Raw genomic sequence first — 72089 nt, 5'->3', positions numbered from 1 at the left:
TTGAAATGCAGCCATTTGCGATGGTGTGGCTGCAGCTCAAAAGTTGGCATGGTGGCCCCAAATTCAATCCCAATGTGTGTAGTTAGCACCCTGTAGACCAGGGATCCTCAAACTACGGCCCTCCAGCTGTTGAGGAACTACACATCCCATGGCATTGTAAAACTCTGGCATTCACAGACCTGACTAGGCATGATGGGAATTGTAGTTCCCGAACAACTGGAGGGCCATAGTTTGAAGACCCCTGCTTTAGACCCACATGCCCAGCACATACTGCACACAACATGGATATGCCACTTCTGTTTATCAAGACTGTGTATTTAAATTATCTATCCACCTCTTTATTTTTCAGAGAGGACAAAATAGCTCAGACATGAAGAATAAAACATTTTATATGTTATACTGCTTTGTCACATGATATCTCTGGCCTGTCAGTGAGATCTGCCACGGGGACCAATCTGTTGGACTCCAGGCAATATCTCTAGGTCTGTGGCTGTTGATAACAGCCAGCTCTGAGCTGGGGAGAACAGTAGCAGAGCCACATAATAGAACTAACACTACTTTTTGTATGAATGCTCCACACATTAGGCCATAGATCTACTGCCTGTAGTAATTAAGGGGTTACATTAGATGACTGCACCAGGCGCTGCAGAGAAGCATTGGTGTGTGTAACTATATTTAGTCTTGTCTGATCTTTGAGGGGCATTTTGAAGATTATAGCTACAGTGGTTTCTAAATGATAAAATTTCCATAATTTATCATGTTAACAAAGTTAAATGTTTAGTACAGTGTCTGGACACTTGCAATAAGATTGTGGAAATTGAGTACTTTTTCCAACACGTCGTGCTCTAGACTTTCATTTTATTACCCAAACATTTAAATGCCATTGTCTGCCCAGGGAACATCTTTGTGCTTTGATTTGTGGATGTTAACATTGATATTTCCAGTGGAATGTGACTCTACGCTTGTATTATTAGCTGGTAAAAACAGAACATGCCTACTAAATGATATCATAGGACTCTTTTACTCACATTCTGCAGGCATCTTGGCTAATACAGTATAGGGCATTATATTTACAAGGCAGCAATTGTTTCTACTAATAATTGCATTTACCTTACTACATTCAAATCACGAAGGCTGTAGCCCATTGGGCCATTTCGGTTTTCGGTACACAAATGTGGCTATTTTTCCCCAAATGTACAGTATACTGTATATGCATTAACATGCTAATTCATTTTTCCCCATTTTTATATGTCTAAACAAAGCACCAATCACATTATTTCTTAACTATGGTGAATTACTGCACCTCTGAAGATTCCAGAATAAACTCTCTGACACTACCACATTCTGCAGGCTCACAGCTAAAGTGTTTGTTACCCCAACACTTCATATTTCTAATATGTGCCTGCTGTACCATGTACTTGTATGAGAAAGTATCCTGTTCTCTTTGTATTGCATCCTTTGTGTGAAATCTCTGGTGTTCCTGCCAGTCCCTCTGCTTTCCTATTTAAAACTGACCACACTAAGCAGAAGAACATACAGTGGTCAGTTCTCTAGCTATGCTGGGAACTCAGTATGCTTTCCTATAATAATTAAAAGTGTCCTGACACCCCTCCCCTCCCTGCTGCACAGCCATTCACTGGAAAGCTCAGTGTTCTGCTGCTTCTCCTCCCCCCAGCTCTTATGTGTTTACTTATAAAAAAGGGGAAAAAAAGGTATTTATTATTTTTTTTATATCTATACAAAAATGTTTAGCATTTCATTTCTACTTTAACCTCCCTGGTATGATTGTTTCCAATTTTAGTTGCTGAAAGTGGTACCATTATTTTGCATGTAATTCTTAAGGACGAGCAGCCCAAACCAACTATTTACATATGAATTTTTTTTTATTGTGCGTTCCTCTTTATAACATCTCGGGTATGATAAAGTTTGAAACACAAAATCATAAATTATAATATAATAAATAACTATAAATATGTTAAAGTATATATATATATATATATATATATATATATATATATATATATTTATATATATATACACACATATATACATATATACATATATATATATATATATATATATATATATATATATATATATATAGTAAAACTGCAGGAAAGGGCACTGGGGGGCAAACTAAGGTCAATTTATTTTATTTTGTAATGTAATCCAATAGGATTACAATATATCAGTGTGTTTGGTGTGTTTTACTTTTCAAATTTGCCTCCGGTTCCACCCCCCTGCGAGCGTGTAACGCTCCTGCGTTTTTATTGTAAGCTGGATTTGCAGCTGCAGAATCTCCACTCAGTAGTCATGTAGAGATGTGTTGGAATACCAGATCCAACTCTCCAGACTCATCACTGTGGGCCTGTCTGCTTCAGCATACAGATATACACACACTCAATAAGATGTTCCTGGAGTGTTAGGATGTATATGATAGTATGGAGGTGAAGTGCTGAAGGGACAGGTGTGAGCAGTGACAGTAATGGTAAGCACTTGATAGTAATGTTCAGGAGAGTAGTAGATGGTAATAGGTAGAATGCAGATAGGTTAGTAATCATGTATAGTAACAGGTGGTAAGGACAGCAGATGACATAGACAGGATAGACTAACCCAGTGCAAGGATAGATGGTAGTAGACTCAAGAGCTAGCAATCTATGTAACAGTGCAGATGGTAGAATTAGTATGCATAGATAGTAACAGTCCTTAATGTGCAGAAGATGATAGTGTAAGTTAGTTATGGAGGATTCCCCTGTGGGGTACTTATCACTAGTAAGGTTTAGTAAGTAGAGGGGTCCAGTAGTGAGGGAGTGATCCGGTAGCGAGATACAGGATCAGATGCGAGGTTCCGGTCTGTTCCAGGTAAAGGCAAATAGCTGGAGGTTCCACAGCAAGACAAGGCTTGTGAGCATGTAGACACACATTGAACGAACAACGTGAGAGAGAATGCTGGTGATTGAAATAGCCGCTCAGCGGCGCTCAGCGATGACGTCATCCGTCTTAAAGGTGTATGCGTTCTACCTAACTAGAAAGGTGGGACGCAATGTTTTGAAAGGAAAATGGTAAATAAGGGTACCAAAGGTACCAGAATCTTACAGTACCCCCCCCTTAAGGCCGGCTCTGGAAGGCCTATAGCACTGGTTTCTCCGGGTATTTCGAGTGAAACCTTTGTATAAGCCTAGGTGCGTGAATATCAGAGGTATCCAACCAGGTGTCGTCTTGGGGTCCATAGTTCTTCCATCTTATGAGATATTGGAGTCTTCCTCTGTGGATACGAGAATCCAAAATCTCCTTAATCTCATATTCTTCTCCGCCTTCAACTTGTACTGGAGGTGGAGGCAAGATGGTAGGCCTTATTCCTTGATTAGGAACATGTGGCTTCAGTAGCGACACATGAAAGATGGGATGTATTTTGAGATCTGCCGGTAAGGTGAGTTGCACTGCAGCTTTTCCAATGAGTTTCTTAATTGGGAAGGTCCCAGAAATAAAGGTCCAAGCTTTTTGCTAGGGATCTTTAATCTTAAATTTTTTGTCGATAGCCAAACGAGGTCCCCAATAGCATATTGCGGAGAAGGTCTTCTACGAAGGTCGTAGTACCTTTTTTGTTGACTATGAGCGTGTGTGATGGTGGTATTAAGTAAACCCAGAGAGTCTTTTATTTGGGTAAGATAATCTGAGGCTACTGGGTTACTTGATGGTAGAATGCGTGGTGGAAGAAGTGTGGGATGAAACCCATAGTTCAAGTAGAACGGACTTTGCTTAGTAGTACTGTGGGTTGCGTTGTTATAAGCAAATTCCATCAGAGGGAGAAGGTCCACCCAATCATCCTGTAGGTATGATGTGTAGCAACGCAGATATTGTTCTATACACTGGTTGACTCTTTCAGTCTGTCCGTTGGTCTGAGGGTGGTAGGGAGAAGTAAGCTTTCGCTCAATCCGTAGTATTTGACATAGAGCTTGCCAAAATTTGGAGATGAACTGTGAACCACGGTCGGATAAAAGAGTCTTTGGAATTCCATGTAATTTGAACACGTTTCATTAGTAGTTCCGCTGTTTGTTTAGATGAAGGTAGTCTGCGAATAGCAATGAAATGTGCCATCTTTGTCAGATGGTCCACTGACACTAGAATGGTATTAAATCCTTTGGAAGGTGGTAGTTCTACTATAAAGTCTAAGGACACAACTTACCATGGGACCTGGGGTATTGGTAGACTGCAGAGTAGACCAGATGGTTTTGTAGTGTCAATTTTGGACCTTGCACAGATGTCACATGAAGAAACAAATTTTTGTACAGACGTCTTCATATCAGGCCACCAAAACTGCCTGGTAAGCAAATTAAGGGTTTTCGTCATACCCATATGTCCTGCCATGGGCACATACCAAGATCTTGGTGCGCATAGTAAGGGGTATGTAGAGTTTGTCGTTGTAATAGAGGAAGCCTTCTGCATCAGTACTTAGTTGTGGTGGAGGTGAATCCAGTCCTATACTGTGTAAAATCTCTTCCTTCACGGAACGAACAACACCAATAATACGTTCATAGGGTATTATAGGAATAGAAGGGATTTCGGCGCAGTTATCTTCGGTTAATCGTGATAGCGCATCAGCTTTTTTATTTTTGTCTGCAGGCGTGTAGGTCACTAGGAAGTTGAATCTTAGGAAGAATAATGACCATCGTACCTGCCGGTGGGAAAGAGTTTTGTTAGTCTGGAGGTATTGAAGGTTTTTATGATCTGTATATATGAGTATTGGTAATTGGGTACCTTCAAGTAGAGGTCGCCAATTCTCCAGTGCCAGTTTTATGGCAAGCAACTCCTTTTCACCCACTGGGTAATTCACCTCTGGGCTGCTTAGTGATTTTGAGAAGAAAGCAACTGGGTGGAGTGGTGAAGTATTTGTTGGTCGTTGGGAGAGAACTGCTCCTACTGCCATATTTGACGCATCTACCTCCAGAATATATTGGAGGGATGGGTCTGGATGGCGTAGTATGGGAGCAGAAGTAAAGCTTGTTTTTAACAAGCGGAAAGCTCCATTTGCTTCTTCTGACCATTTGAATGGTTTCTTTATACTTGTAAGTTGTGTGAGAGGTCTCACAATAGCAGAGAAGTTCTTGATGAACTTCCTATAGAAGTTTGAAAATCCAAGGAATCGCTGTAATGCCTTACGAGTTGTTGGTATAGGCCAATCCAGAATACAGGATATCTTGCTCATATCCATCTTGATTCCGGTTTTGGATATGATGTATCCTAAGAATAATATTTCTTCTTTATGGAATAGGCATTTTTTTAATTTCACGTATAGATTGTGTGCGAGTAATCTGGATAACACAAGTCTTACATGTTTTATATGTTCAGACAGAGATCGAGAATAGATAAGTATATCGTCCAGATATACCACAACACAGACATCAAGTAAGTCTCTAAAGATGTCGTTTATGAACCTTTGAAAAGCTGCGGGAGCATTACACAACCCGAATGGCATCACAAGATATTCGAATAATCCGTATCTGGTTCTGAATGCTGTTTTCCACTCATCTCCGTCACGGATTCGGATTAGGTTGTATGCCCCTTTTAGGTCCAATTTAGAGAAGTAAGTAGCCCCACGCACTTGTTCAATGAGTTCAGGGATGAGCGGTAAAGGATAGCGATCCTTTATTGTAATGGTATTTAATTGCCTATAATCGATAATAGGCCTAAGACTTAAATCCTTATTGCGGACAAAGAAAAGTCCTGCAGCTGTGGAAGAAGTAGAGGGTCTGATGAACCCTTTTGTCAAATTCTCATCCAAGTATTCCTTGAGATGAGAGAGTTCATCCTGCGAAGGAGGATAAACATGACCGAAAGGCAATTTGCTGTTAGGGAGTAGATCGATAGTGCAATCATAATCCCTATGGGGAGGCAACACTTGAGCATTTTTCTCAAGGAATACTTCGGACAGATCCTGATAGCATAGTGGTGCAATCTCGTCTGACACCACAGACAGGATCTTTCCATAAGATGGGAGGTTACACGTAATCTCACAATAGTGAGAAGGGAAAGTTAAAGTCCGTCTTTTCCAATCTATGATTGGTTGATGTGTGTGTAACCAGGGGAGTCCCAAAATAATGGGAAAATGGGGTGAAGATAGTATATCAAAGGAGGTGGTCTCCATATGAGACTCGTTAGCAGTGACAAGGAGTGCTTGTGTCTGATTGGTGATTGGACCAGAAGATAGCGGGATACCGTTAATGAAACTAACAGAAACAGGTTTAGGTTTTGAAATAATAGGTATTTTATTTAAGGTAACAAAACGTGTATCGATATAGTTCCCACAAGATCCTGTGTCGATCATAGCCTTGGTAGTAATCCTAGTCTGGTCCCACTGTAATGTTAAATGAACAAAGAGATAAGGTTTAGAAAAGGAAGTCGTTAATCCCCCTAGCAAGACATGTGAACACTCACCCTCTTTTTTGCGGACAAGGGGACAGACGCTTATCGAATGATCCGGGGATGCGCAGTACATGCAGAGATTACTGGATCTTCTCCTGGCTCGTTCAGTAGTTGATAAAGGTGGGCGTATGGTTCCTACCTCCATAGGAGTAGGGTCAACGGCCGAAATCCGAGAAGGACTAGACAATGGCATTCCCATTTTCTCAGCCCTTCTTTCTCGCAGTCGCCTGTCAATGTTGATACTGAGTTGTATTAAGGCATCCAAAGTGCCAGGTAAATCCGCTCGGGCGAGCTCGTCTTTAACGGCCTCTGACAACCCAAGTCTGAACTGAGTTCGCAGAGATGTATCATTCCACCCTGAATCAAGGGTCCATCTTTTGAACTCTGCTACAAAGTCTTCTACAGGTCTCCTTCCTTGTTTTAAAGCCCTCAATTGGATATCAGCAGTACTCTGCCTATTGGGGTCATCATATAAACTAGCGAGTTCCGCTAGGAATAAAGGATAGGAGTTGAGAAGCTGATCATTTTTCTCAAAGAGAGAGTCTGCCCAGGCCCGTGGATCACCCATTAAGTATGAAATGACGGTACAGACTTTAATTTGATCAGTAGGGTAAGTACGAGGTTTTAGCAAAAAAAACAATTGACATGCGTTTTTGAATTCACAAAATTTTTTCCGATCACCTGTAAACACTAGAGGAGGGTTTATTTTGGGTTCAGGGGGCTGAGCAGCAGTAAGCTGGGAAAGACGGGTTACCTGCTGTCTCAGAGTCTGATTGTCTTCTTTTACTTCAGTAAGAGCAAGTATTAATGCATTTATTTGTTGTGTTAATTGTGTCACTTGAGTGGGTAATTCTGCTGAATCCATTTTTTTTTATGGTTCGTTCAATCTGTAACGCTCCTGCGTTTTTATTGTAAGCTGGATTTGCAGCTGCAGAATCTCCACTCAGTAGTCATGTAGAGATGTGTTGGAATACCAGATCCAACTCTCCAGACTCATCACTGTGGGCCTGTCTGCTTCAGCATACAGATATACACACACTCAATAAGATGTTCCTGGAGTGTTAGGATGTATATGATAGTATGGAGGTGATGTGCTGAAGGGACAGGTGTGAGCAGTGACAGTAATGGTAAGCACTTGATAGTAATGTTCAGGAGAGTAGTACATGGTAATAGGTAGAATGCAGATAGGTTAGTAATCATGTATAGTAACAGGTGGTAAGGACAGCAGATGACATAGACAGGATAGACTAACCCAGTGCAAGGATAGATGGTAGTAGACTCAAGAGCTAGCAATCTATGTAACAGTGCAGATGGTAGAATTAGTATGCATAGATAGTAACAGTCCTTAATGTGCAGAAGATGATAGTGTAAGTTAGTTATGGAGGATTCCCCTGTGGGGTACTTATCACTAGTAAGGTTTAGTAAGTAGAGGGGTCCAGTAGTGAGGGAGTGATCCGGTAGCGAGATACGGGATCAGATGCGAGGTTCCGGTCTGTTCCAGGTAAAGGAAAATAGCTGGAGGTTCCGACAGCAAGACAAGGCTTGTGAGCATGTAGACACACATTGAACAAACAACGTGAGAGAGAATGCTGGCGATTGAAATAGCCGCTCAGCGGCGCTCAGCGATGACGTCATCCGTCTTAAAGGTGTATGCGTTCCACCTAACTAGAAAGGTGGGACGCAATGTTTTGAAAGGAAAATGGTAAATAAGGGTACCAAAGGTACCAAAATCCTTCAGAGCGTCACATCGCAGGAGACGGAAGCCGGGGCTCACAGCATCAGACGGAAGATCCGGCCTCCATATGCTGCAGGGACACATTGCGGGATCCCGGGGACAAGGTAAGTACCCTCTAACAGAATCCAGCGATGCTCCCTGGCGGTACCCCGAGTGTGGTTCGGGGTTACCGCTAATGGCACTTAAATTTAACCCCGAACCACACTCGGGAATACCGCTAAGGAGGGTAAACTGAATTGGTTGTTTTACAAAGTGATCGTTTTCAGTCATTTTAACCACTTGCCCACTAGCCAATTGGCTAGACGGGGAGCTAATCAGCAGATCCAGTGGATGTTATGTCCGCCGGGTACCAGCGATCGCTCCCCATGGAGACAGAACGGCACGGATCCTATGTTCCTCCTATTTAGAAACACAGGTCTCTGTGTTCATGCAGTAATTATATCCGCCACACAGTTAGAAAGCACACCATAGGTACACATTTAACCCTTTGATCACCCGTGGTGTTAACCCCTTCCCTGCCAGTGTCATTAGTAGAGTAACAGTGCATATTGAAGCTGTGCAGACCGGAACCGGAAGCTGTGCAGAGAGAGAGCCGGAAGCTGTGCTGTGTGTGTGTGCGGACGAGCGGCGTGTGGCGAGGGAGCCGTGCGCTGTGCTGAACCGGGGGCGGTGCTGTGGGTGTGCGAGGAGGAAGAGGAGCTGCGGGAGACCAGAGCGGGAGCGAGGGACTGGTATCTTGTGACCGAGCAGCGGCGGCGGACGGCCAGAAGGAGGGAGCGACAGCAGCAGGGACGTGAGTAGGATCCCGGAAGCGGGCACGGGTGCAGTGGACCCCAGGGACCGGGACAGAGAGGGCAGAGAGCGGTGGTGGCGGCGGCGGACGGACACGCATGATACTGAGGAGAGTGTTCCCGGGAGGAGGAGAAGAGGAGGAGGGGACCGTCCCCAGTGTGTGAGGCAGCAGCAGCAGCTGCAAGCAAGGCAGGGAAGAGAGAGCTGTGTGAACCAATAGCAGCGGCGACGACAAGGACCTGACAGGACCTGACTGGGGACGTAAGGTAACAACTGATCAGCTGGTGGGGTGACTAAAAGCACAACACTACTAGCAATACAGGTTGTAAAGGGGCTGCTATCTGCTTAAACTACTCTGCGACCGATTGACTGCTCTGCGACCGATTGACTGCTCTGCGACTGACTGACCGCTCTGCGACCGACTGACCGCTCTGCGACCAACTGACTGCGCTGTGACTGACTGCTCTGCGACTGTCTGACTGTGCTCTGCGACTGACTGACAGTGTTCTGTGACCGACCGACTGGTGAAGATCTTTGGACGGGTGAGTATCCTTGTGACTGGTGAGGATCTTTGGACGGGTGAGTATCTTTGCGACTGGTGAGTATCTTGCGACTGGTGAGTATCTTTGCGACTGGTGAGTATCTTTGCGACTGGTGAGTATCTGGTGAGTATCTGCGACTGGTGAGTATCTGCGACTGGTGAGTATCTGCGACTGGTGAGTATCTCTGCGACTGGTGAGTATCTTGCGACTGGTGAGATTCTTTGCGACTGGGAGTAACTTGCGATTGGTGAGTATCTTGCGTCTGGTGAGTATCTTGCGACTGTTGAGTATCTTTCCGTCTGTGGTATCTTTGCGACTGGTAAGTAAGTGAGTGTTGTGCAACTGAGTGTCAAGTGAGTGAAGCGGAGTACCAGAGGGTGAGAAGGTAGAGTTAGGAAGCCAGGAAATAGCCACATAGGATAGACTTAAATTACTGACTCCCCATTAGATTAGATAGTAGGTACAATGCCCGGCGGGTGTGGAGATGCGACTCGGTGTACATCTTGTGATATGTATGCGTTCCTCGGACATGTGATCGAGGGCGAATACAAATGCGCAAAATGTAAGCAAGTTGCTTCCCTGGAAGCTCAGGTCCTGAATCTAGGGAGGCAGCTGGCAACACTGAGACGAATGTCCATACCGGAGGAGAGCCAGGATCGTACCAGTCAGGTGCAGGCAGGGGTCTGCACAGAGGTGGGCGGAGTATCGGAGGTACAGGCATCAGAGCAGAGTAGAGGGGTGACAGTTAGGAGGGGTAGAAGGGAACAAGGCAAGGAGGCTGATCCTGGACTGGAGCACCCCAACAGATACGCCCCGTTGTGTGATGTTGGGGAAACCAGTCAGGGACCAGTATTGCTGGAGCAGAGCGACGCCCCTAGCTGCCAGGGGAAGAACTCCTCCAGTAAGGCCGGGAGAAAGGGAAAGGAAAGACAGGTGCTGGTGGTAGGGGACTCAATTATTAGAAGGACAGATAGTGTAATCTGTGACAAAGACCGTGTGTGCCGAACAGTCTGTTGTTTGCCGGGCGCTCGGGTTTGGCACATCGCGGATCGGGTGAACAGATTATTGGGTGGGGCTGAGGAAGACCCAGCTGTCATGGTACACGTGGGTACCAATGACATAGGCAGAGGAAGATGGAGAGTCCTAAACGATTTCAGGGACTTAGGCGCTAAGTTGAGGAGAAGGACCTCCAAGGAAGTATTTTCCGAAATACTACCTGTACCTCGAGCCACACCAGAGAGGCAGCAGGAGATTAGGGAAGTTAACGAGTGGCTGAGGAGCTGGTGTAGTAAGGAGGGTTTCGGGTTCCTGGAGAACTGGGCCGACTTCTCAGTCGGCCACTGGCTCTTTGGTAGGGACGGATTGCACCTAAATGGGGTGGGTGAAGCCGTACTGGGTGAGAGGATGGCCAAAAAGTTAGAGGGGCTTTTAAACTAGGGAATGGGGGGGAGGGTACAGATGTAGAATTAGCCAGCGGTAAGCAAGTTTCAGAGGGCAGAAATGGGGGCATTAGCGGTAGGGTGTTTGGAGCTCCTATACCCAGGGTGGGTATGGGGAAAAATCAAGAGAGTAGCCTAAAAACATTAAATGAGGATATATGTAACCGGTCAAAATTAAGAGGTTTGTATACCAATGCCAGAAGCCTGGCCAACAAGATGGGAGAGCTGGAGCTGCTGATGTTTGAGGAGGACTTAGATTTTGTGGGGATAACTGAGACTTGGTTTGACAGCTCTCATGATTGGATGGCGTCCATTCAGGGATATTCCCTTTATCGCAGAGATAGAGAAGGTAAAAAAGGGGGAGGGGTATGTCTGTATATTAAGAACAGTATACAGGTAAATATGAGGGATGATATTAATAATGGAGCTATGGACGAGGCAGAATCCCTATGGGTAGAGCTTCAAAGGGAAGGCACGGTGGGGAAGGTAATATTGGGCGTATGCTATAGGCCCCCCAACCTGAGGGAGGAGGGGGAGGCGGACCTCATTTTACAGATAGGATTGGCAGCAAGGACGGGAAACGTCATTATAATGGGGGACTTTAATTATCCAGATATAGACTGGGCAGAAGGAACCGCACACTCAGCCAAGGCTAGGCAGTTCCTAAATGTTTTGCATGACAATTTCATGGGTCAGATGGTGAATGCACCGACGAGAAACAATGCGGTACTTGACCTGCTGATTACCAACAATTCAGACCTGATCACGGATATAGAAATACGGGACAACTTAGGAAACAGTGACCATAGGTCAATAAGTTTCAGTATTAATTACAGTTATAGGAAGCAGAGGGGTAATATAAGGGCGCTGAATTTCAAAAGAGCCAATTTCCCAAAACTGCGCTCGCTGCTAGAAAATATCAATTGGGATAGAACCCTGGGAACAAAGAACACGGAGGAAAAATGGGAGTGCTTTAAGAGCATACTTAACAAGGGGATTGACCAGTGCATTCCAAAGGGAAATAAATTTAAAAGAGCAAAATTAAACCCTGGGTGGCTAAACTCCAACATAAAAATGCATATTAGTGCTAAAGAAAAGGCCTTCAAAAAATACAAGACTGAGGGGTCATTGGCAGCATTTAATCATTACAAAGAGTGTAATAAGAAATGTAAAGGCGAAATCAGGGCGGCTAAAATAGAACACGAGAGACATATAGTGGAGGAGAGCAAAAAGAACCCCAAGAAGTTCTTTAAGTATATAAACAGTAAGAAAGCGAGGCCAGAACACATTGGCCCCATAAAAGATGACAAAGGTAATATGGCCACTGAGGACAAAGAAAAGGCGGAAGTGTTAAATCATTTCTTCTCTTCAGTCTTCACAAAAGAATCGGGGGGCTACACGAACCTAGGTTGTAAGGCCGAACTAAACAACACACCTCAGGAAGTGCCGCCATGGCTAACAGAAGATAGACTTAGAACTAAACTAGAGAAACTTAACATAAATAAATCACCGGGACCGGATGGCTTGCACCCAAGGGTTCTTAAAGAGCTCAGCCAGGTGATTGCCAGACCCTTATTCTTGATCTTTAAGGATAGTTTACAGATGGGTATGGTGCCAGCTGATTGGAAAAAAGCCAACGTGGTACCAATATTTAAAAAGGGGCCGAGGTGTATCCTGGGGAACTATAGGCCGGTCAGCCTAACATCTGTAGTCTGCAAGATTTTGGAGGGGATATTAAGGGACCATATACAAGACTTTAGTAATGAAAACTGTATTATTAGTAGCAATCAGCATGGATTTATGAAAAATCGTTCTTGCCAAACCAATCTATTAACCTTCTACGATGAAGTGAGCTGCCACCTAGATAAAGGTAAGCCGGTGGATGTGGTGTATCTGGAATTTGCAAAGGCCTTTGACACCATTCCCCACAAACACTTACTGTACAAACTAAGGAAGGTAGGTATGGACCATAAGGTGAGTACCTGGATAGAGAACTGGCTCCAGGGGAGAGTCCAGAGGGTGATGATTAATGGGGAGTACTCGGATTGGGCGGGTGTGGAAAGTGGGGTCCCCCCGGGTTCGGTCCTGGGACCAATCCTGTTTAATTTATTCATAAATGATCTAGAGGAGGGGATATCTAGTACAATCTCGGTATTTGCAGATGATACTAAACTAGGCATGCCAATATCTTCTATGCAGGATGTGGAAACCTTACAAGCAGACCTGAACAAAATAATGGGGTGGGCAACTACATGGCAGATGAGGTTTAATGTTGAAAAATGTAAAGTAATGCACTTGGGGCCAAAAACCAGAAAGCAAGCTACTCACTAGGGGGGGGAACCTCTAAGATGGAAAAAGACTTGGGGGTACTGGTAGACAACAGGCTTGGCAGTGGCATGCAATGCCAAGCCGCTGCAAGTAAAGCCAACAGAATACTGGGATGTATAAAAAAGGGGATTCACTCCAGAAATAAAGAGATTATTCTCCCTCTCTACAAGACTCTGGTCCAGCCACATCTGGAGTATGCTGTCCAGTTCTGGGCACCGGTCCTCAGGAAGGATGTGCTGGAACTGGAGAAAGTCCAGAGAAGGGCAACAAAAATAATTAGGGGAATGGAGGACATCAGCTATGAGGAAAGGCTACAAGCACTGAACCTATTCTCTCTGGAGAAGAGAAGACTGAGGGGGGATATGATATCAATGTACAAATACTGTACTGGCGACCCTGGCATAAGGAACAAACTATTCAGAGTAAGGGAATACAATAAGACACGTGGCCACTCACTAAAACTAGAGGAAAGGCGGTTTAACCTTAAAATGTGTAAGGGGTTCTTCACTGTAAGAGCGGTAAGGATGTGGAATTCTCTTCCACAAGCAGTCATATCAGCAGGGAGCATTGATAGTTTCAAAAAACTGTTAGATGGTCACCTTAGAGACCACAACATACAGGGGTATACAATGTACGGTTAAAAGCAAACACACACACACACATCATAGGTTGAACTGGATGGACTGTTGTCTTTTTTCAACCTCACTAACTATGTAACTATCGTAACTATATTTTCAGCACTGATTACTGTAGTAATGTCACTGGTCCCCTCAAAAGCGTCAGTTAGGTGTCCGAACTGTCTGCCGTAATGTTGCAGTCCCGCTGCGATTTACTAGTAATCGCTGATCACCACCATTACTAGTAAAAAAATAAATAAACAAAATTGATATAAATCTTTCCTCTAGTTTGTAGACGCAATATATTTTGCGCAAACCAATCAATGTACACTTATTGGGATTTTTTTTACCACAAATATATAGCAGAATACTTATTGGCCTAAATTGATGAAAAAATTTGATTTTTAAAAAAAAAAAAATTCTATTGGGAATGTTTTATTACAGAAAGTAAAAAAAAAATATATATATTTTTCGGAATTGTCGCTCTTTTTTGTTTATAGCGCAGAAAATGAAAACCGCAGAGGTGATTAAATACCACCAAAAAAAAGCTCTATTTGTGGGAAAAAAAGGACATACATTTTTTTGGAGTACAGCTTTGCACGACCGCGCAATTGTCAGTTAAAGTAACACAGTGCCGTATCGCAAAAAATGGCATGGTCATTTAGGGGGTAAAACCATCTGGTCCTTAAGTGGCTAAACACTTTAAGGGTTTCATATCATAGACACAAACACTGGGGCCAACCTGAAAGAAATTTTAGTTTGACCATTGCAATTAAAGTTTACATCAATACAGGCAGCTCTTTGGTTGGAAATTCTCCCTCATAGCCTTATTGCATATGGCAGCTGTTACCAGCCTCATTCTGTGCAGATAAAGTTGGATCAAAGTCAGTTAATCAATAAGCACAATGAATCTGCAATACATCCAGTAAAGGTAAATAATAAAATCCATCTCTAATAAGTTTAGGGGTCCAAAATCTAAACACAATCTATGCATAAATAAAAATAAATGTTTGAGCCTGCTGCTACTATTAGGAATAAACCACCTACTATATATAATAGTTACATAAAAAAGCCCAGTGTTTCACGCTATTGCTCATCCTTGGGTACCAATCAGAGCAAATTTGCCCACATAAATAAAAGAAAAAACATACACCCCAACTTGCCAGGCACACGGCTTAGTAACATAAGTGTTTTTAAGCTAGGCAGCTGATCATGTTTAGGAAACAGATGTTATTTCACAAAAAGCGAGGAATTAAAGGTCCAATTTGAGGGGTATTGCACCTGTGAACTTGAGAATGTCACATATGACATGTACAATATTTGAGACAAATCTCTCATTCAGTTAAGGTGCAAATACATGAACATCAAATAAATCCCAGTTGATGATAATTTATGTTCAAAAGGGTTTATTGATTGTAAATAAAGACATACACTGTAACAAGCCAGACACCATACATGTAGACTAGAGCTGCAAAATTCTGGATAAAATGAGAATCACAATTTTGAAGACCTTTATTTCATTTAAAAAAATGTACAACTCCTGAATATTAGTTTATCAATCAAGGTGACAATAAAATAAGACATATTGCTCTTCGCCTCAATTAAATTTAAAGAAATGTAATGGAAAATAATGTGTAAAGAAATAAAAAAAATGACCATTAAGGTCTTTTTTTTTTTTGTTTTAGTACTCCCTGATACCATTTACCAATACCTATGGCAACTTTTTTGTCTACACTACAGCTGTCAGCAATGGTACAAAGCATTGAAGAGTTATTTTTCATATGAAATAATTTTTCTTTTCTTTTTTTTAAATTTTTGCACTTTTTTTTAGTGTGAAAGGTGTAAACATATTTATGAACAAAGGAAAATAATATTTAAATGGAGAAGGAGAATAAGGGGTTAATAAGGCTGATTATTGTAAATAAAGGTTTAATAAGGGTTTAAACAGAGAAACAATTGAATTAAACCCCCCCCCCCCCCAAAAAAAAATATTTTTTTTGACAAGGTTGCTTCAAACTGAGGCTAAGTTCACATGTAGGCGTTTTTCTGCTCTAGGATCAGCTCAAAAAAAAAGCCCAACAAGACAAATCCTATTCATTTCAATGGCCCCTGTTCACATCTGAGCGTTTTGATGTTTTAAGCAAAACGCCCAACGCTCAAAAAAGTACATGAGCTTCTTTTTGGGCAGATTACAGGCGTTTTTATTTTTTTCCATTGGTTACTAGTAAACCTAAAAACGCCTGCACAAAAATGCCTGTAAAACGCCTGTACATTCACATCTTGGCGTTGCTATTTCCAGGTGTTTTTTTAGGCGTTTTTATGGGCGTTTGTTCAGGCGTTTGTTCAGACGTTTTTGTGCAGGCGTTTTTAGGTTTACTAGTAACCAATGGAAAAAAATAAAAATGCCTGTAATCTGCTCAAAAAGAAGCTCCTGTACTTTTTTGAGCGTTGGGCGTTTTGCTTAAAACATCAAAACGCTCAGATGTGAACAGGTGCCATTGAAATGAATAGGATTTGTCTTGTTGGGCGTTTTTTTGAGCTGATCCTAGAGCAGAAAAACGCCCCAAAACGCCTACATGTGAACTTAGCCTAAAACGCCTGAAAAACGCCTGTAAGGCTCCGTTCACATGTCAGAGTATGGATCGCGGGCAGAACCGCAGCGGTTCCGCCCGCGATCCGGAGATTATTGCAAATCGCGGAACGCCTGTGCGTTGCCCGTTGATTTGCAATAGCCCCCCAAACGCTGAGCGATGTTGCTGAATTAAGATCCTGTCAGGGTTTAAATCAAGAATCGCAATCTTTTAACAACTAATCGAGCAGCTCTAATGTAGACATAGAAGGGTAGCACATTTCAAGGTACATAGAAAAACAGTAGGGCAAAGGGAACATCAGCTCATAATCTCTGTGTATGAGAGGTAGTGAACAAATCAATCAGACCAGAACATAAACACCAACATCTAGACATCAAAAGTATCAGAGAAGATCAAAACGCAATAGTAAACCATCCATTATAATTTCCATCAATTACCATATCAGAGGATACCCTGTATGTGCAAAATGCTGGCAGTAGAATAAACATAAAACAAAATCCAAAGAAATCAAGAGGAGAAGAAAAAAGAGCTCAAGAATGAGCGCAGACAAGAAGTCAAAGAGAGGAAAAGAAAAGAAGAGAGAAAAGGGAGACCCCAGAATCTCAGAAGACAGCACCATGGAGTGAAAGACAGAGGTACCTTCACATAGGCTGCCCACAGTTCCCAGGTTCATTCAAATGCAATCATAGTTGAGGATGAGTGGTATGGTACTGTTCTGGACTGTTCTTTATTGAAGTACAGTTACACAGTTTGGATCTGCCTGTCCAGAGTGCCTAGGTTATACCAAACTAAACAAAATGTTTTTGTCAAACATCCAGTGCCAACGCATTTTTTGACTGACAAGGCTGTCACATTTGCTTGTTGAATGACAGGGACAGGTTTTTAGTCATACCAGCAGTTTGTTAATGTCACAGTTCATGTGAAAGTTTATATCTGCTTTAAAAGGTTTATTCATAATAAAAATATACTCAAATACTTTCTTTGAGCGTGCATTTCAGCATGCCTCTGGGGTCCCTGGTCTCGTTTCGGCCATTTATGCATCCTTGAATGGACACCTGACATCAGCATCCCTCTCTTACATGACCCAATAGGAATGGGACCTCCAGTCCCCCATTGACTGGAGAAAAGCCTGGAAAATAGTGGCCAAATGCTCCTTTAACACACATACACTAGAAGCAGCATATAAGCTCCTATTTCGAGGGTATTGGGTTCCTTGCTTGTATAGCCCATGTTTTCCCTGGGAGTAGTAATAGTTATTTCCGCTGTTGACAGCGGGGGGATGTCATACCTGGTGGTCCTGCTCAAGACTAGTGGGGTTCTGGTCTAGGGTTTTTGGCTTACTTTTGGCTTACTAGCCCTATTACACTATCCAGTAGCTGGCTTATACACATCACAGCAGAAGCTGGCCACATATCTTTTTATTGCGGCTAAACGGACTATAGTTTAAGCCTGGAAAACCCAACGCATAGCCTTCCAAGGGGGTGAAGACACGTATTATGAATGATTCACATGCCAAATTTCTCAAGGTTTGGGAACCATCAATCTCTTATGAGTTCCCCTCACTCCAATTGACCTGTTTTAGCCTTGTCTGATTTCCCCTTTTGGGGCTCCCTAGTCTGAGTTACCAACTACCATTCTCTCCCCCTCGCTCTTATCTATGACCCTCTTTTCCTGTTTTTTTGCTTTCCTCGCCTATTTTCTAGTTCCTCACTGTTCCTGTTCATATCGTTGCCACCTATGGGGTGGGTTGCAGGAGAAGAGCCTTGACATTAAATGCTAATAAAATCATAAAAGTGAGAACTGTTTTACAAGTACTTACAGGTACCTGATCACTGAGATTTACAGCACAAAAACAAGACAAGAAAATTAAATACAAATCTAGAAAGTGTTAATAATAATAACAACTGGTATTTGGGTCCTTTTCCCACAAATGTTTTCAATCCGGTCAACCTGTCCGTTTTTCATGCCGACCCGATCGGAAACCTCCATTCTCCTTTATGGAGCAGTGATGTTAACGGACATGTGTTTGTTTACACCAGCCTACATCCAATACGATCCAATCTGCTAAAAACAGATGAAGGGGATCTGTTCCCCTTCTGTCAAGCGATTTGGATGGCGGCTGGGTGTAAATAGACAGGGGGCCTGTTTACATCTGACCGCCCATAGAGGAGAGCGGGCTGTGTCTGTATCTGCTCTGCATAAACAAAACAGACACGGACCTGTCATCTGCCTGATCAGCAGGGATCAATGGACAGATCCCCTGCTGAACAAGCGGATTGCAGGTGGCATGCATCCCATGTTAAAAGACACTAACAGAAATTGTAAACTAAAGTTTACTATTTTCATGCTGAGAACCCGTTGAATGAATGTAAAAGTATAGCCAAAACTTTGGTTTTAGATAAAGTAGGGAGGGGTTAAATGTTTTTATATTTTGCTATCTGTGTCCCTCTGGGAAGATATCTTTTCATTTTCTAAACTAGAGACACCAGGAAGGAAGTTTGTGGAAATCTCCAAAGTGAGGGGAATTAATGTCCTCAGTATGGCACCCATTTGTTTGACACATGGATTTGTCAGAGCATAGATGAGTCCAGTTTCTAGTGTCCTTATACCTTCCTGAACTCTCAGGGTTATTAGTGCATACCAGATATTTTCAGTGAACTACAGAACTCCTCCCCCCTATGTTTTGGAGATGATAATTTTATTTTTATAAATCTTTTTTGATTTGTAAATACCAGCATGTTGTATTTGGAGGTCAAATGGCACTGTACCTCACCCCAGAAACACCATACCAACAGTAAAGTTTGGAGGTGGGATTATTAAATAAATTTCACTTAGCATGTTCAATACTTTTTTCCTGTATCATTCCATTTTATTACACATGACTTCATTTCTGAACTTATTTGTGTTGGTTTCTTTGCATTGTATGGATTGCATGGGTTGTTACCAACATGTGGTGAAACCCTTGTGTCAATAGCACCTTTAGAAATATATTTACCTAGAAAATTGGGTTCAATACTTATTTTACCCACTGTATATATATATATAATATTTGCAGTAATAGTTTGTTGCCAAACACTGGGAACTGGGGAACAGCAGCTTTTAATTTTTTTTTGCAAGATTTAATTATTTTTTTCCTGAAAATAACAATGTGATTTTGTAATGGTGATGTGTGCCCTGCTCATTTATATACAGTAAAGCATGAAGTCAAAAACAAGAGAAAAGTAAGAAGCAAATATTGTATATGGAGCATGAGGAATAAAATCAAGACCTACAGTATATCCTTTTCTTTCAATCTGATTATGTCCATTTCCCCATCTTCAGACTTTATCCAAAATGTAAACATAGAATTTAAAATATTATTTCCAATAGCATATTATTAAAAGAGAACAAACATGCTATTGTGTGTTTGTTGTTTTTAAATTAAAAACAATGAAAGAGCAGCATTTTGGAATCAAAATTAGAATGTTGTTTTAACACAGTCTCCATCATTTATTGACCCTGAACTTATTTTTCTAAATAGTTCTGTGGGAAAAAGAACTGCTACAGCTATCCACAGCCAAGTCAAATAAAGTCAACAATTTCAAATGTGATTTTATGGCCTTGAAAACCTTGCACTAATAGTTTGTTTCCCTGGGAAACTGATGCAGTCTCTAGCAGCAAAGGACAGAAAAGTCATACAAGCTGGAATGGGTGTCCCGAAAGGGTGTTAAAGATTCACTGGACGGATCAATACTAAGTCAACACCTTGCCAGAGGATGAAATATTATTTCTCTGAGAACATATGCCTGTTTTTTGATAACATTTGATTCAGCTTTTACTTTTCAGTATTTTTAGTAATTTGACTGCAGCACATTCGTTTATATTTTCAGTATAATAAGAAAAAAGTCTTGTTTTATTATTTATTTGCTTTTTTTTTTTTTTATTAGGTTTTGTTTTATGTTTTGTTACCTAAGCCTAGTATACAAGCAACGATTATCGGCCGACCGGTCGTCCGTCTTTTGTCCAGAGTGGTGTTTTGTTGGTTGGAATGTGCCTAGACTGCACACAAATTTTCTCGCCCGACAGAATTCTACTTTAGAAGTGATGTCATGTGTTGGTTTGCTTTCTTTGTGTTCTTTCTTCTCTGAGCATGCCCAGACTTGCTCATTAGATTTTTCCCTGTCGAAATCTGTACTGACTGCACGAAAATCGGACGTGTTTTGACGGTGGACAAATATTTTATAGCCGGCACACCAGATTTTTTTCAGCCGAAAAGTCTGAGTCGGTTGTCGGAAGCATCATACTAACAAGCCGAAAATCGGCGGATCGGTCGTCGGACGAAAAATCCCTGCTGATTTTCGATGCGTGTGTACGAGGCTTTACTCTGCTGATGTAGGCTCTCTACAATGAGAGTCTGTGTCTGGTCGGCCCTGATTGGTGCTGTGCCAGTCACATGACTAAGAAAAAAAACAGTTCAGAAAAGCAATTCAAAGTAAATTATAAATATCAAAAACTGTTTTACATTTCTTTAAAAATCTTTATTAAACATTATTTTAGTGTAGGCGGAGTAAAAGATGATTGACACTAGCTTTCATTTTGTTCAGACGGCATCTGTAAGCAAGGCTCTTTTTTTACTTTACAGTTATTATTAACTACATTTGATATATTTAATACTATTTTTTTTATTAAAACTAAGCTTTTTATGAGTGAAAGTTTCTTAGTGAATGTATTCAATCAGCATACTATATCCCGCCCCCATAGCATTTAGCTATTGGAAGGGGATGGAGGGAGGAAGGGAGGGGAGTGTCATTTACCACAGTGTATAACTCACATGTGTGACTCTATAGTCATATGGGCTGCACAGATAAGAAAAAATAAGAAATGAAGAGCTTAGAAGGGAAATTAAACTGGAGCATGCTCAGTTGATGACAACAGCTAGTCAATACAATCTCAGAAAAGATGGGAGGGACAGCTGAAGGCAGGATCAACCAGGAATATTTCATGCTACACAAAATTAATGCTTTAGGAGCTTTGTGATTATGCACACTCTGTAATATAACTTGTAATGAATGCTTTTTCCATATTTTTTGCATAACGTTTAGGGGGGTGGTCCCTTGAACTGAGGTAGTATATTAGGGACTTCTTTTTCTATGTGGACCATTATTCATTCAAAAAGTAAGTATAAAAAGAATAAAAAAGGCGTGGGAGTAAAAACCATAGGGTAAACTCTGTCCAGGAGCTGAAAGTGGAGCAGGCCAGAGGCCCAGGCAAAATAGGTGGACCAAAAAGAGTAGGACCCTAAAAGGTGAAATAAATGAAAACAATGAAAATGGTGGAACTAAAGTGAAAGGATGAAAGAAGGTGAGGTAATGAAAGTGCAAAAAAGGAAACCCAACTCAAAATCTTTCATAGGGCGCATATTCCGTTCCTCTCGGATAAGACGGTCCCGGACGCCCATAAATGTCCTCACTGCCTTACGGAACGCCCGTCCCTTTATCATAAGTTTTGGGACTGTCCATATATTTCACCATTTTGGGACAAAGTTATCACCTACATTGAAGCCGTCACCAAACTGACCATGCCTAAAGACCCTCTTCTCTTGCTATTCGGCTACTGGGACAAACGCCTGCAAAAAATGGTCGAGCACATCAGCCGACTCTCCCCGTCTGTGGATCCTTACTACTCTGCTGGTTGCTAGACGTCTGATCTTAAAACATTGGATTTCAACTACCCTTCCCCTCATCTCCATGCTACAGCCAGAGCTAACCACACTTCTCTCCATTGACCGCATCAACATGGACGCTACGTCCCCCGCTGCCAAGGGACTTTTCCTAGCGAAATGGAACGTCTTCCTCATGCACCTGTCCAAAACCTTAGACGACACCCCCCCCCCCCCGATGATTTTGCATTTTCTATACGAGACCCCACAATTCCCGTCACCTATGCCGACATGGGACTCACGTAAAGTCGGGCCATTGAGTTCTGGCCACCCCCCCTCCCTACCCACCCCCCCCCCTCTCCTCCCTGGACTCTCCAGCCACAGTTGGCTTTTGCTTTGTGAAATTCTTGTGTATATCTGTTGTACTGTATGACTTGTTAAAATGCCACAAAACATTTAAATAAAAAAAAAGAAAGTGCAAAAAAAAAACAATTGCAACTCAGACTTAGAATCGGCTCACACTACCGTGACCATAAGTCGCCCCATGACGGAGCGACATTTTACCACGACTTTACCGCGACTTCAGCGCGACTTGTGAATTATTTAAAGCGACTTATATGATAGACGACTTTGTACGACTTTGTATTTGGCCAATCAGAATATGATGTGTTGTGACCTAATTCCCCTTTCTTGTTTTTTTTTACTCATTTCCTCATTGCCCACCAGTGCCATGTATCAGTGTCCACCAGTGCCACTGCCCACCAGTGCCACGTATCAGTGTCCACCAGTGCCACTGCCAACCAGTGCCACGTATGTGTCCACCAGTGCCACTGCCCACCAGTGCCACGTATCAGTGTCCACCAGTGCCACTGCCCACCAGTGCCACGTATCAGTGCCACAAATCAGTGTCCACCAGTGCCACATATCAGTGCCACGAATCAGTGTCCACCAGTGCCACATATCAGTGCCACAAATTGGTGTCCACCAGTGCCACGTATCAGTGCCACGAATCAGTGTCCACCAGTGCCACATATCAGTGCCACGAATCAGTGTCCACCAGTGCCACATATCAGTGCCACGAATCAGTGCCACAAATCAGTGCCCACCAGTGCCACATATCAGTGCCACGAATCAGTGTCCACCGGTGCCACATATCAGTGCCACGTATCAGTGCCACGAATCAGTGTCCACCAGTGCCACATATCAGTTCCACGTATCAGTGGCACGAATCAGTGCCACAAATCAGTGTCCACCAGTGCCACATATCAGTGCCATGAATCAGTGTCCACCAGTGCCACGAATCAGTGCCACATATCAGTGTCCACCAGTGCCACGTATCAGTGCCACGTATCAGTGTCCACCAGAGCCACGTATCAGTGCCACGTATCAGTGTCCACCAGTGCCACTGCCCACCAGTGCCAATTATCTGTGTCCACCAGTGCCACTCTATAGGAACTGTAGGCATGGCTGCAATGTGGGGAATGCCTGGCTAATTTTCCTTCCTCTTCCTGGAAAGTCGGATCACAGTCGCTTGACAAAAGATAAGGATCCGACTTGGAGGCGACTCCCAGTGAAGTCTATGGGCACAAGTCAGATACAAGTCACCTTGAAGTAGTACAGGACCCTTTTCTGAAGTCGGAGCGACTTCAGTAGTGCATATTAAGACGGCTCTCATTCATTTACATTGGATTTGTTATGACAAGCGACTTGGGGCGACTTGAGGGCACACAAGTCGCCTGACAAGTCGTACTAGTGTGAATGGAGCCTAAGAGTAATAAATGGTGACCTAGGACAAAGTGATACAGAGGTCCAAGCAATAAATATACATAGGAAGTGAAAAAAGGGAGGAGAGTGGAGCCCCAAAAGGGAACCAAGTGCAATACCTTGTAATGAGTAGCCCACAAAAAAGTCTGATGTGTAAACCTCACACTCTAGCTAAAACTTAAAAGAAAAAGTTTTGCCTTTAGTTATAATTTAACTATAAATACTGGCCCTAGAATTTTTGCCCTCACTTTGGCACGCATGGCAATACCTGATATAGAGTATGTTGCACAGTCACAGTAAGAGTTTAGTCTTAGTTTACATATTTGTATATAGAAGAGCAATTTTTTTCTGGAGACAGGTTCTCTTTATGAAGACCGTGAGCTCTATTAGACTCTTAGGCTGGCCATACATGTTCAATTTTCTTGTACACGTTTCTGTTAGATTTACCACAAACTGCGTAATATGAGGTCAAAGCTAACCAACACTTTCACTTGTATCCAATTAGGCAGGCTTTTGTACTACATAGTTGAAGGTAAATTTTAAGAAAATTGTACAGAAAATTGTAAGAAAATTGTATAACGTATGGCCAGTCTTAATGCCTTCTTTTTACTCTGCCTAAACAGACTGTATTCAATCTGTTGCCATCTCACTCACACCAACCAGAATGTGACAGTTCTTAACCCAAACGTGCTCAGAGCTAGGCGCTTCCAGGTTCACGCCTCACAGAAATGCAGGTTTATGGTCTCCCCTGTGTTCTCCATCCTGAAGGCTTCAGTGGGTGTCCTAGGCTATCACAAGGCCCAGCTGAGCCCAGGACAGGCGTGGGGTGGAGTAGGTGGAGGTAGAAGTATAAACAGAAGGGTCCTATGAGAGAGCCTGAAGCTGGCTCTTTAAAATGTAAACAAACTCATGACTGCAGTAGCAGGAGTTTGTTTACATCCTGATACTACCATACCTCAATACTTACAGCAGGAGCAGTAAAAAGGGGGAAATAAGCCTGAAAAAATGAGTATAGTATAAAGAAACTGAAAAATATTTTCTTTATTTTTAATGAATTTTTGTTTATACAAAAAAATGGCGGTGCCATGTTTTCCAACTGTAAAAGATAATTCTGGATGAAAAAAAAACCCAGAAAATAAACATGGGAACCATTATTGCCTAACAATTTGTAGTAACACAGTTTACAATGATGATTGCATTATGTCTTAATTGCGTGATATTTATACGGTGTCAACAGCTACGGTTTATCTATCAGCCTGCTAATAAGTACATGTATGTGATTTTAAAAGACTCACACTTTCAAAAGACAGACAAAAGTAAATATTTTGCTCTTTTTTTTTTTTTTTTTTTTTTTAATGGAAAAGCCTGACCTTTTAAGTTATTAAACAAAAGAGATGTTCCTTAAAAGAAGCAACGTTTCTTAAAGAGAATGGACACAATTGTATTCCAAGACAAAAATCCCCTGGCACCAAATTCAGAGAGTCAGTCATATTCATAGTTCATTTTAATCCAGCCCCATCATAATAATTAAATGATGATGTAGGTAATCTTCATTACCGTAAAAAGGGGAGATCGTGTTTAGTTTAAAAGCACTTGGTGTGCCAAAAGAATAGAGGGAACATACTGTAAACCTTGGTTCCAATCAAGGCTTAGGTTTAAGTAATGTCAATTAGATAATTGAATGTATAGCAAAGTGTGCGTTAAATATGTCATTAAATATTATGCTCTTGACAGGTCGCTGATGTGTATCAGGCTCAGCAGAATAAGAAATGTGCTGTATGACTCATTAAGTTAAATGTAAGTAGAGGGAGAATGCTCAGGAAACTAGGACAAAAAGATAGAACAGAACTGCTGAGTAAAGAACCAAAAATAACTGATAAGTTGTTGTTTTGGAAACTACAGACGCTGCTGATATCTCAACAGTTCAACTTGAATAAATCCAGCCCTTAATCATTATTATTATTAACCACTTGACCTCCAGAAGATGTACCCCCCTTCATAACCGGGCCATTTTTTGCCATACAGCACTGCGTTACTTTAACTGACAATTGGTCATGCTACGCTGTACCCCAATACACTATATGTTCTTTTTTTCCCCACTATAAACAAAAAAAAAACTGACAATTTTGAAAAAAAAATATTTTTTTACTTTCTGCTATAAAACATATCCAAAAAAAAAACAAGACAAATCATATTTCTTCATAAATTTTAGGCCAAAAAATATATTTTTGGTGAAAAAAATCCCACTAAGCATATATCGATTGGTTTACGCAGTTATAAGTTATAGCATCTACAAACAATGGTATACAGTGTCTCACAAAAGTGAGTACACCCCCTCACATTCACATTTTTGTACATATTTTATTATATCTTTTCATGTGACAACACTGAAGAAATAACATTTTGCTACAATGTAAAGTAGTGAGTGTACAGCTTGTGTAACAGTGTAAATTTGCTGTCCCCTCAAAATAACTCAACACACGCCATTATTGTCTAAACAACAACATGTGACTTGTTAGTGTTACAAGGTCTCAGGTGTGGATGGGGAGAAGGTGTGTTAAATTTGGTGTTATCGCTCTCACTCTCTCATACTGGTCACTGGAAGTTCAACATAGCACCTCATGGCAAATAACTCTCTGAGGATCTGAAATGCTTGAGGTCATTGTAGCCGTATTAGTGCACTTGCGACAGAGACAGTACTCAATTGTCTCTGAGGATCAGAAAAAAGAATTGTTGCTCTACATTCATGTAATCTTCTGGGGCACGTCATAGGTACCAGAAGGCTGCAAACCTTTCACAAAGCACAGTGCAGCTCACTTCACAGACAGATGCCCACAGTTAACATGCTAGTGTCAGGCACTCAATGAAGAACCTGCCTGTCCGTAAAAAATCCAGCAGCTAAGTTTTTGTAGTTGCTGACTTTTCATTTTTGCAGAATTGACTAAAGCTCCTCTAAACAATAGTAGCCAGATAAAAAGATCTTACTATCTAATAGGAAAAGGATTTAGCAAAAATAAGTGTTTCAGATCATGATGTGATAAGAAAGATCCCGAAAAAACAAGATGCAGGATATGTTCTGTAGTTATTTCTGAAATTCTTTTTTTTTTTTTATTTAAAGGGATTGTGAATGTTTGCTGGAATGTGAGTTCTTTTAGAGAAAAAGAACAGGAGACCTTCCAGAAGTATGGGTGACAAGTAGTGACAAAAAAAGAAGGAGCTTGCTGGAAGAGTGAAGTTTATCATTTGGTGTATAAAAATATATAAAAAGCAGCGCCAATTAGTGAAAATAAATATAAATCAGATAAAATAGTCCCAACATGCAATATAATACACAGTCCAAAAGAATTCTTGGCATAAAGATGGTAAATGAAGACTTGAGATAGAGTCCCAATCACCGGTGACACAATAAGAGATATATGAGCACCCAGATGTGGCAGCCAAAGGGGACTCTTACCAGATAGGATTGACCTACCGAGGAAGTCAAAGGAGCATTACGCTCGACGTAACGCGTATAGGGGGACGGAGCGTGCGTGGCCGACGCAGAGTCTCTCTCTGGTAACAGATCGCTGACATCGCTTATACAGCAGGCACGGCTGAGTGCCCAACAAATGTGAGTTGATCTGCCTTTCTCTAATAAAGCACACCCTTATTAGTAAGCAGAGAGCACTAGATTTCTTCATCTGTTTTTTATATGTCCCGGGATCCCTCGAGGTGCAATACAGTGTGGCTCTTTCCTGGAAGTCTGATCCATGATACATGTGATTGCTGGCCCGTTTGGGTCCTTTAGGAAGGTGAGAGGCTAATTCACCTGGTGGAGGGATTCACTAATTGGTGTTTACAACTTGTTTTCATCACTGGATTTTCTTCAATTGGATACGGGGACACTCTTCATATCACTTTATTGGAAGCACACACATTGCTATGTGCCTTATGAACTGGATATGATTTATTGTATTTAAAGTCATCACTTTTTTATTATATTTCTGGCGCATCACATTTTGGTAGGATTTATAGTTTATTGTGATTTGTGAAACACGATTGGTGTATGCTGCCGGATACCACTTATATACTTTCACACACCTGATTTATGCACAGTGAATTGAGGTTGAGTTATTTTATCACATATATTGGGTTTGCGCTGATAGTTTTTTTTTTTTTTTTGTATTTCCCCTAATGCCCTTGATAAGCCTAATAGAGTGCCTTTTTCCATAACCTCACCGTTTTTTTCCCATGTAAAAGATGTGAGGTTTGCTGTAATAACACCTTGGTTGGAAGGAGGTTTTGTGAGGTTCGTTCTACAGCTACCTCTAAAGAACATGCGATTAAACCCTTCATTAATTGTTCTTCTACTAATGTTGTATATCTTCTCCAGTGTCCGTGCGGCCTACAATATATAGGCCGCACTATTAGAACACTGATGGTGAGAGTAAGGGAACATCTTAAAAATATTAGGAAAGGTTTTCCCAACCATAGTGTGTCAAAACACTATGTGTTGTGCCACAATAAAAACACTGCAGGCACTAAGGTTTGGGGCATTGACAAATTCGTACCCCACTGGAGAGGCAGTCATGTCCGACTGGAGGTCTCCAAGTTGGAGACCCGTTGGATTTTTGATATGAAGACCTACTCTCCAAGGGGTATGAATATTAAGTGGGATGTCAACTGTTTCCTAAATAATAGTTGACTGGCTGGTTCTGTTAGTTATGGTCTTTTATTCTTTATTTTTTATGTATTCATCTATATTAATGATATGATATATTATTTTGGGATTTCTTATGATTTTATCAGTCATATTTAATCTTTTGTATTTATTTTAAATGATCCTATCACTAGTTTTTATCCTGTTATGTTTTATATTACAATCTGGTTTGTTTAGCATTGGTTTATCCCTAGGTTTTTATCTTGGGGTAAAAAAACTTTTTATCTTGCAGGGCTATAAGCTGGTGCGGGTGTCTCTTTGGTAAGCCGTTTGAATGTTTTGCTGTATTGTGCTTTTCATTCTCATTCGTTTATGGCTGCCTCTGATGACTTCCGGTTTCAAGCTATTGCCCTGTGGAACGCAGATGCGGATCACTTCCGCATCTGTCATGTCCGGTCTTAGTAATATTTATATGCGTGCTGGCGTCCTTCTTGCCACGCCTCTGATGATGTCATTTCCTGTGACGACACGCGTAAGGCGGAAGTGGATACCGGACGCCTGAAGCACGCTCTTATGCTGCTGCTTTTACATTTCTACTGCTGTTTTGTTTGCTGTTTTATGTAAGTGCAACTTTATTCATGATTACATTTTAGTCCCATACAATCTGCACTATCGATTGTCCATTTATTCTGAGGTATTTGTGACTGAGAAAAGCGGAGGATGCAGAGTGTCTTATATGCAACCTGAGGGATTACAAATTTTCTATGACTGGTTCAGAAGTCACCTTGCGGTCTGGATGAGCCTGTGTTTTCCAGATTTTTGCCTGTTTTGACCTCTCTTCATGAGGGTCAATCCTATCTGGAAAGAGTCCCCTTTGGCTGCCACATCTGGGTTCTCATATATCTCTTATTGTGTCACCAGTGATTGGGACTCTATCTCAAGTCTTCATTTACCATCTTTATGCCAAGAATTCTTTTGGACTGTGTATTATATTGCATGCTGGGGCTATTTCATCTGATTTATATTTATTTTCACTAATTGGCACTGCTTTTTATATATTTTTATGCATTCATAGGGTTTGTACATCACCTATTTTAGCTGGCTGCCTTTTTTGTCATATTCATTTATTTTGATTGTATTTGATTTTTTCCAAGTGCAGATATCACTTCCCTTTTTACTGTTTATCATTTGGTGTATACCTTGAGATGAAAAGAAGAGATCTTAGGAAGTGCTTAGTATGTTACAACTGGATTTTTTAAATTGGATCCTGTGCACAATAGGGTGTGGGAAAAGCAATATAAGAACTGGGGTGAAAGTTATGTGAGTAAATCCACAGTCTTCAAAACAGGGTGGGCCCTTGAGTACAGGACTGAATACAATGTCTCTAATGGGCTATTGTATTGCTCATGCAAGTCTTCAAGATGCTCCCTCTCCATTCTGCTAAGCCACAGCCTACTGCCTTTTAAAGTTACAAAGCATTTTGGGCATATAGTTAAATACCACATACAAACATATATATCCCTGGGGTACTGGATGCTTGAACTGCAATCTTTTTGGTTAGCATGGGATTCGTAATGACCACATTGCTCTAGCTACTTATGTGGACATTACTTCTTGTACAATTCCCACTCCAATGTTTTTGCGAACCTCATGGCAGATTTATATGATTTATGCACCATAGTGGGTTAGTTTTAGACCAGTCTTGATTGGCATGGTAGTCTTATGTAGGGATTTGATCATCTATCCCCCTGCCTTTTTTGGCATATTTTAGATAATTATGTTTTGACTGCCGCCTCCCTCGCTTCCTTGATACTTCAGTGCCACCCAGGTAGAATCCTTCATACTTGCTATGTACATGCATTTACCACTGCTATCCTTCTCGTGTGAGAGAAACGTGTCGACCCATGAAGTTTTATTTCCACATGACAGATTCCTATAAGGCAACCATCGTTGTGTGAATACATTGTGACATGACATATAATGTGTCAAATAAGTTGCAGTTGGTTACCAGGCAGCACAACAAGTATAATTTGTTCTTATTGACCTTCTTTGGTCTAGAATGTATTTTAAGGTTTTGTAATAAAATGTTGTATGTTTCTATGATCCATCGGGTTTGTTCCCTTTAATGCCAGTAAAGTCCAAAACGTATGTTTAAATATGTTATGCATAGTCTGTATCTAATCAGCACAGCAAGATACGGAATATTTTTGATGGTTATGCGCAGCAGGATCTCTCAATTGGGAAAGCTAGCAGTAGAGCTCAGCCTAGGCACATATATATATTATATCCAGTGTATATGGAAAGTATTTACCACATTGGAAGTGTTTTTTTGTCATAGAACATAGAATCACAGTGAATTGAATTTTGTTTTGTTTATTTCTAATTAACAGAAACAATGCTCCATTTAAGGCAATGCACCAGGATAGGTATACCTATTTTCAAAAAAGTCCAATGCATTTTGAAAATTACAGTCACAATATTAAATTAGAGAGCTTTATCCTTGTATTGAAGCTTTGTGAACTGAACATATAGACTCGTTCTACTCAAAGTGAAAACAGGTCCCTTCAAAGTAATTTAAATTATTTACAATGAAAAAAAAAAACATTTAAAAAATGATCAAATATGTAATCTACTTTCTACTCCTTTCTACTCTGGCCATGCTTTTCTTTTTATGTGTTGTAATTGATATCAATTATAACCATAAAAAGGAAAGTATGGTCAAAGCTTTTAAGGCCATACCATACTTTCCCTGTGGGCCACAGGAGTGCATTTACTTGTGTTCTTCAGTGACCCAGAATCAGCAGACAGCGGCCTGAAGTACACTGTTAATTGATGTCTCAGAGCTGCTTCGTGCTCTGGAAGGATCTTAACCATATTGTTGGGATCCACACATGTGTTGGCAGCTGACCCAATGCACAGCTGAGAGCTGGAGAAAGCAACTCTGCCCCCTTCCCAGAGCAGCACTCCAGTGAGCACTGGAGGGGCAGGGCAAAGAGCAGTGACTAACAATCACCACTCTCAGGCTCAGGTGGACCAAGAACTGAGTGATCAGTGGTCGTGTGATTGCTCAGTTCTGAGACTTATAGCCGCCAGGGAAACCGCTACACAAATGCTGCAGCAAAGAGGTGAGTATAAAGGTTTAATTTTTCACATCCCCATACTTCTCCCATGAGCCTGCAGATAGGTTTCTATAATTTATTATTAGATCTAGACACTATGCTGTTTTCCCCATTTTTTTTGCAAAAGCATTCAAAATTTCTCAGGCTGCACAGAGATCGTGAGTGAACAGCCTTTTTCAAGACTAGTCACAAATTCTCTCTTAGAATAAGAGCTAGACCATGGCTTGGCCAATCTAGAACATTGCAATTGTTTTTAATCGTCATGCCATTTGCCTGTTGCTGAAATGTTCATCATTCATTCATTCATCAGACTAGAGAATTAGCTACCAGCTGACTTCAGAGTCTCCCACATGCCTTGTTGCAAATTGTAGATGAGATACAGTATTATGTGAGTTTTAGTTACAGTGTTGTATGCATATTGCCTCCAATTTCAACCACTTTCAGAGTCATAGGTCTTCTGGCGGCCTCAATAACTATTCTCCTTCTTGCACTGACTTTTGCTGGATGTCCTGCTCTTGGCCAGTTTACAGCTGCTCTACATTCTTTCCATTTAATAATGATTGATTTAAAAGTACTCCATGCGGTTTTCAGTGACTTGGGAACTTTATGTTGATCGGGCATCATAGTATGTAGGATATCCCACATTAATGACTGACTAGAAGTTGGACCTACAATGACTTGAAGCCCATTGAGCTCCATTTCACTAATTATGTTATTTTGGAAAAGAATTGACATTTTCTTCATATTAAAGTGATACTAAAGCTAAAAACATTTTTTTTTCTTTTTACCCTAACCACTTGCCTACTGGGCACTTTTACCCCTTCCTGCCCAGACCAATATTTAGTTGTCCTCCATCTATCCCATTAAATGCATGTGCTCTCATTGTAGAGACTCTTTAAATTGTAGAGTTAGGGACTGCAGATCACAGGGTGCCTTGTCGGGGCCTGCAGCTTACGCATGTATTTGCAAATGTGTGCAACCAAACCCCTGTTTTTAACGCATACTGTTAGACAGGTCAATTCGGTTGGTCGCTGGCTGGTTGGTAAATTGTGACTGGAAATCTCTTCGTTTTTTTGATCTGGGTCCGCCCTTCCAGTGCTCCTTACCACTAAGACCAGTTATAGGTGGAGGCGGTGACCACTTTTTGCATTATTGATATCTATATTGAGCCAGGCAACGCACTGACACCTTTGCCGCCATTGTGCGATGTGCTGGGTGTTCAGTGTGACCCTGTGCCTTTAAGGAGGGGTTGGCTCCCTCTAGTCACCTGTCCTCCATCTATACCATTAAATGCATGTGCTCTCATTGTAGAGACTCTTTAAATTGTAGAGTTAGGGACTGCAGATCACAGGGTGCCTTGTTGGTGCCTGCAGCTTACGCATGTATTTGCAAATGTGTCCAACCAAACTCCTGTTTTTAACACATACTGTTAGACAGGTCAATTCGGTTGGTCGCTGGCTGGTTGGTAAATTGTGACTGGAAATCTCTTCGTTTTTTTTATCTGCGTCCGCCCTTCCAGTGCTCCTTACCACTAAGACCAGTTATAGGTGGAGGCGGTGACCACTTTTTGCAATATTCAGCTGTTAGCATTGTAAAACTTTTAATGACAATTGTGCAGTCAGGCAGCACTGTACCCATATGAATATTTTATCATTTTTTTTCACACAAATAAAGCTTTCTTTTGGTGGTATTTGATCACCAATGGTTTTTTTTTTTTTTTGCTAAATAAATGAAAAAAGACCAAATTTTTTAAAAAATATATATTTTTCTTAGTTTTCATTATAACATTTTGCAAAAAGGTAATTTTTCTCATTCCCCGATGGGCAATGATAGGCTGCACTGATGGGCACCGATGAGGCAGTACTAAAGGGCACTGATGAGGTGGCCCTGATGGGCACTTAAGAGGTGGCACTGATAGGCTGCACTGATGGGAACGGATGAGGCAGCACTGGTGGGCACTGATGAGAAGGTACTGATGAGGCTGCACTGATAGGCGGCACTGATGGAAATGAATAGGCAGCATTGATAGGCGACATTGATGGGCACTGATAGGGGGCACTGATTGGCAGCACTGATGGGCACCACTGATGGGCACCACTGATGGGCACTGATTGGCACTAATAGGCAGCACTGATGGGTACTGTTGGGGCAGCACTGATTATCAGGACATTGATGATCAGTGCCGATTATCAGTGCAGATGTCCTATTTCCCACTAGCCAGTTACCGGCTCTCTCCTCTTCTCACGCTGTGACAGCACGAGGAAAGGAATGCGGATAAGCGGCAAGTGTGTTTACATTATGATCAGCTGTGATTGGCTCCTTACCCCGATCTGTAGACAGATGTGTCTGAAGAGCGCGGAAGATGGGATAATTTAGTCCCAGAACTAGCCCACCACTCTGTAGCCGTCATTTTGCTATAGCGTGGTTGGCAAGTGGTAAATTCCTTTCATTAAGGTTAAAAACAATTTATATTCCTCTGTCCTCCCCCTTCCCTGTGAGAAGAGACGCAGCGCTGTGCACGGCTGCATCTCTTCTCACCTCTCTTCCTCTTCACACAGGAACTCAAACATGCTGCTGTCAATCAAATGCAGTGAGAAGAAAGTGGGGGGCTGGGCAAAGCCCCATTGTGTGTATCTATGGAGCGCAGCTCCTAAGACACACAGCTCAGGAGCAAGCAGACACCCTGTGCCTCCATAGCAAATGGCTTCCTATGGGGATACACAAAGAAGAGGAGAAGCCAGAGGAAGGCCACTCTGTGCAAATCCACTGCATACAGCAGGTAAATATACCATGTGTTTGTTATTTTAATCAAAAAAGAAAATGACTTTAGAAACACTTTAGAGTGGGTAATAGACAGTCAATAATTTTGTGTTTTTCAAATTTAAATAATTTAAATCACCTTGCAGAGATTCTTTTTTACTTTGACATTAGTCTGTTTCTGTTGATCAGAGGTTAAAAGCACAAAAAGTAAATGCACTGTGATTTGATGTCCTATGACAGTGATGGCGAACCTCAGCACCCCAGATGTTTTGGAACTACATTTCCCATTGATGTCCAACTACACTGAAGAGTGCATGAGCATCATGGGAAATGTAGTTCCAAAACATCTGGGGTGCCAAGGTTGGCCATCACTGTCCTATGACAATAAAATGTGAAAATGTCCGAGTGAAAAAGTGCTGTATATTATTTTATGAGCAATAAACACATACCAATATCAAGACCATGTGTTTATATATATTCATTCACTTTTAATGCTCTGAATAATAAAACCAGTCAACGTTTAAGATTAAACATTAAGATGTAGATGACCTTAGGGTTCCGCGATAGTCTTCTATTTATTGGCACACACACCTCCACATTGTATCTGGAGACTGTCTTCTAGATTCTATTAAACCTGTAATTACATTTTCAGTCCTGGCAAATCTGAGAGACATGTTTGTATTATCAATGAGTCACTCAGAAATAACCAGCCCTTGCAGCAGGTTAATTGCTATTGATCGACAAAGGCATGAATGATATAGCAAGCCGTTTTGTCAATAGTAGAGAGATTCTAAAAGGGAAGAGAAGAAAAATATTATTAGAGTAAATGCCATTGCGCTCACATATTCTGTGTTTTTGCCTACAGAAAAATCATTAAATGAAGAAAAAAGTTGAGTCCTCCTAGAAAATACAAAATAAATATTAGGTATTTATGATTTTACATGTATTTTTTCATAGAACCTTACTGTATATACCAGCCAGCATTACCCACCAACAGTACCCACCAGCAGTACCAGCCAGCAGTACCCACCAACAATACCCGCCTGCAGTACCAGCCATCAGAACTCACAAACAGTACAAGCTTACAGTATCTGCCACCAGTACCAGCCAGAAGTACCCTCCAGCAATACCAACCAGCAGTACCCACTAGCAGTACCCACCAGTAGTACCCACCAACAGTACCTGCCAGCAGTACCAGCCAACAGTATTCACCAACAGTCCCCGCCAACAGTACCCACCAGCAGTAGCAGCCAACAATACCCACCAGCAGTACCAGACAGCAGTACTTCCCAGCAATACCCACCAACAGTACCCATCAGCAGTACCTGCCAGCAGTATCCAGCAGCAGTACCAGCCAGCAGTAACCACTAACAGTAGGGGCCAGCAGTACCAGCAAGCAGTACCCACCAACAGTACCCGCCAGCAGTACCCTTCAACAGTACCCACCAGCAGTACAAGCCAACAGTACTCGCCAGCAGTACCCACTAACAGTACTCGCCAGCAGTACCAGCCAGCAGTACCTACTAGCAGTACCAGCCAGCAGTACTCACCAACAGTATCCGCCAGCAGTACACACCGGCAGTACCCGCCAACAGTACCCACCAGCAGTACCCACCAGCAGTACCTACCAGCAGTAGCAGCAAGCAGTAGCAGCCAGCAGTACCCACCAACAGTACTCACCAGCAGTACTCACCAGCAGTACCCACTAGCAGTACCTACCAGCAGTACCAGCCAGCAGTACTCACCAACAGTACCCACCAATAGTACCCACCAACAGTACCCGCTAGCAGTACAAGCCAACAGTACCCACAAGCAGTACCAGCCGGAAGTACCCACCAGCAGTACCAGCCAGCAGTATCCACCAGCAGTACAAGCCAGCAGTACACACCTGCAGTATCAGCCCTGGAGGACAGCAAGCAGCAGCCACCAGCCATACCCGACTGGGGGACAGCAGCAGCCAGAGAAACCTGCAGGAATCCTGAAGTGAAGATTGAGATCAGTTCAGGTGCAGGTAAACTGAAGTGCATCTGTGAGAAAGCAGCTTTAGACCCCTTTTACACGATTGGTCCGATCGGGTCCTCCTGTCTGTTTTTCAGGTGGACCCAATCTGACCCTCCATTCACCTTTAAAGAGTGGTAGATGTAAACAGAGTTGTGTCCATTGACACCTGCCTATCGCCAATCTGATCCTTTTCAAAAAACAGAAGAAGATCTATTTCCTTCTGTCTGAGCGGATCGGAGGGCCCATTGAGTAGAGGGGGCTGTGTCTGTGTCTGCTCTGCATATGCTGAGTGGACACGGACCTGTCATCTGCCTGCTCCGCTCATTGTGGCTTGCGACCAGTTACGGATTCGCTAAAGGGGCCTCCGCTCCTCAAAAGGTATATATATATATATATATACATATACACAAACACTGTTTTTATTTTTGAGGTGGGGAGGGTCTTGGGTGAGTTCCCCCATTTTGTTTCCCCAGAACTTGACCCCTGACTTATAGTGAGCATGATGGTGATGATCCCTCCTTCTTCACCGCTGTATTTGAACACTGTGCCTGGACATGTGCCTAGAACTAAAGGCCCGTACACACGTACCGATCGTCAGCATACAAACGTCGGCGGACGAAAGATCTGCCGATTGTACGCTTGTTAGTATGGTGCCTCCGACAGCCGTCAGCGCACATTCTGCGGACAAGAATCTGTCTTGCAAGCATTGAAATTTTTGTATGCCGACACCAGAACGGCAGATTGTTCGCCAGTCAGTACAGAAGTCAGCCGACACACAGCTACAAATCCCAACACGCATGATCAAACCAAATGAGGTCCCGGAAGAATTTTCTCTAGTAAACTCAACATTTTATCCAGAAAGAACTTTCGGCTCGCGGCAGTCCAAGAAATAGGTGAAATGCGGAGCACATGCTCATCTTGATAAATGTGAGAAGAAGGAAGATGCTGCTCATAATGCCATACTTTTCTAATAAAAAGGCATGTGTTCTGTTATGATGAAGATAATGTTTGTATATTCTATCTGTTCTATCAAATTTTATAATTAAATAATTTGAACTCTTCACCATTTTTTTTTTTTTTTTTTTAACAGCAAAGATCTAACTATTGATATGACCCTTTATTCTTCTATAAATTAATGTATAAAACATATTTTTCAGGTTATGCACAATATTAAACATGTTAACAAATTCAGATAGGCCATTTTTTAGTTACAATTTTCTTTATTTTTTGGATCTCTGAAAAAACTAATGAAAACATCAATACTCTCCGTATAAAAAAAAAAAAAAAAACATAAAAAGGTCCATTTGGACTAAATTAAATTAGAAACGGCCAAACAGGGGTAAAATAAATAATAGGGGGTTACAAAAATTAAAGTTGGTGATAGCTATAATCAGGCTGCCATGAGGGCAGGTTTGGATCCTGCTGGCCATATTGCCACTGGCCATGTGGCATTTGGCGAGGTGGTGGCTGTTGTGGAGGTGGAGGTGGAGGGCATGGGTGCTCCTGGCATGCATGGCTGTGCTCATTAAGGATGCCGTTTTCAGCGTTTTGCAGCACATCCAGAATAATTTTTCTGGCATACTGACACTGCCTGAGGTCCACCTTATCTAAAATTTTGACCGTCATGTTGCCGAAGGACTCATTGGCCTCCGGTTTGCGACGTAGGGCTATGGTGGCCTCCTGTATAAATTCATCGGTGATGTCGTCGATGTGTTTCCTCTTTTGCCTCCGTTTGGCAGGAGGAGGTGGTGGTGGAAAGAGTTCCACAGGCTCCTCAGGCTCCGCAGGCTCCCCAGGCTCCTGGCTGCAACCTGCCTCCTCCTCAGTGACACTTCCCTGTTGATGAAATGAACAATTGTTTAAAATGTTATAGTGTATATAAAAATGCATGTTTGTTATATTATTGTGAACAAATAGCAGACTTTACATACAGTGGCGTATCTAGGGTCTCCAGTGCCCTTGTTGAGGAGCTGTATTTGGCAACAACCCCCCCCCCCCAAGATCAATGTAAAAATGTAACCCCCCCCCCAAAAAAAAATATAAAAGGGCATTAAATGTTTTTCATTTGTCCCTTGTTTGCCCAGTGTAGAGCTCTCTAGTGGGCAATCATTGTCTCAGGTGTGAAAAACAAGAAAGAGAGGGGTGAGAGATAGAGAGAGGGAGAGAAAGAGGGGGTGTGAGAGAGAGAGGAGGGGGGTGAGAGAGAGGAGGGGGGTTGCAGAGAGAGAGGGGCCTGAATTTGCAGAGGGCTTGATGTAGGGCAATAAGGGTGAAGTGTTGCAGGAAAACATGAATAAGGGAGCCACCTGCCTTGCTGACCCACAGTGAGAGACCAGAGACATGGAAGCAAGGATGGATGTATCATTTGCAGGAGCTGTTAGTTTGTTAGTTTTGTTTTAAAAAAGGTTGAGCCGGAGGAATGCTGAGGCTACAGCAGTGTTTGTTAGGACCAGAGGTGTGCTGGGGATGCAGCAGTGTTTGTAAGACCAGAGGTGGGCTGGGGATGCAGTGAGAGGCAGTCTCAGTCTCCTGGTCTTTTGGCTCAGCTGCTCTCAATGTTTTACACCTGCATGAAGCAGCTCTCAATGTTTTACACCTGCATGAAGCAGCTCTTAATGTTTTACACCTCCATGAATCCGCCTGCAAACTAGGGGTTCTGGGGTGTGCAGGCTGAGTGGATTGTTCAAAAAATCATTAAAACAATGCCAATGTTTTTGCGACCCACCCCCCTTGGCCTGCGCCCCTGGCGGTTGCCTGTCATGCCAACCCCTTGCTATGCCAGTTTACATAAAGGGTCAATTATGCTTTAGCTTATAATTTTGTTACATGATTAAATTTTAGCAGACAATATATAGTGAAATGCCATACCTGAGTAAAACTCTCCTCCAGGATATCTTCATCCTGGCTTGGATCAACTGACACTGAGCCCTCTGCCGAAGTCGAAGGCAGTGTTGAGATGGATGGCCTAGATTCCAAGGTGTCTGCCAGGAATCGCAGGTTATCAAAGTACCACAGCCGTGGTACATGTACATTCTGTGCACCTGCTCCAGACTTGGTGGTATCCTCAATTTTCTTAACCTCCCGCCAGTAGGCACTGCGAATGCTGTTAATTTTTCGCCGTACATACTCCACATTTGCCCCAGAACAGACGGGCTTGTAGAAGGCCACTAGGTGTTCAATGGCCTGTTGTTTTAGTTTCTTATTTTTATATTCTGCCGACTTGACTTTCCACAAACAGGGCAGTTGCCTGAACTCATCAATGAAACTGATGAGAAAGTTGTGTGTGGTGTAATTGTCCACCATTTTGCAGGACAGTATATGCCTGCAAGACACAACACAACACAAAACATTAAAATAGCATGTATTTTGGGACATAATAAAGATATTCATAGTAAAAGCTGTATAGGGCCCAAAACACACACTTTCTATTAAAATAGTCGTACCTTTGTTTGTGGGGAAAAGTCGTGATTCGCCGCTCGATCGTGCTCCAACCCTCGATATGTCCGCTAGCGAATCGTCGGCCGAAAGATCTGGCATCCTTTAAATACAGCCCATGCGTCAACTCCTCCTCCAGTGGCGGGCTTGTGCAGGGGTGTGTACGTGCTGAAGATCAGGCCTACATGCGACACACACACCTGAAGCAGTGGAACAATCTTTTAATCAAGAAGAATGTCTGAAAGATCTCAGAGTTCATCAAGTGGGGGCCGAAGTGTTTGGGCCACCAGAAAATCAAGGGCTACACCCATGACAAAGCCAGAAATGGTGGAGATGGTCTCCATTTTAGAAAAAATGGACTATGATGGCAAGTTGGCAAATTACGACCGGCCCAATGCCAGGAAAGATGGCATCATGGATAAGGTGGTGGCCTGTTTGCTAAAAAAAATTCGGTGTGGAGCGATCGAAAGATCAAATTAGGAAACGGTGGTCCGACCTGAAACACCGTGAGCAGGATCAGCTGGGCCAAATCCATCGGATTTTGAAAAAAAGTAAGTTTTATTTTTTATTTATTTTTTTAAACATGCAATATGGTTTTTTATAATTTTGTGTATGTTGTATTAACATGTCTAGATTATAATGTCTATGTAAAAAGTTAGATTACTCATTTTAGTTGTCATGTCGTGATTAGATCGATCTATTGTTGATGTTTTAGTATATGACATTAAAAGTCAGGAAGCCACAGTTAAAAATATATGTATTGTGTTGCAACAAACGTTCTTTCCTGCACGAATCTTCTCTGCAAACATTCCTATTAATCACAAATTATTAATCAAACCTTTAAATAGGAGAAAAACTAAAACTCCGTGCCAAACTATGGGAAAGGAGGAGGAGAGGTTTGGCAGCTCCATCGGCAGTTGTGGAAGAAGATGAGGACATGGGCCCAGATGGTGGCACAGATTCGACTAAAGGTAATTGGTTCCTATGCACAGTCAAACATTAATGTACCATATTTTTCGTAGATAACCATGTACATGTCTTCATATTTGTTACTAAAAGAGCTATCAAGCAGGGCACCATGTCCTAACAAATGTACCTCTTGTGACTTTTATGATATGGCAAATTTTTTGTATTATGTAGATGAAGACATTATTCCGGAAATAATCCTGGGGGAGCCAACAAGTGACCAGACACCAGAGCAACAAGAAGGTTGGTAGGCACAGATTTTTGTGTAGTGGGATCATAGAAATATGTGTATTTGCAATGATTGTTTAACCTTATATTCTTGTATTCCCTTACAAATTTACATTGCAGATGTTGCATCATGCCAGGATGTGGCATCCCCAGCTATGTCAGAACCCCGATCTCCTGGCAGCTTGGCAAGCAGCGTGGAAGCCACTTCCGAAACTGTGGAGGATCCAGGACCAAGTGTCAGAGAGCCAGTTGTGTGCCCACGTAGGTTTTTTCATAATGATTTTTATCAGTGTTATTTGTAGCCTCCAATTGTCAACACTAGTTCCCTATGGGAGCCTCTTTATTTGAATGGAAGTGGCACCGTAAGTCGGATCAGGATGCTCTGACTTGCGGGGCCACTTGCGCTGTGAAGATTTTTGAGGGGGAACTACACAGACAAATTGAATAACCCACCGTGGGTGTCCCCCCCAAGTTCACAACCAGGCCTTTGGTGTGTGGTATTGAGTTTGAGGGTATGCCCATAACAAAAAGACAGCGTGGGTTACCCCCGAAACCCCTACCAGACCCTTATCCAAGCATGCAGCTTGTCAGGCCAGGAAAGAGAACGAGCAAGCGGTGGTTTCTGCGGGAAGTATGGTGGCTTTCAAAAGACTCTTAGACTTACATCTCAAGGATCAGGACATTAAGGGGTATGAGAGATGATTACGGCCACACACACCTACACAGGTTGAACTGGATGGACTATTGTCTTTATTCAACCTCACCTACTATGTAACTATGTAACTATGTAACTATGACCAAACACCCCCTGGACCACAGCAGGACACATGCCCTCAACATGGGGGGGTTTTATTGCTTTGGGCCAGGGGGCCTCTGCACCGCACACCCAAAAGCACCTTGCACCCATGTAGAGGAGGACAAGGGCCTCATCCCCACAACCCTGTCTGGTGGTTTTGGGGGGTCACGCGGCCAGGGGGTTCCTAGGACTTTGGAAGCAACCTTTAACAAAGGGTGGCCCCCAGATCCCAGACCCCAATCACTATGTGAATGGGTATGGGGTACATAGTACCCCTACACATTAACCACATAAATGGAAGTGTATGTGAATAACTACAGGAGACGTTTATGAAATGTTCTTAAAGATCTTCATCCGGTCTTCTCCACTCTGCTCTTTGGATCTTCTCCTCTCCAGTCTTCTGCTGTCCAATCTTATGCTCTCATGTTGTCTGCTCTTTTGCCCTAGGCTCTTCTTCTTCTTCCTGTCCTCCTCCGATGCTGTTGCCGTGCATTCTGCCCGTCTCTGGTCTCTGCATCTTAATATATATACATTACGACCATGCCCTCACAATGACGTCATCATGCGTTCACACCCCTAATGAATATATAGTAAGCTCAGGAGACCGTCAGAATCATCAGCAACAGCATTGGAGGAGGACAGGAGGAAGAAGAAGAGCCTAGGGCAAAAGAGCATAAGAACAGGGTAGGTATTAACTCGAGAGGATTTTAAGATTACCTGCACACCAAATGTTTCTCTATTATGACCTCATGTAGGTGATTCACATTGACTCCGTTGTATTTTATTTTCCAGATCATGTATTACATAGTTGCACTTTGGCCAAATTGACCCGTGAGGCTCTTCAATGCTGCTCAGACCTAGAGCAAATAAAGGAGACTGCAACGGCATTGCAAACCAAAATGCGTGATTTTGTGGACATGCTTGGCAAATTCAAAAAAAAATTTTTTAAAAGTTTTTAATGTTTGTATCGGGATGTTCCTGATGTTCAAAATTTTATATAATCTTTTATGCCAGTTTTATGACACTCAGATGTTAAAGAGTGTACCCAAGTTTGGGAAAAGCACTTTACAACACCCTAACCCTAACCCTAACCCTGTGAATGTTTGATACTAAAACATTTTTACATTCAACAATGTGTGTTCAATTCTTTATTAAACTTTCATTGGGGGGTCTAGGTCTAAAGCTGTGTAAAGAAGCACTAAATGTATGATGGCTGTCCTATTCCCATATTTACATGTTAATGAAAGCATTTTGGACACTGCCATATGCGAGTTGCTGGAGGTGTCAATGAAATGTTAAAGATACCCCCAGTTTTAACGCATATCACAGTGCGATCTGGCATTTCACACAGGATCGAATCACACAAGTTTGAACGACTGTGCGATCCTATCCTGATGCGGCTGAATAAATGCATCATGTGTGACTTTTGTGCGAGTGCAGTGCGAATTGAGCCATACAAAATGTATAGATGATTTTCGCATGAACATCTGATCGCATGTAATAAAGGAGCAGTGCGCTACGATATTACATGCCATCAGATGTGCAGTGTGAATTGAGACATATACACTTTGTATGGCTACATTCGCAATGAACACGCATACAAGTCGCACATGACCCTTTATTTCGGATGTATCTGGATTGGATCGCACAGTGCTTAACACTTGTGGAATACAATCCTGTGCAAAAAGTAAGTGGCGGGTCACCCTTATGCAATGCTGGAAGGCTGCAAAGTCGTAGACTTCCCACATCGCATAAGTGTGACTCAACACTCAAGGTACTAGCAGTCCTAGGATTCAATATGGCATTGATATTGCCAGTAGCAATCAGTGTAGGGAGATCAGTGTAATCTATAGTGTATTGCTTGTTCGTTGCTCTAGTTCACTTTCCATTACCTATATATATATAACACTTTGAGATGAACAATGATCAAGTTTCACATAACACTGAAATATCCTAACATTGGTGGGCAGTGAGAAGGATGTCATAAATGAACACAACATAACAGGTGTAGGTACATTGTTAATACCCTAATGTATTATATGAAATATATAGTATGGGCACCTTCTGGACAATGACCACCAATGTAAGATGACATTAGATGAACCTTGGGTGTGACCTAGTTCTCAATGTGAGAGGGTTTGTGGAAATTTTATGGGGTGCAGAAGGCCCTTGTATTTACACCACTGGCTAAAAAATAACACATGGCCATCATCACTTTGGATCAGCTGGTGAGAGACTACAGCAAAGAAACCCAATGATGAATGTATTAACCCTTCAAAAGTCACACATATATAACACATGATTTACACCAAAAATTATGTTGGCCATATGTGCCCAAATGATTAGAATCCACAATACAGAATCATAGCAATTTTTGTTTAATGTGTTCTAAAATAATAGATCGCTGACATTTATCTTGTGTGTCAAATCTTTAACAACATTAATGTGTGTGTGACATTGATTGCTGCCATGACACAGCTCCTCTCCCCAAGAAATAGTCCAGATATTCCTGGTGGATCTGACGGGCCCTGTGTGATGCCAATCCTGACCGTCCAACTTGCATTGACGTCATGGACTCCACTTGGTCTGGAGGTTGGGCCTCTCCACTTGTACCTGGCATAGCAGGGTCTGTATCCAGTTGCTACAAAACATAATTGTGTACATTCCTGCGTAGGAAGTTGTGCAAAATGCAGCAACACAAGACCACATTATCCACTTTGTACAGTGCCAGGTGTATGGACGTCAGGAATATCCGGAACCGGTTGGCCATTATCCCGAAGGCATTCTCCACAACTCTGCGAGCTCTGGACAACCGGTAGTTGTAAATCCTTTGGTCGGGGGTGAGGTTCCTCTGAGGGTAGGGCTTCATGAGATGCTCCCCAAGCGCAAAAGCATCATCTGCGATAAACACAAAGCTCATACCCTCAACAGTTTGCTCCCTGGATGGCAGGTTCAGAGTGCCGTTCTTTAGACGACGAGCGAACTCCGTCTGCTCAATAACTCCCCCATCTGAATTGCGGCCATTTTTGCCAATATCCAAATAAATAAACTCATAGTTTGCATTAACTATGGCTAGCATGACTATACTAAAAAAACCTTTATAATTATAATAAAATGTGCCGGAATTCAGAGGGGGGGACAATGCGGACGTGCTTCCCATCAATAGCACCCCCACAATTGGGAAAATTCCACTTCTCCAGAAATTGAGCAGAAATCTCCAGCCATTGCTCTGCGTTTGAAGGAAACTGTGGGGAAACAAAAAATAAAGAAAAATTAGTGCTTGAGCACATCACATTATTAATTACACACACAGTTGTCTGTTAAATGCTTATGCAACTTGTTAAAAATATAAACAACAGAAAGGCAAATGTTTGGATTAGGGGATGTAACATATACATACATTTATTTTCAACCTCCTATTGTTCTTATATTGTAAAGGGCCATACACACTATAAGATTCTCTGAAGACTTTTTCCTGCAGATTTACCTTTTCTATGTAGTGCAAGGGCCTACCAGATTGCATAGGATTTGAAAGTGTTTGTTGGACCTCATATTATTTGGTTTAGGTAAATCGGAAAGGATAAATTGTTCTGACAATCTTATAGTGTGTATGGCCCATTATACTCACCAGCTAGAGCAGAGATTTACAAACTATGGCCCTCCAGCTGTTGCAGAAATACACATCCCATGAGGCCTTGTAATTCTATGACATTCACAGACATGACTAGGCATGATGGAAATTGTAGTTCCTGAACAACTGGAGGGCCGTAGTTTGAAGACCTCAGAGCTTGAGCTTTGGTATATGCTGACTTTGAGATTTAGCATGTGGGTGGGGGATGGGTAAGTAAAACTGGGCATTTATACATCAATAAGGGCTTGTGGTCAGTGAAGGTTTTAACATCATTACATAAACATACACAATCATAGGTGGGAATGGATGGACTGATGTATTTTAGATAAATCATAAACTAGGTAATAAAACATTGGCCAAGGAATAATTGTTTGAGAAAAAGTAATAAAATGACCCAAATTAAAAATACTGTTAACAGGCAATGCGTTTAGGGACACATAGGAGAAAATGCTGGGGTGGTTAGTGGGTAATTTTACAAATGGTTAAGATAATCTACATCTTTACTACTATGTGCATGCGGACAGAGGGTAGTTTACAAAATAATGGCCTGTGTCAATTGCTGTACATCCAAAAACCTAATAATTCTGGTGAAACAACTAATACATGTAATGTAAAAAATCAAACATACCTTGATATAGTCCTTCTGCAAGACCTTGATGATGGCAGAGCAGGTCTCAGGGATGATGACTCCAAGTGCTTGGGGGGAGATGCCTGTGGTGAACTTCAGATCCTGCAGGCTTCTCCCTGTTGCAAGATACCTCAACGTCACAATTAACCTTTGCTCAGGAGTAATTGCAAGCCGCATACAAGTATCCTGCTTCAGAATATAGGGGGACACCAGGGCAAGAAGACGGTAAAAGATGGGATCCGTCATCCTCAAATAATTCCTGAAGTCATCAGGATTATTTTTCTGGAGCTCCCTCAGCAAGGACATATGAGAAAATTGATCACGGTTAACCTTCCTAGCGGTATTCCCGAGTGTGACTCGGGGTAAGATTTTAGTGCCAAAAGCGGTAACCCCGAGTCACACTCGGGGTAGCGCTAGGAAGATCGCTGGATGCTGGAGGAGGTTTTACTTACCTTTTCTCCGGGATCCAGCGATGTCTGCGAGCGGTGTGCGGCGGCGGAGCTCTCTCCCGATCGTCTGCGAGCCCCGGCTTCCGTCTCCGGCGACGTGACGTCCGCCGGGGGGTGGAACCGGCGGCAAATTCGAATGTAAAATGCACCAAACACACTGATATCGTTCAAAATAAAATAAAATCACATTACATTACCCCCCAGTGCCCTTTCCTGCAGTTTTACTGTACTTTTTATGTAAATATATGTATATATATATATATACATATATATACAGTATATATATATATATACATATATATACAGTATATATATATATACGTATATATATATATACACATATACATATATATATATATATATATATACACACACACACACATATTATATATATATATATACACACGTAATTCTTGTGAATGAGCAGCCCAAACCAACTGTATACATTATATATATATATATATATATATATATATACGTATATATAATGTGACAGGAAGTCAGCTAAATCTGGGAATGTAGTCACAGGAAGGAGATACATTTCCACCTGATTGAGAAGTCCATTAATTAATTTAGGGTGTTGGCTACAGAGCTAGCCAGCAGGAAGTTGAAAGGCCTTCACCTGTTCAGAATGAGGGAGTTAAGGCTCTATAATTTGTTCAGAGAAAGTCCTATTGTTTGCTGCCTCCAGAAGCTGCATCCTGAAGCCATGTGGGCTGGGAGCAGGAGGACAGTCAGCGTGTGCCTCCCGACAGGATGTGTGGGCCTGGGAGAAGACCCCCCGGAGTGATGTGTGCCCGGGACGGTAACCAAGAGTGAAGACGTCTCAAAGGTGAGAAGACGAAGTGTTGTTGATGTGAAAGAAAACAAAGGGACATGTTCAATGGACAATGTTTGTGCTGTGTGAAAAGCAAACAAATGGACATTTGAGTGTCTGCTGTAGGATCAGCAGTGTCGGCCCAACAGTAGGTTGGGAAGACTTCTTAGGTAGGTTCCAGCGTGAGAAGGTAGCCGCCCACAGAGGCAAGGATTTATTTTGTTTTATTTTATTTTGATGTTTTTGCTGCATGCACTTGTTTGAAGAATAAACCTGTTGTTTGCAAGCACTTTTGGGCTATTTCTCTGTGAAAACGCACCCCCCAAGGAGTCATCTACACCCGCCACCGAGCTAATCCCTCACATATGGTGGAGGATGCGGGCATAAGCAGAGATCCCTGCAAGGAAGTGCAAATGTTTGATGAACTTTATCTGGTGCATGAGATTGCACAATCTATGTGTGCAGGAGAGAAGATCCTGACAGAAAAAAAAAAAAGTGTTTTAAAGAGACAGCGGTCTCAAAATTATTTGATGAACTTTGTTGTGTCTGGTGCAAGTGACTGCACAAACTGTGTGTGCAGGAAAAGAGATCTTGCAAGAGAGAGAGAAAAACTACATGTGTTAAAGAGACAGTGGTCTGAAAAATTTTTGCTGGACTGTGAAAAATTTGTTTGTGGAGTTATTGAAGATGGGGCGTTCAAAACGCCTGAAGAATGCAAAGATAGATGAAATGAGAGACCGGATTCTATGGATGGAGGGGATGTTGCCGTCTGAACCAGCCCCATCCATGCCTGAACGGAATCGGCTAAAGAGAAAAGTTGTTGTTCCTAGCAACACTGGGGCAAATGAAACTGCTTTGGAGACGCAGGGTTCTCAGATGAAAAGTAAACCCAAAATGGGGGAGATGCTGAAACAACGGAGCTTTGCAGCTCAACAAAAGGATCACCAAGAGAGCATGGCAGGCTGGAAACAGAGACGCCAGCAGCCAATGGAGGCCATCAGTTTGGAGGAAACCGAGTATGTGTGCAGGGCTGAGTTGGATGCCTTGCAACGGAAAATGGAAGAAAAGGAACAAGCCTTGGAATTGCTTAAAATGGAGCATAGAAACTTGCAGGAAATGAATGAACTACTCAAGTCTCATGTGTTACAGTGGGAAGAATCCACTGCTCTTCTTTTGGTCGAGTTGCAAAAATGTCAAGACACTATAAAGGAGAAAGATACCATCCTCATGGAAAAGGAAAGTGAAATTCAGACTTTGCAGAAGCAAAGTATGGTTGATATGTTGGAGTTGCGTAATCAGCTGGAAAAAAGTCTTCAGTGTTTGGAAGTTACAAAAATAGACCTGCAGGAGTCGCAGGAACAGAATGTCGCTCTGAAAACGACATTGTCTCTCAGCGACAACGAGAAAAGTGAAAGAGAGGCTAAATTACTGAGTACTGTGTATGAGCTCACTACTTTGAGCAATGTGGTAAATGAATGGCGTGCGGACTGTGAAAGTTGGAAAGGGGAAGCCCAACGTGTCCAGCAGCAGTTAAAGGAGAAAGAAGCCTGTGTGGCAGAATTACATTCTTATTCCCAGATGCTAGCCAATGAGGTGAAGGCTCTTATGCAGGGAAAAGGAGATTGTGAACATAAGAGGGAAAAAGTAGAGGCACAGCTTCTGGAATCGCAAGTCAAGGTGTCAGAAGGTGACCGATTGTGTGCTAAGCTGTCAGAGAAGGCAAACCGACTGCAGGTTGAGTTGGACAATGTTACAAATCAGCTTTCTCAAGCAGACAGCAAATCTAGAGAAATTGCGGAAGATTTTTCTATCTTGGAATCGCAGCTGCAAGACACGCAGGAACTCTTACAGGAAGAGAGGTGTCAAAGGCTGAGTTTTAGCACAAAGCTCAAACAAATGGAAGATGAGAAAAATGGCTTCCTGGAACAATTAAAAGAGGAGGCGGAAGCAAAGAAAAACCTATCAGAGCAAGTCGCAACATTGCAAGCTCAGATAGCGGATATGAAAAAACGCATGGAAGAAAGCGTTGGTTCATTACAGAGTGTTGAAGATGTGAAAAAGAAGTTTGATCAGATGCTTGGTGAAGAGAAGACTGTGTCTGCAAAATATGCAGAAGAACGCGACCGTGCAAAAACGGAGGCGCGTGATAACGAGAGCAAAGCCCTGTTCTTGGCTCGCTCTTTGGAGGAAGTTCTAGAGTGTAAGGCTGAACTAGAAAGTGTTAACAAACAGCTGCGTACAGAAATGGAAGAATTGGTCAGCTCCAAGGATGATGTTGTGAAAAGCGTTCAGGAGCTAGAAAAGTCTAAACGAGCCTTAGAACAGCAAGTAGAAGAGATGAAGATTCCGTTGCAGGAACTGGAAGAGGAATTCCAGGCAACAGAGGATCTGTCCCAAAGAGGGGATAGTGTGCCTGATGCAGTTTTTAAAAGGATCAGTGTTTTGGGGTCTGTCCTGAGTGAGCCTCAGAAATGTGATGACACGTGGCTTGAATCACCCCTTTGGAATAAACCGTTCCTTCAAAAACTTCAAGCATTGGAAAATGTATCATTAGAACTTCAGCAAATAAAGGAGTTGTGTAAGAAATGTGATGATTTCTCAGTTCAGGCTGAAAACCTAGTGGAGAAAACTAAAGCGGAGAAAACTAAAGCAAGTGATATAAATCTGGGAGGAAAAAGCAAACGCCACCTAGTGGAGAAAACTAAGGCTGTTGGTGAAAACGTGAAGCAAATGAATTTCAAGTGCCTTTCAGAGAATATTTCTAAAATGAAACTGGTAAAAGACGGGTGGCAGAAGTTTGATCGTGATCTTGAGATGCATTCCATGTGGAATTCAGATAGAGAAAAAGAACTAGGTGACCTTGAGCGGTCAAATAGTTCAGCAGAAAGTGCATTGAAGAAACCTGTAAAAGAATGTGTTGCAGTTCCATGCTTCTTCACTGATGCAGAGAGGAGGTCTATAATGGATACCACCCAGATCGCTGGGTTCAACTGTGTTGTTGCCTTTGACCCCTATGTTGGTGGAAGGAAAGTTGATGATGTTCTGGTTGGCTTCTTCTGTGAAGAGTTTGGCAAGAAATATAAACTCAATATCAAATCAAATAGTAGGCCTTTACTGCGACTCGCTCAGGAGGGCGAAAAGTTTAAGAAGTTGATGAGTGCCAATGCTTCAGATCTGCCTATGAATATGAAATGTTTGAATGATATTGATATCTCTGGGAAAAGGAACAGGGGTCACTTTGAAGAAATGTGTGACAGCCTGTTGTCTCAATTGGAAAATCCTCTGCACAGCATCTTAGAGCAAGCAAAGCTCAAGAAGGAAGATCATTCCCTTTTACAACAAAAAGTCAATGATTGTGTACAGCTGTATGGAGAGGCAACTCAAGTCACAGAGGGATGTCAAGAGTCCCTACTTGGAACAAAGCTTAGTGAAGCAAAGGTTCTCAAAGTTTTGTGGAAAACATTTATGGATTGCAGAGAGAGGCGTCTTAAGAATGTTGAAGACATTAAGACTAGCCCAATTGAGTTGCCTATGGATCACGGTCCTCCATGGTGGATTGGACAGACGGTTATGAGGGACAAGCTGTCTGACATTTATGAGAAAGCTGTCAATGAAGATGACAGAAACGAGAAGGAGCAAAATGATGCCAAAAATGCAGTTGAAGAATGTGTATATGAGATGAGAGACAAACTGTGTGGCATTTATGAGAAATCCGTCAATGAAGATGACAAAACAGTTTCATCCGGAAGCTTGAGGATAATAGGAGGCTTATCAGTGAGTCAGCAGTGCCTGACACATGCGTGCCTGGAAATATGTGTCCCAACCCTAGGGTTGAAACAAGAGGGGGGGGTATGTGACAGGAAGTCAGCTAAATCTGGGAATGTAGTCACAGGAAGGAGATACATTTCCACCTGATTGAGAAGTCCATTAATTAATTTAGGGTGTTGGCTACAGAGCTAGCCAGCAGGAAGTTGAAAGGCCTTCACCTGTTCAGAATGAGGGAGTTAAGGCTCTATAATTTGTTCAGAGAAAGTCCTATTGTTTGCTGCCTCCAGAAGCTGCATCCTGAAGCCATGTGGGCTGGGAGCAGGAGGACAGTCAGCGTGTGCCTCCCGACAGGATGTGTGGGCCTGGGAGAAGACCCCCCGGAGTGATGTGTGCCCGGGACGGTAACCAAGAGTGAAGACGTCTCAAAGGTGAGAAGACGAAGTGTTGTTGATGTGAAAGAAAACAAAGGGACATGTTCAATGGACAATGTTTGTGCTGTGTGAAAAGCAAACAAATGGACATTTGAGTGTCTGCTGTAGGATCAGCAGTGTCGGCCCAACAGTAGGTTGGGAAGACTTCTTAGGTAGGTTCCAGCGTGAGAAGGTAGCCGCCCACAGAGGCAAGGATTTATTTTGTTTTATTTTATTTTGATGTTTTTGCTGCATGCACTTGTTTGAAGAATAAACCTGTTGTTTGCAAGCACTTTTGGGCTATTTCTCTGTGAAAACGCACCCCCCAAGGAGTCATCTACACCCGCCACCGAGCTAATCCCTCACAATATATATATAATATATGTATACATAATATATGTATACATACATATATATATATATATATATATATATATATATATATAATATGTATAATAAATGTATACAGTTGGTTTGGGCTGCTCATTCACAAGAATTACATGCTTTCAGCACCTAAAATAATGGTACCGCTTTCAGCACCTAAAATCCAAAAGAATCATACCGCTAGGGAGGTTAAGCAACAAATTTTTCGTCCAGGAGGTCCGCTTCTTCTTCCTATTGCTCGTACGTCGTCTCAGAGCCAAAACTCCAACACTAACGACAGCAACGGACGAATTCACGGTCGCCATAATAAATTCTCGAACGATGTCTCGGAAAATAGCGAAATGTCGTCAACCAAACAAATGCTACCGAAATCAGCGCGAGATGCCCAGAAGGGTCACGGCCAAACACTCACTTCCTCTTTTGTAGCAGCGAACGTGCGTGGAACGTAGTGACGTCATTTTCTGTCGGCAGACAAATGTCCTGGGCAAGTTTTGAGCACTTTTCAACAGACAAACAACAAACACGCCAGCCGCGAACATTTGTAGGACGTTTTGTCGGCTGACGATCGGTACGTGTGTACGGGCCTTTAGATGCCAAACTGTGCCCCTTCTTCCTGGGTGGAACAGGGGCAGGGCTAATAAGGGCACCATGCCAAAAGTTTTGTAATGGTTGTGGCATGTGCTATAATAGTACTAATGGTTGTGGCAAATCGCAGTGAGTTGTCATGCACATACTGTACCAAAGTTAAAATTTAGGGCTAACAGTGGTGAAGGAAGAAATGCCCTAGCACTGGTGTGAGGAAAAATGCCCCTGCATCTGTGGTATCACTGGAAGAAAAAAATGTCCCTGCATTGGCGGTGACACTGGAACTTGTAAACTTGTCCTATCCCTGGTTTAGCAGCACTTCATTCAGCCAGATCCTTACTTCAGTTTCGATCTGCAATGTTCTGCAGGCCTGAATGCAATCAATGTGGATGCATGTATTAATTTTATTCCAGGGTGGACAATGCCTTTAGATGTGTTTATCATTGCAAATGGACCTGCCAATGAAATTATCTTAGTTGGAGAAAGGACAGATAGTATTTTTAAAAGAAACCTGTACTGAAAAATTATAGGTGCTGTCTATTTTGCTTTGACTTGTGTGGTAGAAATTGCATTCATTCTGTTTTTAGTGGTACTGCACCTTAGCTGTCAGCTGACCTGATAGATTACAGTTCAGAATATAATAATCCTGTAGGATTTGGCTTTATAATGGTGGCTCTTAACCAGCAGATCCTTGTTTGGATGTTGCTTGAGTAATAAGGTACCTTTGTAGTATCCTTTTCCAGAGGTCCAAGAATTCTAGGAGTGGATCCTTCAGGTTCCTCTTTAGTTGCTGATTAAGAAGGGTGAAGAAGGGTGAAGAACAGCCTAGTGCTCCAATCACTGTGCCACACGCACATGAACTTTAATGGCATACCAGTCTTAGTCCGTAGGGTTCAATATTGAGTTGGCTCACCCTTTGCAGCTATAACAGCTTCAACTCTTCTGGGAAGATTGTCCACAAGGTTTAGAAGTGTGTCTTTGGGAATGTTTGACCATTCTTCCAGAAGCGCATTCATGAGATCAGGTACTGATGTGGAGGAGAAGGCCTGGCTTGCAGTCTTCACTCTAATTCACCCCAAAGGTGTTATATCAGGTTGGAGTCAGGACAGGCCAGTCAGGTTCCTCCACCCCAAACTTGCTCATCCATGTCTTTATGGACCTTGCTTTGTGCACTGATCCAAATCATTTGGTGTGGGGGGGGGGGGTTATGATGTGGGTTGTTTTTCAGGGGTTAGGCTTGGTCCCTTAGTTCCAGTGAAGGGAACTCTTAAAGCATCAGCTTACCAAGACATTTTGGACAACTTTATGCTACCAAATTGGGAACAGTTTGGGGATGGTCACTTCCTGTTCCAACATGACTGTGCACCAGTGCACAAACAAGGTCCATAAAGACATGAATGAGCAAGTTTGGGGTGGAGGAACTTGACTGACCTGCAGAGAGTCCTGACCTCAACCTGATAGAGCACCTTTGGGATAAATTAGAGCAGAGACTGCGAGCCAGGCCTTCTCGTCCTCATCAATGCCTGATCTCACAAATGCGCTTCTGGAAGAACGGTCAAACATTCCCATAGACACGCTCCTAAACCTTGTGGACAGCCTTCCCAGAAGAGTTGAAGTTGTTATAGCTGCAAAGGGTGGGTCACCTCAATATTGAACCCTTCGGACTAAGACTGGGATGTCATTAAAGTTCTTATGCGTGTAAAGGCAGGCATCCCAATACTTTTGGAAATATAATGTATTTGCCACAGCACAGTGGAATCTCCCTTTTATGTATATATATAAAACAGAACAGTGCAAACAAAATACTATTATGGCATACAATTGTAACATAAAATTTTCACAGCCAAAAGCCCCTACAAGCAGGACACGTATTTATTTTTCAGGGCAGCATGTTGCAATGAAGTGCATTACATCACAACCTGCTGTGGTAAATAAAGATAAATAAAATGTCAACTTGCAACATTTTAAAAAAAGTTTAAAAAAAAAGTCTGATGCATTATCTGCAATGCATCGCTACCACTTCCGTCAACGCTGCAGTGAACGAGGCCTAAAAAGTAAAAGGGACTCCTACTGCCTAAAATGGGCAGCAACTCAACTCTGTACCTGCACACCTATTCATCTCAGACTCCAATACTAGGACAGTAACCCATAGGCTGTGGATTGCAGAATAACAGGTGAAATATTTTGTGGCCTCAGCAAAATGAAATGAGGCAGAATGAAAGGGGAGAAATCTAGGTCAGGGCCTGAGCTAGTAATTGAAGAGCAGAATATAGATCCTGACCGGTCCGGCACATAGTGACTGGTAGAATATATTTCCAGTCCATCACAGTCACGTTTCACAATTGGGTAGAGCAGAAGTGAAGGGAAAGACGACACAACCTTTCCAGCTAATAAGTATTATGGGACAGACCTAGGTACTCAGACTTAGGAGCAGCTGCAGACCAATGGTCATGAGAGCATCATAGTTACATAGTTACATAGTAGGTGAGGTTGAATAAAGACAATAGTCCATCCAGTTCAACCTGTGTAGGTGTGTGTGGCCGTAATCATCTAGCATACCCCTGAATGTTCTGATCCTTGAGATGTACGGCTAAGAGTCTTTTGAAAGCCACCATACTTCCTGCAGAAACCACCTCTTGTGGTAGAGAATTCCACAATCTTGTAGCCCTAACAGTAAAGAACCCCCCTCGTTGCCTGAGGTTAAAATGCTTCTCCTCCAGTCGCATTGTATGCCCTCTAGTCCTCATGCAATCCTTCCGACTGAATAGCTTTTTTTCTATGTTGAGAACTAGAGAACTAGAGAACTAGAGAATAGGTCAAAACGTGGTCTGGTCTGATTCATGTAAATTCAACAAGTTTAGTTAACTTCAGGTCCTCCACATCTCAATCTAATCAGACAGAAAAACATTATGTTATGCATTAACATTTTTGCCAAAAACAAATAACATTCAAATTGCAAACTACAAATTTTGGTACACAGGATACTATGAGCAACCAGATGCCTCAGGACTCTGAGAACGGTTCATAGATAATTTTGAGATTGGCACTGGATGGTGGAGGTCAGTAGGAGGATATAATGGAGTTTGGTAGGTAGGTTGCTGGGTATGTTGGTGGCAGGTTGAGTAGCCATTGAAAGTAGGTGAAGGATAGGCTGAGTTGGGGCTGGGTGGGTATGCAATCAATGACATTCACAGAGGCAGATTGTGTCTCCTATCAGCTGTTCTGCAGGCCACTACATATAAATAAATATCATAGGTAACCTGCAATGCCAGTTGGTTAGGGAGATCTTTAATCAAGGGCAGGATACTGTGGCAGAATGCTACCCATCTATTGTTATGATTTTAGAAAGCATCAGCAGTTGCACTTGCGACGTGCCAGAACCGCAGGGGCGACACGTGAGGTGCACGGTGGGCCAATGAGAGAAAGCAATAATACAGTTCATCGGTTTACTCACGGTTAGCAGAAAGCCTCCCTGGGCTGGTCGCACAGTGAAGAGGAAGACAGCACGAAATTCTCCGGGCACGCTCTGTGATAGGGAAACACCAGCCAAGATGGTGGTTGAGGTGCCCGTGATGACAGTGGTGTTTAGAGTGCTTGTGGCGGCTGGGTCCCTTGATGGTATTTGTCGTGACGCCAGTACCGTTAATGATGGAACAACCAGTTGTAGTAGCAATATTGAAGAATGAGGTAGACAGTGGTAGGATACAACTCACAACTTTTACTGTGACTGGTTTTGGTTGCAGTATAAACATCCAGATAGAATACAGTCTCTGGGTAAATAGAGGAATTCTGCTGATCCACTGTTAATAGGCTTTAGTAATCCTGGACTCAGGCTGTGGTTCAGTATAATGCTTACTGGTAAGTGATTCGGTTTCTGGTCCCTTTTGAATCCAGTGACATTCGGTGAGGTTGCCGGTGGCTAAGAAATCCTTCACCTTTATTCTCAAAGGTCTTTGCTGCCAGTTGGTGGCTTTTACCCTTTGGTTTGAGCACTTTCAATTTGTTCCCTCTCTGGACTGACCTTTTCTCTTTCACATTGTGCTTAATCTGCACACTGACTTCCTGAACTGAACAACTGACCACAGATATGGCCTGAGCTGGAATAGATATCCCAGAGTGGTGCTATCCCCATCTAGTGGTGGGAAGTATGAAGCACACTTGACCAGCCTATGAACAGGGATATAACAGGTGTAGCAATGCAAAATGACATGCAATACAGCAATGACAAAGAAGTAATACATTTGAAGTTCCCACGTGTCCTGAGTAGGACGTTGCACACTTGACTGCTTGGCTTTCATCTCCCGCATAAACTCAAGAATTTCAGATTCCACAGAGAATGGTGGTTGTGGCTGCTGCTATGGGCATTTGTGATGTTCTCATGGTCATCTTGGAGGCTTATTTTCTCTGCATGATATGGGGCTTTGCTCTTCTGCAACAATATCCTAGTGGGATAAAAAAAAAAAGATTAGTGTAGACATAATGGGAGAGATAGAATGAAGCTGATATAGGGATAGAGAGAGATGGGGAGAGAGAGATAATAGAGAAGGATAGAGCACAAGAAAAAAAATATCTGCACACTCTGCCTAGTAGACTGTGGTAAAGTGGTTATATAGGCAGAAGTTTTTTTTATCTTAATGCATTCTATGCATTAAGATAAAAAACCTTCAGTATGCAGCAACCCCCCTCAGCCATTGCCATTGACTCCTGCTGCTGTCAGAATCAGTTAGCCAATGAGGAGAAAGAGGGGCAGGGCCAAACCACATCTTCGTGTCTAAATGGACACACAGAGCAGCAGCTTGGCTCGGGTGCCCCCATAGCAAGCTGCTTGCTGTGAGGGCACTTGACAGGAGGGAGGGGCCATTAGAAGAGGAGAATTGGGGCTGCTCTGGGAAAAACCTGCACAGAGCAGGTAAGTATGACATGTTTGTTATTTTTAAAGAAAATAAATAACAAGACTTTAGTATCAAATTGTAGAACGAAAGAGGGGACAAGAAGTACCCCTACCAAAAGGGACAGGACTTTAAAGAAAATGGTGTTGTCGCTGAGATGAGCACATACACATATACTGTTTATAAATAAAGATACAGTTTATTGTATAAACATGATTAAGAAGGTCTCCAATTTAGACATAAAATTATGTGTACAAAACCATAGCACAATGGTTTCAACTGCTACACATTTCCAGTGTTGTCATAAATACATTATGGTCTAATGTGTTTCGTAGAACACTTTCTTTGCTTTTTCATGGAACTTTAATGTGTATCTACATTATTATGAAATTTGAGAAAGGAAAAACATATTATGCATCCAAAAATCATTAAGAACAGACATTTATTGTTCATTGATAAGTGAATGACTGTGCTCACCAATTTTGCCACAATGAACTGTTAAAATGCACATGTACATGGTAGAACCTAGATCATAAGATGACAAACTGGCCTTTGGTATACACGCAGCACTAACATACAAGGTGAGAATTGTAAGGACTATATTACATGGGTATTATAAGTGTTGGGAGTGGCTGGCTGTTTATATATTTTTGTGGTTCCACAGAGCTACCTACGTGGGGATTGTTTTCTTGGGCCACATGGGTGGATAAGCAGTGCCTGCAGTGTTAATGGGGTACTATTTAATAGGATGGATGTTAGTGTGGATGGTTGATTTTGTCAAAATGCCAGACTTGTGGGGGGGGGGGGGGGGATATCTCTGTGAGTTATGTTGGTCTGTATGCAGAGAGATGCAGGATGGAGTTGTATGAGGAAGTGAGGTATAGTTGAAGTATTAGGATACATGTGGGGATTTGGGAATGGTGCGGATGGATTGGGTATTGGTTGTGGCAGGGGCGTAACTACAGGGGTTGCAGGGGTTGCAATCGCTACCGGGCCCCATGCTCCAGGGGGCCCGGTAGCAAACCAGTGGGTGAACTTCCAGGATCGCAAAGGTCACACTTGCAACCGGACCCTGGCATTGCACCACTGTGGGGAGGCCCCAAGATTGCAGGAAGGGGGCCCACTGCAGAACTTGTGAAAGAATCCTGCTGCGGGACCGTAATTAAAGGCCATGCAACAAGTGTAAAGAGCTCCAGGATTAGTGGGAAGAGCCCTGGGCTTGAAGGTAAGGGCCCCGGCCAGGGGTCTGGGGGGCCCTTCATGGTTTCTTGCATCAGGGCCCTGAAGGTTCTAGTTACGCCTCTGGGTTGTGGCTATGTTTGTATGGATGGATATAGGTATAGCTTTGTGGGTGTTTAGGCTGTTTGTGGTTATGGATGTGGTTGGATACCGGTTGTGGCCATGTACTGTATGTATAGGTGTTATGTGTATATATGTGCATGTTCTATTGGGTAGATCTAGGTAATTATCAGCCCATCAGCATAGACATATAGCCACTTAGTGAAGTATCTTTTTATTTCAGTTATTGGGCAACATTTTGGTCTGCCAGATTCTCGTATATATGGTCCAGTGTCGATCAGATCTGGCCCTGGAATCCAACCAGAGGCCAGTTGGCCATCTTATGACCTGGGTTCTACCATGTGCATCTGGAGGTTTTAACAGTTAATAGTGGCAAAATTGGCGAGCACAGTTATTCACTTATCTATAAACAATAAGTGTCCATTCTTAATGAATTTTGGATGTATAATATATTTTTCCTTTCTCAAATTTCATAATAATGTAGATACACATTAAAGTTCCTGAAGAAGCAGAGAAAGTGCTCTGCAAAACACGTTGGACCTTAATGTACATATGACAGCAGTTGAAGCCACTGTGCTATGGTTTTGTACACATTTTTGATGTCTAATTTCCCTTTTGGTATGGGTACTTCTTGTCCCCTCTTTCTTTCTACAATTTGATATACAGTGGGTACGGAAAGTATTCAGACCCCCTTAAATTTTTCACTCTTTGTTATATTGCAGCCATTTGCTAAAATCATTTAAGTTCATTCTTCTTCCTCATGAATGTACACATAGCACCCCATACTGACACAAAAACACAGAATTGTTGACATTGTTGCAGATTTATTAAAAAAGAAAAACTGAAATATCACATGGTCCTAAGTATTCAGACCCTTTGCTGTGACGCTCATATATTTAACTCAGGTGCTTTCCATTTCTTCTGATCATCCTTGAGATGGTTCTACACCTTCATTTGAGTCCAGCTGTGTTTGATTATACTGATTGGACTTGATTAGGAAAGCCACACACCTGTCTATATAAGACCTTCCAGATCACAATGCATGTCAGAGCAAATGAGAATCATGAGGTCAAAGGAACTGCCTGAAGAGCTCAGAGACAGAATTGTGGCAAGGCACAGATCTGGCCAAGGTTACAAAAAGATTTCTGCTGCACTTAAGGTTCCTAAGAGCACAGTGGCCTCCATAATCCTCAAATGGAAGACGTTTGGGACGACCAGAACCCTTCCTAGAGCTGGCCGTCCGGCCAAACTGAGCTATCGGGGGAGAAGAGCCTTGGTGAGAGAGGTAAAGAAGAACCCAAAGATCACTGTGGCTGAGTTCCAGAGATGCAGCCAGGAGATGGGAGAAAGTTGTAGAAAGTCAACCATCACTGCAGCCCTCCACCAGTCGGGGCTTTATGGCAGAGTGGCCCGACGGAAGCCTCTCCTCAGTGTAAGACACATGAAAGCCCGCATGGAGTTTGCTAAAAAACACCTGAAGGACTGCAAGATGGTGAGAAATAAGATTCTCTGGTCTGATGAGACCAAAATATAACTTTTTGGCCTTAATTCTAAGCGGTATGTGTGGAGAAAACCAGGCACTGCTCATCACCTGTCCAATACAGTCCCAACAGTGAAGCATGGTGGTGGCAGCATCATGCTGTGGGGGTGTTTTTCAGCTGCAGGGACAGGACGACTGGTTGCAATCGAGAGAAAGATGAATGCGGCCAAGTACAGGGATATCCTGGACAAAAACCTTCTCCAGAGTGCTCTGGACCTCAGACTGGGCCGAAGGTTTACCTTCCAACAAGACAATGACCCTAAGCACACAGCTAAAATAACGAAGGAGTGGCTTCACAACAACTCCGTGACTGTTCTTGAATGGCCCAGCCAGAGCCCTGACTTAAACCCAATTGAGCATCTCTGGAGAGACCTAAAAATGGCTGTCCACCAACGTTTACCATCCAACCTGACAGAACTGGAGAGGATCTGCAAGGAGGAATGGCAGAGGATCCCCAAATCCAGGTGTGAAAGACTTGTTGCATCTTTCCCAAAAAGACTCCTGGCTGTATTAGATCAAAAGGGGGCTTCTACTAAATACTGAGCAAAGGGTCTGAATACTTAGAACCATGTGATATTTCAGTTTTTCTTTTTTAATAAATCTGCAACAATGTCAACAATTCTGTGTTTTTCTGTCAGTATGGGGTGCTATGTGTACATTCATGAGGAAGAAGAATGAACCTAAATGATTTTAGCAAATGGCTGCAATATAACAAAGAGTGAAAAATTTAAGGGGGTCTGAATACTTTCCGTACCCACTGTATATTAGGATGTGGAGAGTTGTCCTTGGAACTTTTATAATATACTAAGATTATGTCAAGACTTTAGTATCACTTTAACACCTCGGCTGACTGCAGAGTTTGGGATGTTTCTGAATGGTCAACAGAAGGCCCTGCTTCACTTCCAGAAGCGTCATCATCATCCTCCTCCTCCTCTCCACTCCAGCTGCTTGAAGTTCTGAAAAAAATGCCAAAATGGTGCATTTACATCATTTAATCTGTACTCATAGCATTTTAAACTAGGAGCATGCCTGAGCTCATCTCTACCGGGAGGGCACTACGGTGTTAGGCTGGAAACAAATGCTATACCACTACATTCACACTCTGGGAAACTAAAATAAAAACTCCCCTTGTGCAATGGCAGGAGGTTTGTCATTTAGTTTTTGACAGTGAAAAATGTCTGAATGCACCCAAAAACAAGAGCAATTTCAGATGAAAATATTTTACTTACTTACATTCTGGACCCCATTGTCCATTTCTTGGAATCTGTAAAAAATGTACATATACTATGTATGCACATAGCTGCACTACAGCTATGAGGTCTGACTTCTGGACATCTTTGGCATGGGGCATGTTGTAAGGCTGGAACTGGCGTGCATGTGCTCTACGGAAAGAGTGGTTGGTAGGAATGGGCTCTGGTGTGTTCAGGATCTCACCTGCCCAATCCCGCCAGGAAGCTGACACTGCACACTACCAATCACAGTGGGACATTTCCCTATCCACAGCTGCACAGATCTGGATATGTCTTACTGCCTGTGATTAGCTGTGTGCAGTGTGACCTAAAGAATAGGCTCCCTTTTTTTTTAAAAAAAGCAGGTAAAAAAATGTGCAATTAAATTTTTTTTTTTTTTTTGTAGGAGTCTGGAAAGCTTTGCACTCATGATCAGCAGATTGCAGGTATCATGCAGGACTGTCAGTGTAAGTTTCACACTGATAGGAAAAACTAAAGAACTACTGGAGCGCTCAACAGCACCTTGGTAAGTCATTTAACTACAGAGAACTACAAGCCGACAGCTGTCAAGGTTGTCTGTAGTTTTCACCTTAAATCATGTGGCCAGGCTGCATTTTTAAAATTGTGACAGCAAAAGAGGGGAGAAGAGCCCCGCTCCCTGTCACAATATGGGCTTTGGGGAAGAAGAGGAAGGGATGTGGGGTTATCGGTGCTACAGTAACAAATTACACCCTGAATGTGGGTGTAACATGTTGCGAAAGGTGAACTTATCCTTTAATATTACGTCTGTTCATTACTCTTTTGTAACCTAAATGGAGTGCTTCTTGAAGCTAACAGATCTTTGATGAATGCGAAAAAGCTACAAGAACAAAACTATAAAAAACTCTTACAAAACATAATAGTACAGCGCTCAAAAGTATTAAATATCCTCTGAATGACCAATAAAGTGCTAAATAGTGCCAAACTAAATATACAACACTCAAACAATTCACTTGATGCTTAAAGTAAAAATAACAATAACAAACATGTTATACTTACCTGCTCTGTGAAATGGTTTTGCACAAAGCCGCCTGGATCCTCCTCTTCTTGGGTCCCTCTTCGGCTCTTCTGGCTCCTCCCTGCTGATGTGTGCCCCCACAGAAAGCAGCTTGCTATGGGGGCTCCCGAGTGTGTCCATTGAGACATGAAGACCTGGCTAGGCCCCGCCCCCTCTCTCTCCTCATTGGCTCACTGACTTTGGTTAACAGTAGCGGGAATCAGTGATCAGTGGCACTCTGCTGCTGTCTCAGCCAATGAGGAGGAGAGTCCTGGGCAGCCAAGTCTCTCCTGCAACATTGCTGGTTAGAGATGGGCTCAGGTAAGTATTAGGGGGGCTGCTGCACACAGGTTTTTTTTTACCCTAATGCATAGAATGCACTAAGATGAAAAAAAAACCCTTCTTACTTTACAATCACTTTAAGTGCAAAAGTGTTGGTATGTAGTAAAACAAATGGTCCGGACTTACTCTTATGCTCACGGCTTGCGAAAGTGGATGTGATGTGACGTTTCTGCCTTTGGGATCAGCGGCCATCAGAGTGAGTCCAAGCCATTTGTTTTTCTATATGCCACATGATATTTTATATGTATTTGGCCATTTTTATTACAATCAATTACTGCATTATGTATTCCATCTCTGGGATCCATGGAGTTAGCTTTTTTGATTAGGAGATCAGTGTAGTTGCCTTAGGATTGGAGGGCAGGGGATTGCCTGGTGAGACAAGATTGGCTACTATGCATGCCTATGTGTTTTGGCCATCTGGTGAGTGCATAAAAAAAGGTAAAAGGTTGGCAACTTTTTATGCACAATAAGTTGGAGAAGACCAGGGTTGTGACTGTCAACTTCATATTTGCACAATAGCGCATTAGAAGAGACTGTTTTTTTTTTACTGCATTATGTATTCCATCTCTGGGATCCATGGAGTTAGCTTTTTTGATTAGGAGATCAGTGTAGTTGCCTTAGGATTGGAGGGCAGGGGATTGCCTGGTGAGACAAGATTGGCTACTATGCATGCCTATGTGTTTTGGCCATCTGGTGAGTGCATAAAAAAAGGTAAAAGGTTGGCAACTTTTTATGCACAATAAGTTGGAGAAGACCAGGGTTGTGACTGTCAACTTCATATTTGCACAATAGCGCATTAGAAGAGACTGTTTTTTTTTTATGTGTTTATTTTTTTGCTTGGGGTAACATTTAAGCATCATATGAATTGTTTTGAGTGTGGTATATTTAGTATTTTGTTTGGCACTATTTAGCACTTTCTTAGACATTTCCAGAATATTTGATTGTTTTGAGTGCTGCAGTATTACGTTTTGTATTCTTTTCTTAGGGTTGGCCCATCACCTTTTCTTGTACCAGCTGCTATCTCCTCTTTGAGCACCCACTCATACTGTTTAGCTGGTGCAAACACCCATGGCCAACAGTGGAATTCTATCCCTGATCATATTTGTGAAAAACTTTTACATATATTTCCAGCATGCTAGCAGGGCAGGGCTGGATTAAGAGAACCATGGGCCTGGTGCTCAGGATTTTGGTGGGCCTTTTTATGGAAATAAATAAAATGAAAATGCAAGCAATTTTTGATTAAAACAAATTAAATATTTAAACAAATGAAATTAAATTGAGGGGGGAGAAAGAGAGAGGGATGGGGGTGAGAGAGAGGAGTGAGAGAGAGAGTAGGGTAATACTGCATAGTGCGCCATGGCAATATGTGAATGGAGCAACATTGCGGTAAAAGTGGGAGGGGCTGCCCTACATGCAATGCATAGGAATGTGCATGCTCTGTCACGTCTGCTTTATGTGAATGGAGCCTTACACTTGCAAACCATGTAACTGGGGTATTTACTATGACAGACCCTTCCCTGCCTCTTTGCTAATCCCTGCATCATTTTTCACCTCCTCTCAGTACACCTGTGCAATCTAAATCACCCTGCTAACCTCTGCACCCCAAACTATCCATTGCACCCCAAACCCCTCATCTCTGCTTAACTTCACATGCCTCTGTTCATCTTTGCAGCCCAGCCCCCCCCCTGCACACCCCCTCTTTGGTCATGCTTGCCCTTCAAATGGGGATCCCTTTTACCTCTGGACACCCCCCCCATCAATCTGCTCTCCTTTGCAGTACAGGCTGATGGCAGGCTCAGTGACTGTGAGGGGCGGGGCTCCTTGTACATCCCCAATGCTGGCAGCATTCAGCAAAGGTGATGGTGGACCAGGGCTCAGGGAGATTGGGAATGCTCTAACAAATTACATACCAATGCTACCACAATTTAAAATTCAAGGCCGCCACAATTTACATATCAATGCCACAGAGCAGGGATGGGCAGCATAAGTGACTCACTCACATCACTGAGCTGGGCCTATCTTAAAGAAGGGGCCTGGAGCTGCACCTCCAATAGCCCCTATGTTAATCTGGCCCTGTAGCAGGGAGTGCAAAATAAAATCACTGATTTATTTCCTGCACTTTGTAGCACACAATCCTTTTTATGCAATCTGATTTTGGCAAAACATATAGATTACATGGAAAACAATATGTCAAAAAAGCACAAAGAAGACAAAGTATTTTGCTTATCTTCATACATTAAACAAAATTGTAAACATGAGTATTGAGCCTGTATCATTAACATAACATCATCTAATCAAATAACTATGAATTTATTTTCTTTGTTTGTCTTATTATTTGTCACTTCTGAGTGACAATTACAGAAAAGAGTAACTAACACTAAAAAAATGTTTATATTATGTTGTGATAGAAACCTATTAAATCTGCAATGTTCTGTTCCAGCAGAACTGTCAGTTTCCTACTACATTGATGACATTTATACAATAAGGATAGCTTAAACAAAGAAATGAATGCATGGTAACTAATTACAGAAACACATGCAAAGCCTTAAACAATAAATCTCATTATGTTGGTTTATATGTAACCACAGTTAGAAGATTGGTAACCAAAGATACATATCCCCATGGAGCGCAATCTTTTTTTTTGTAAGAAGTTCTCTGTTCATGTTTCTTGCCTACATCCCTTAGGGCCACTGTTTATTTTCCTTTATTCACATCAGAACTGGTTCTCTCCACATTTGTCTAGGTGAAGGCAAAAGCAGCTTTAATCAGGTCAAATGCAGATCAGAAGGAGGTCAAGTGTAGGTCAAATGCACCTGTAATAAGTTGCACTTATGGGCACTGATGAGGAGGTACTAATATACCGCACTGATGGGCACTGATGAGGTGGCACTGATGAGCACTGATAGGCGGCACTGATGGGCACTGAGAGGTGGCACTGATGGGCACTGTGAGGCGGCACTGATGAGCACTTATGGACAGCACTGATGGGCAGCAATGATGGGAACTGACAGGTGGCACTGATGAGCACTGATGGGCAGCACCATCAGTGCCCACAATCAGTGCCCATAGTGCTGCCAATCAGTGATTATCAGTGCCTAGATGAGCAGGCACTGATGGGCACTGACTGGCAGCACTATGGGCACTGATTGTGGGCACTGATGGTGGGCACTGCGGGTACTGATGGTGGGCACTTATTGGCACTTTATTTTGATTTTCTGTAATCAGGGCACTGATGATCAGTGCCCTGATTACATGTCCTTGTCTCCCCTGCGAGGAGGAGCCGCTGATCTGCTCTCCTCGCCTCACACTGTCAGAGTGTAAGGCGAGGAGAACGGAATAACGGCACTTCCTTATTTACATGTGACCGGCTGTTATTGGACACAGCTGATCACATGGGTAAAGAGTAATTTCATTGACTCTTTACCAAGATCGGGGTTGTGCCGTGTCCTAGCAACACGGCTGTGATTGGACCCAGCCGATAACATCATTTGACGGCGGGCGGGTAAGAAGTGGTTAAATTCTAGTGTGGGGATTATATGTGTTCCATCCTTAGTTTGAAAGCTGCATCACTGTTTATTATTTATTTACATGATATGGTTGTGTAATATTTCATGGTATATTGATATGTTTAACAACCCTCTCCTTAAAAGATCTCCACTAGACTGAAGCATAAATTATATGAATAACTTATCTATTGGTGGTGTAATGAGATGGGTTTTTATATGTTTGCCATTTTAAAAACTGTTTTTTTATATTATGGGGAGATCATTTGACCTCCCTGAGCTGAGCATGTGTAATCTACATTTTCCTTTATCTATTTTGGTTGAGGCCCCCTGTCTGCAATAAAATAATTGGGCAGTGTATGACAGATTAATTCTTGAATGCCTAGTGGACTCTGCATTTGCAATTCCCCTACTAAAGTCTCCTCCAATATATGCATAGGCTGGTCTGGTTGGATCATTATTATTTGCTGGTGTGCGAGAGAGGTTTCATATTAGTCACCCTGCATATTATTGATGTGTGGAGGTGCACTAATAAAAAAAAGTGATCAAATATAGAAACTATATAGTGACACAAAAATTTATCATAGATTGCTGCAAAGCAAAATAAAAATTATATGAACATATGAGAAAATTGTTGCAAAAACAACGAATTTTAAATTAAACCAGAATGATAAAATAAATAAAGTGCTGAGTGAGGTGAAAAAAAGTCCAAAGTGAAAAGCCTCTTGGAATGAGAAATATTCAGGTAAGTCCATAGGATTTCAGACTGCAATCAGGGTAAAGGTGATTCACTTATTTAACCCCTTGAGTGCTGCATACAGATCCCCTGTGTGCGCACAATAAGGTGGCTGCTTACCAGATACAGAGTATCAATGGGCTCATAGAAACATAGCTTCAATAGTCAAACTGTGGGATGTTCATCAATACAGCAAGTAAAACCCCGTACACACGCACCGATTGTTGGCCATAAATTTTTGGCCAACGTCCGATCGGCCGATTATTGGCTTGTTAGTATGATGCTTCCGACAACCGACTGCGACTTTTCGGCCGAACAAAATCTGGTGTGCAGGATATAAAATTGTTGTTGGCCAACACCAGAACGGCCGATTGTTCGTCAGTCAGTACAGATTTCGGCCAACAAAAATGTGACGATCAAGACTGGGCATGCTCAGTGAAGAAAAAACACACGAAAAGTAGACCAGAACATGACATCACTTCTGCAGTTGGTTGTTGTTGGCCGACAAAATTCATGTGCAGTCTAGAGCACATTTCAACCAACACAACACTGGACAAAAGACGGCCGATCGTTCGGCCAACAATCGGTGCGTGTGTACGAGGCTTATCACTCCGAACGAAGGACAAAAACGCTCTGTCACAGCTCTGGATGTTAAATCTCTGCTAAAGTGGATTGTGGTTTAAAGTGAACGTTTAATGGAGACACCGCACCTCTGAATCCCATTATATGAGACTGAAGCCTGGACTGAATGGATGTTTTCCCCTTTGATTACAACAGCCACAGTGTACAAAAAGCCTCCCGGTTTACCATATTGCATTGAATTCTACAATGGCAGCAGCCGCAGTTTGAAAAGGAAAGTTTATATTATTGAATGAAGCTAGAGGAAGAATGTGCAACCTTGACTGTGGATTATAATGATTTTCACACTGATTTTATCCTGGTTCACTGATCCGTAAAAGACTAAACAGCTGGGACTTTAGCTTTGTCTATTGATTGTGAAAAAAACGAAGATATCCTTGAACTAAACACCGGTGAAAAAAAAGAGAACCGTCCACCCGCCCATCCATACAAAGGAGCAGCAGTAAAAGCGTTTTAGATTCCTATTGGCATACGCCATTGGAATCCACACCCTCTGGTAAGTGTGCTACCTTACCCCTTGGCACAGAGTGATAGAATCCAAGGATCACCGGCACGCACGACCCCACCTCACACTAAAGAGACTTTTTTGAGCACATTCCTGCACTTCCCCATTTGTGTTCACTTCACGGACCTTTTTACACTGGACATTTTATATTATCATATTTATTCATATTTCGCATATTATGATTTGTCAAGTCAATTGTGTAGCTTAAGCACTTTATATTCATACTTATTGCTTACACGTTCGCACGTGCACTTTAGTGGCTACCCACCTTATTGTTATTGTTTTTATCACAGTGATTTATTACAGATGATTTATTATTTTATATCAGCAAATAAGGATATACAGCACTGAAATTTTGTTTACACGTTTGCACGTGCACTTTCATTACTAAGTTGTTATATACTAGGGTAGCGCAGTATTTTTTACCATTCCTTTATGCTTGAGATCATTATCCACGCAAGATAGTGTTTTCTGACTACTAGCTGCTTCCCATAAATATCAAACAAAACTACCTAGGCGCGAGTATAACTATCCTTCAATCATATACGATGCATGGATTTAGGAATTTGTATGGAACTTTGGTCCTTTGAGCATCCTATCCTATATATATTATTTTGTTAAGAAATTTTTTGCTAGTCTACAGCCCTTTACTTTTGAAGACCTACAATATCCTATGGTCCCAGTTCAAAACACATTTTTGAGATTCTCATACTATGGAACACATGGAACAAGTGGAAATAGATGGATATGTATACAGTTTATTTTTCTGTTATGAGGAATCATTAGAGAAGAGTATTGACATTGGTTATTTTAAGATTGTGTGTTTTTTTCAACACTATTAATAGGTTGTGGAGTGTTGAAATATGGAGATTTGAACATACAGTACTGTATATAAAAAAAATGTAAGATTTTTTTTGCTATGAATCTAGAACAAAGAGGTAGTCTAAACCAGGTTTTTTTTTTTTTTTTTTTTTTTTATGGCAGTTTATTTATTTGGATATTCACAGGTAACTTCCTCTTACTTATATTTAAATTTATTGTGTGGGACCTTGAGGGAATTTGTCGTTCTTTGTAAGCTCCAATATAATTATTTTGAGCCTCAGAGGCTTCTATTGCAGTAAAAAAATATAATTTATTGGATATCAAAAGTACAGCGCTGGGACAGAAGTGCAGAGCAGAGCTGATCCATGCAGTCTGGAGCCTGAACATTGTGCTTAGAGAGCATACATGTTGACAGTGTGGAACACAGAGAGAAAAGTTTCCTTGCTCGACCTGAACGTGGTGAGATCCTATATATGCCAATGTGTTACATGCAGCATTTCAGTGAGTAAAGCATTATGCCTCGTACACACGCACTGATTGTTGGCCGTGAATTTTCGGCCAACGTCCGATCAGCCGATTGTCGGCTTGTTAGTATGATGCTTCCGACAACCGACTGCGACTTTTCGGCCGAACAAAATCTGGTGTGCATGCTATAAAATTTTTGTTGGCCGTCACCAGAATGGCCGATTGTTCATCAGTCAGTACAGATTTCGGCAGACAAAAATCAGATGAGCAAGACTGGGCATGCTCAGAGAAGAAAAACCACACGGAAAGTTAACCAGCACATGACATCACTTCCAATCGCCGATCGGACGTTGTCCGAAAATTCACGGCCAACAATCGGTGCGTGTGTACGAGGCATAATGCATAATGCCTCGTCATACACACGCACCGATTGTTGGCCGTGAATTTTCAGCCAACATTCGATCGGCCGATTGTCGGCTTGTTAGTATGATGCTTCCGACAACCGACTGCGACTTTTCGGCCGAACAAAATCTGGTGTGCATGCTATAAATTTTTGTTGGCCGTCACCAGAACGGCCGATTGTTCGTCAGTCAGTACAGATTTCGGCAGACAAAAATCAGATGAGCAAGACTGGGCATGCTCAGAGAAGAAAAAACACACGGAAAGTTAACCATCACATGACATCACTTCTGAAGTTGGTTTCTGTCAGCCAACAAAAGTGCAAGTCTAGAGCACATTTCAACCAACACAGCAATACTGGACAAAAGACGGCCGATCGGTCGGCCAACAATCGGTGCGTGTGTACGAGGCTTTAAGCTGGATACACACTATACAACTTTTGTGGTTAGATTTCCTTTAGATTTACCTTCAACTATGTAGTGCAAGGGCCTGCCTGATTGCATACAAATTGAAAGTGTTTAGATTTGACCTCATATTATATGGTTTTGGTAAATCTAAAGGAAAAAATCTAAAGACAATTGTATAGTGTGTATGGCCCATTACTCCACAACTAACTTAATCCCTCACAGCACATCCATCCACCTGTGGCCATGGAGGGATCTCTCCTCCCCGTATTGGATCTAGCAGAGAGGGAAGGGATTGCATCCTGTGAGTTACCTGAGATATCAACCCTCTTTGCTTTCACAGACATGGATTAGTCTCATTCCTGCTACACTTGTATTCACTATATAACTGTATGCAATGGGGACCACTCCAATTTATTCAGTGAAGCAGATGATTTAAGATCAAGTGTCGGTGCAACAGGATCTGGACTTTTCATGCATGCATGAGGCTTTCCTTACCATCAAACTGCGTGTTTCAGCCTAGCTAGGTTTATTAGGCTATTCGCCCCCTTTTTGAGTGCTTTTGGAGAAATTCACAGGCCGGTGGAGAAGACTGGGTTTTGAGGGGAGATTAGGTGATAGGGTCCCCTTTTGGGACATTGGAGTGGGGGGGAGGGTTCTCTGGGTGTTACTTGGGTGGGACAGGGGTCGGGGGTTGTTTGGGAGCTTGGGATCCCCCTCCATGGGTTAGCTGACTGACTCAGTCTATGGGTTTGTGTTGTTTTTTGTACTTTTGATGTTCAATAAAGTATTTTTTATTAGGCAAACAAGACTTTGAGGCGTTCTATCTTGATGAGTTATGAGTTAATATAGTTTGTCATGCATACCATCATTGATGAGGAAATCATTTCAGCTATTAGATCATTTCTCAATGGGAGAGCCCCTGGTCCTGATGGACTCCCCATGGAATTCTCTAAAACCCGTGCTGCTACTCTAGCTCCCACCCTAGCTGCCACTTATACTAAATATAGAAAACAAGAGAAGGGCACGCCGACCCAGCGCAATATCATAAAACATCTATTGAAAGATTAAAACCCATAGCACTCACAGCCCCAACACCACGGACGCCTTCCAGTCCTCCTGCTTTATAGAAAAGTACTTTTTTTCTGGAGGGCCCTGGATTGCAATAAGAAACCTTTCCCATGCTTACCGTTAGCATATGTTTGTGAGTGCTATGTGTGGCATGTGTTTTAATCTTTCAATAGATGTTTTATGATATCTCGCTGAGTCAGTCTCTTGTTTTCTATGTTTGCAGTCTGTGTGGATACCCATTGTCCTGAGAGGGCAGCACGATCCTAGAAGCCAATTAAACAGCCGTTTTTTTAACACAGCACTGAAGCGCAGGAGACTGTATCTGTCTTGTTTGCTACTTATACTAAATGTTTGGAAACGAATGTACTCCCCTGCATTGAAAGAGACCCACATTATCTTAATACATAAACATAAAGAAGTCCCTGTGTGCGACATACTGACCTAAACTTTGAATTGTGACCTAAATATCCTCACTAAACTTTTTAATACTAGACTTTTTCTCCCTAAAGTATAAATAAAGGCAATTTATTTATTTTTTTTGGATAGAGGGGAGATGGATTAGAACACCTCTCTTTTTTTTTTTTGCTGTCTGTGTTCCCATTAGGGAGATTCAGCCTCTCTATTTGTAAAATTTACCATTATCACTGAAAGAAAAAAGAAGGTAAATCTCAAATTGTGGGATGTCCCCAGAAAAGTAATAGAGGAGAAATCCAATAAGGACACTT

The sequence above is a fragment of the Pelophylax lessonae genome (assembly GCF_965119305.1).
Source record: "Pelophylax lessonae genome assembly, chromosome: 1".
Classification (NCBI taxonomy): domain Eukaryota; kingdom Metazoa; phylum Chordata; class Amphibia; order Anura; family Ranidae; genus Pelophylax; species Pelophylax lessonae.
The sequence above is the reverse complement of the archived record's forward strand: the minus strand, read 5'-3'. Positions refer to the sequence as shown.